At 34.2% G+C, this 72,089-nt stretch overlaps 2 protein-coding genes across 2 annotated transcripts; both read right to left on the reverse strand.

The window, feature by feature from the left end:
• Positions 1-13,756: 13,756 nt before the first annotated feature.
• LOC118029305 (esterase) lies at positions 13,757-16,652 on the reverse strand. Its single transcript, XM_035033165.2, has 5 exons — positions 16,376-16,652; positions 15,251-15,463; positions 14,967-15,136; positions 14,218-14,482; positions 13,757-14,138 (listed from the first exon to the last, which is right to left on the reverse strand). Exons 1-5 carry the CDS (start codon positions 16,608-16,610, stop codon positions 13,948-13,950), a joined length of 1,074 nt encoding a protein of 357 aa, XP_034889056.1. The 5' UTR covers positions 16,611-16,652; the 3' UTR covers positions 13,757-13,947.
• Positions 16,653-44,799: 28,147 nt separating this feature from the next.
• LOC118029306 (esterase) lies at positions 44,800-48,134 on the reverse strand. Its single transcript, XM_035033166.2, has 5 exons — positions 47,824-48,134; positions 46,749-46,961; positions 46,464-46,633; positions 45,349-45,613; positions 44,800-45,269 (listed from the first exon to the last, which is right to left on the reverse strand). The coding sequence occupies exons 1-5, from the start codon at positions 48,056-48,058 to the stop codon at positions 45,007-45,009; spliced, it is 1,146 nt and encodes a 381-aa protein (XP_034889057.1). The 5' UTR covers positions 48,059-48,134; the 3' UTR covers positions 44,800-45,006.
• Positions 48,135-72,089: the final 23,955 nt, after the last annotated feature.

Here is a 72,089-nt window from a genome sequence, read left to right on the forward strand (position 1 = left end):
CTCCCAATCAATATCGAGCTCCCAATCTAAGGAGTTCATGGCCTTGAAGCAAAGGTGCGATCACCTATCAGAGGTGTACACAAAACTCAACGAACAATACACAGCAGAATCTGCACAACAAAGAGCGGCCTATGAAGAGCTTCGTCAAATGGTCATAAACATGTCACAAGGTGGAACATGTGCACCCAATCCAAGTTGGCCGCATAATAGCCAGCCTCCTCCTCCTCCTGATCCTCCTCATCCTCCTTTATATTAATTTTTGATAAACATTATTTACATTTAAAATTTCATTTAATGTTTTTTTGAAACATTTCATTTTGTAATGAATATTATTTATCTTTCATTTTTTGTTTTTGATACTTAATATAAATTTTATCTGCATAATTGGTTTTTATTACCATTAATTTATATCATTTTATATTATGTACTTCTAAATAATTATATAAAAAAATAAAAAAAAATAAAATTAGAAAGGGATTTACTGACGGAATACATCCGTCGGCATTAGACAGTAGCCGCGACCATCACTGACAAATTTCCAGACGGATAAATTCGGTCGGTGTTTTCATGACTCACCAACAGATTTACCGACGGAATTAATCCGTCGGTAAGGTATAATACCGATGAATTTACAGACGGTATATTCTGTCGGTATTTCAACAATTCACCGACTAAGTTACCGACGGAAAGTAACTGTCGGTGAATTGTGATATCACCGACGGAATAACAATCCGTCGGTATTATTGAAGCGGGATTTTTTTTTTGGCGCGCAAATTCCGTCTATAAAGATAAAGTCTATTGGATAAAAATACTTTGCATATGAAATTATAAAGTTGTTATAATTATGAGATTTCTATTGTATAAAAGTATTTTTCCTAAATGTTTCTGGTCAATATTTGATTAGTACTTAAAAGTGCATGTTTATCAAGGTTTTATATCATCATTTTGCACTTGAAGTATCAATAACTCCTTAACTAAAGCATGTTTTATAATAACAAGTTTGATATTATAAGATACCTTAATTTATGGTAAATGCTCATTTTAAATGCAGGACTATCACATAAATAAAAGGATTGATTGATGAGTTTAAGCATTGAAAGTTAAAGGACAAAGAGATGGCCAAACTTAGAAAAGAGATGTCGGTGCAGTCCAAACCGGAACATTGCTCGGTAATTGGATCATATCTGGAGCTCTAGATCTCGGATTTAGGTCCATTTTATATGGAGGGAAAGGTAAAACATAGGCCTACAACTTTCATTTGGACACCAAGATCTAAGAAGGCTGTTTTCAAGTTCAAATTATAGGAACAACGAAGAAGTCCGAAGCTGTCCTGCAGCCTAGACACTATTTAGTGTTCAACCCATATCTTGAGTTCTAGAAGTCCAAATGACCTCATCTTTTTTTTATTGGAAAGCTGAGACAATTTCCTAGAACATTCCTAAGGATTCTGGGAAAATTATGATGTTAGCAATGACGTCTTGTTCAGACAAGAAGATAAGGATTGTCACCAAGTCAAGATGTGGCCACCCACTCATCAATTAGTCAACAAATCAATAGTTCCAAATTTTGGCCTATAAAAGGAGGCACTTACCATGTATTGAGGCATCTTGGTTTCCAGATCAAGATCATGCTCTTGCTTTCTCTCTTTGTATTGCTTATGTTTTGCTTTTATTAATATCAAGTTTATGCACTTCATTTCCTTTCCTTTACTTAGTTAACTTCTTTCTCATTTATGTTCTTATCTTGTTCATCTATGTTTCTTTCTTTCATTATGTTTAGCTAAGTTAATTATGTCAAGGTGAAAAGGGTACACTAATGGTGTAAGAATAAGTATAATATAAACTTAACATGGACCTTAACGTTGGATACTAACATGTTTTATATTTGTTATCTTGTTCACTTTTAATACTTTGCTTGTTAAATTGTTAATCTAGATTTATGTTGTATAACACTTGGTACAATAAATACTTGGTACTTTCATAGCCCATACTGTATGGTATAACCGACACCTAAGCTATGAAAGAAACTTGATTTGTTGTTAACATAAGTTATAATCATGAATGCCTGCCAACATTTACAAGTATTAGCTTTATTCGAATAAGATAACTAATGTAATCACGTTAACAATTTATAATCTGATTGGAACCTCCTTTATGTGTGGTTTTCCAATTGAGTAATAAGAGTTTATACTATACTTGTTTGAAGTACCATTAGTGGATCCTCTAACCTTGACATTTATTTTTATCGTTGTTTAATCCTTACATTAATCTTTCAAATCACAGTTCTCATTAATTTCTTCCTTCTCTTCTTTATTATTATTGTTGTTGTTATTATTATTATTATTATTATTATTATTATTATTATTTGTTCATAAACTCAGTATATAGGCTGGAAACCTGTGACCCGATCTTTTAGATCATTCTCAGGTATACCAACGCCACATACTGAGTATTATTATTATTATTACTATTACTAGTACTACTATTGTTATTATTATTGTTATTGTTGTGTTGTTATTTATAATTTATACAATTAACCTCTCTGTGGTTCGACCCCGGTCTTGCCGGGTTATTTATTACTTCGACACTCCTGCACTTGGAAAAAGACATCAAGCTTTTGGTCGTGTCAAGCTTTTGGCGCCGTTGCCGGGGAGGTAAGTTCTTGTATAAATTATAATATTTAATTTATTTTCTCTTTTCACTTTTCATTTTATCTAACTTTTGTTTCCTTTGTTTTGTTTTGTTTCTTTTTCTTCTATTTTCTTTTCTTGCTTTTATTCTCTTCTTACACGTGCATGAGAGTTTGGTCAGGTACATTAAGTGGTCGACTTTGTAGGGTATCCTCATCATTTTCAGAAAATATGGCCGAAGAAGATAATCAATCGCTTCATAATGAGAATAATGAGAATAACCGTATGAGAACACTTAGAGACCATATGAATCCCACAAGAACAAGTGCACCCTCATGCATAGTTTTCCCTCCTGATGCATCTCATTTTAATTTTAAGCCAGGCATTATTCAACTTCTACCTTCTTTTCATGGTTTAGACCTAGAAAATCCATACTTGCATTTAAAGGAATTTGAGGAGGTCTGTAATACGTATAATGACTCAAATTGTAGCATGAACACCATTTGATTAAAGCTTTTTCCTTTTTCATTAAAAGATAAAGCTAAATCATGGCTACAAAATTTGAGACCAGGATCCATTCGTGCTTGGGATGATATGCAACAACAATTTTTAAAGAAGTTTTTTCCATCTCACAGAACAAATTCTTTCAAAAGACAAATCATCACTTTCACTCAAAAACCAGGAGAAACATTTTACCAATGTTGGGATAGGTATCGAGATTTGCTTAATACTTGCCCACATCATGGTTTTGAAACATGGAGATTGGTTTCACATTTTTATGAAGGTTTAACACCTAGAGATAGGCAAATGGTTGAATTGATGTGCAATGGAACTTTCGAAGATAAAAACCCTAATGAAGCAATGGAGTACCTAGACTTGCTAGCCGAAAATGCTCAAAATTGGGACACCACAGGTACTTATGAGGCACCAAGTAAAACACAACCTCATACATCTAGTGGAGGTATGCACAACCTTAGGGAAGATCATGACCTCCAAGCCAAGTTTGCATCTTTAGCTAGAAAAGTCGAAGCACTTGAATTGAAAAAAAGTGGTCAATTAAAATCTGTTCAAGACATTGTGTGTCAAATCTGTGAAACCAATGAACATTCAACAAATGATTGTCCAAATTTGCCTTCTTTTAAGGAATGCCTCCATGAACAAGCCCATGCTTTAAACAGTTTCCAAAGACCCAACCATAACCCATACTCGCAAACATACAATCCTGGTTGGAGAAATCACCCAAATTTCAGTTGGAAGAGTGACAACAATAATACACAAACTTCACAGCCACCGTTTCAAGCACACCATAATTTCCAAAATTCTCATGGATATGCACCTCCTTATGCTCCACCTCCTAGAAGAAATTTTAAGGAAACATTGCATGCATTCATTGAAAAGCAGGAGACAATCAACACTCAACTTGCTCAAAGTATGACCGATTTTAAAGATGATCTTGGAAAATTAACATCTGCTCTCAGTTTCCAAGAGAAAGGTAAGTTTCCTTCTCAACCACAACAAAATCCAAAGGGGCAATACAATGCAAATGCAAGTGGTTCTGGAAGCCAACACATGGATCAAGTCAAATCAGTCATCACTCTTCGTAGTGGTAAGGTTATTGAAAAACCCATTCTTGAACCTTGTGAGAAAGATGATGAGTCTATCTCTGAGGGTAAGGAAGGGGTTGAACCTGAACATTGCAAAGAAAAAACTGATTCCCCGCCAGCACTTCCATTTCCTCATGCCATGACCAAACAAAGGAAAGTCAATCACAACTCTGAAATCTTTGAAATTTTCAAACAGGTAAGGATCAATATACCTTTGTTGGATGCTATTAAACAAGTTCCTTCCTATGCTAAATTTTTGAAAGATTTGTGCACTGTGAAGAGAAAATTGAATGTGAAAAAGAAAGCCTTTTTAGCCGAACAAGTAAGTGCCATTCTTCAGAACAATAATGCTTTGAAATATAAAGACCCTGGTTGTCCTACAATTTCTTGCTTTATTGGAGAACATAAAATTGAAAGAGCCTTACTTGATCTTGGAGCTAGTGTGAATTTACTTCCATATTCAGTCTTTCAAAGTCTCAATCTAGGTGAGTTAAAACCAACCTCTGTAACTCTTTTACTTGCTGATAGATCTGTAAAAGTGCCTAGAGGAATAGTTGAGGATGTGTTAGTACAAGTTGATAAATTCATTTACCCTGTAGATTTTGTTGTCTTTGATACACAACCTGTTGAAGCATGTAATTCAATTCCAGTCATTTTAGGACGTCCATTTCTTGCCACTTCTAATGCATTGATTAATTATAGGAATGGACTGATGAAGCTATCATTTGGAAACATGACATTGGAGATGAATATTTTCAACATTTACAAGCAACCTAGAGATGATAATGATTTACAGGAAGTGGACTTTATTGAAAATATAGTTCATGATCAATTTCAAACCACTTCCAGTGAAACTGAGATTGATGAATCTGATGATTTGCAAATGGTCTACTTTCAGGAATCAAAGACATGCAATTGCAGACCATAAATTGAAGAATTGCCACCACGATCAATTGAGCCCATACCTTCAAGTGTTCAACCACCAAAACCTGAATTGAAGCCGTTACCATATAATCTCAAATACTCATTTTTGGGAGAAAATGAAACTTTTCCGGTAATAATCTCTTCCAAACTTAATGCGCATCAAGAAGGTAAGTTATTATAGACTCTAAAAATGCACAAAAATGCATTAGGATGGACCATAGCTGACATAAAAGGAATTAGCCTTTTGATTTGCACACACAAGATTTATTTGGAGGAAAATGCTAAACCCTCTAGAGAAATGCAACGAAGGCTTAATCCTAATATGAAAGAAGTAGTGAAAAATGAAGTCATTAAGCTTCTAGATAATGGAATCATTTATCCTATTTCTGACAGCAAATGGGTAAGTCCTACCCAAGTTGTACCCAAAAAGTCTGGAGTCACTGTGATAACGAATGAGAAAAATGAGTTAATTCCAACTAGGACTGTTACTGGTTGGCGCATGTGCATTGACTATAGGAAACTTAATTCAATGACTAGAAAAGATCATTTCCCTTTACCTTTCATGGACCAAATCCTAGAAAGAGTTGCAGGTCATGAATTTTATTGTTTCCTAGATGGCTATTCAAGTTACAATCAAATTGAAATTGCATTGGAAGATCAAGAGAAGACTACTTTCACATGTCCATTTGGTACTTTTGCATATCGAAGGATGCCTTTTGGATTATGTAATGCACCAGCCACGTTTCAAAGATGCATGCTTAGCATATTCAGTGATATGGTTGAACATTTTCTTGAAATTTTTATGGATGATTTTTCTGTTTTTGGTGATTCATTTGATGATTGTTTGACTAACTTAGAAAAGGTTTTGAGCAGGTGTGAAGAGAAGAATCTTGTACTGAATTGAGAAAAATGTCACTTTATGGTAACAAACGGCATTGTACTTGGTCACATTGTTTCATCGAAAGGAATTGAGGTTGACAAATCTAAAATCAAGTTAATTGCCAACTTACCAACACCAAAATCTGTTAAAGATGTTAGATCATTCTTAGGACATGCTGGTTTTTACAGAAGGTTCATCAAAGATTTTAGTGTAATATCTAAGCCCTTGAGTAACCTTCTAACAAAGGATAATAATTTTGAATGGAATGAACATTGTGAAGAAGCCTTTGTTAAACTTAAAAACTTGCTTACTTCTGCTCCTGTCATTCAACCTCCTGATTGGTCATTACCTTTTGAAATAATGTGTGACGCTATTGATTATGCCGTGGGTGCTGTCTTGGGATAAAGAAAAGATAAGAAACCTTATGTGATTTACTATGCAAGTAAAACTTTAAATAGTGCTCAAATGAATTACACTACCACTAAAAAAGAATTACTTGCAGTAGTGTTTGCATGTGACAAGTTCAGATCTTATCTTGTTGGCTCACCTGTTGTTGTTTTTAGTGATCATGCAGCATTGAAATATCTTCTCTCTAAGAAAGATTCTAAGGCTAGATTGGTGTGGTGGATTTTGTTACTTCAAGAATTTGATATCACAATCAAAGACAAGAAAGGCACAAAAAATGTTATCGCGGATCATTTGTCAAGATTGACAACCGATTCAAGATCTGACATTACACCAATCGATGACTACTTTCCTGATGAATCTTTATTTTCTGTCTCTACGATGCCTTGGTTTGCTAATATTGTTAATTTTCTTGTTTCAGGACAATTGCCAGCTCATTGGAGTACCCAAGACAAAAGAAAGTTCTTGAACGAAGTGAAGAACTTTTATTGGGATGACCCTTATTTATTCAAATATTGTCCTGATCAAATATTTCGAAGATGCATTCCTGACAATAAGGTAAGTAGTGTCATTAAATTTTGTCATTCTGAGGCATGTGGGGGTCATTTCTCATCAAGAAAGACAACTGCAAAAATCTTACAAAGTGGATTTTATTGGCCCACCATGTTCAAAGACTCACATGCATTCTGCAAGACTTGTGAAAATTATCAAAAGTTGGGATCTATTTCAAAACGTCACATGATGCCTTTAAATCCTATTCTTGTCATTGAGATCTTTGACTGTTGGGGTATAGATTTCATGGGTCCATTTCCTCCATCATTTGGTTTCGTGTACATATTAGTCGCAGTAGATTATGTTTCAAAATGGATAGAGGCAATTCCAAGTCGAAACAATGATCACAAAACAGTGATAAAGTTTTTGAAAGACAATATTTTGAGTCGATTTGGAATTCCTCGAGCCATAATAAGTGATGGTGGAACACATTTCTGCAACAAACCATTTGCTTCTTTAACGAAGAAATATGGAATCACACACAAAGTTGCCACCCCTTATCACCCTCAGACAAGTGGACAAGTAGAGCTTGCTAATAGGGAGATCAAACAAATCTTGGAGAAAACGGTGAACCCTAATCGGAAAGACTGGTCTTTAAGACTTAATGATGCACTTTGGGCTTATCGAACTGCATATAAAACATCATTAGGTATGTCACCTTATAGACTAGTCTATGGAAAACCTTGTCACTTGCCTGTGGAAATTGAACATAAAGCTTATTGGGCTATTAAAGCTTTCAATTCAAACATTGATGATGCTAGTCAGCTGCGAAAATTGCAAATAAATGAGCTTGAGGAAATTAGAAATGATGCATATGACAATTCAAGAATTCATAAAGCAAGAATCAAAGAGTTTCATGACAAGAAAATACTGAGAAAAACATTCAATGTTGGTCAAAAAGTCTTGCTTTATAATTCTCGACTCCATTTATTTCCTGGAAAACTAAGATCAAGATGGAGCGGTCCTTTTATTGTGAAACATGTGTATCCATATGGGGCCTATGATATTGAGAATCCAAAGAATGGCAATGTTTTCAAGGTAAATGGGCATCGGTTGAAAGTTTATTTTGACAATTTTTCAGTTGAAAATGACTCTATTGAATTGAGTGATCCTGTATATAAAGATTGATTCTTTTTCTCACATTGTTTTGTGTTTGTTTTGGTGTATCTTTTGTTTTGCTAGTTTCTCTCACCCCGGTCAAATGGCGGATAACGGTACTCCGTGACTCTTAAGTCGGTTCTTTCAGTTTCCCATGATAACTGATATCTATGTATATAATTGTGCAACTCTCTACTCTTTCTTCTTTCTTTGAATCTCCCATCCAATTCTCATTTAAAAATGGACACCACTCTTGAATAATTGAAAAAGTATTTTCCCACTCTGCCTCAGAATGCGATTACAAAAATTTACCGTGCTAGGTGTGAAAGATTGAGGTTGTTAATGAACCATGGAATTCCTGAAGATATTTGTTGGCTGATTGAAGCAAAGGTCCGATTATCAGGTGAGTCCTCCAATTCTTTCATTTCACACATGCCTGGAACAGGTAAAAGCACTTTTGCAAAGAAACGTCGTGCAAAACGACTAAAAGTCTGTCACAGATGTGCCAGATGGACTTGTAATGTGACATGTCGTTCTTTAGGAATGGTATCTGTAAACCGTGAAGATAAAATACAATTCATTAAGGATGGCTTGAGTAAGGGGTCTTTAGATAATCTTTTATTGACCCTTGAGACGCATCCTAGTGGAGATGTGCATCATGTAATTCATGATTTATGGCCACAATTCCATAAAAAACATGATCGACTTAGTCTTGGGAATCTGACTAAAAAAGACCCTGTTTGCCAGTTTTTAAGAAAACTGGATGGGAAGCCTATCCCCGACCCATATAGGGCGTTTAAGCTGTTCTTGGACGTAAAACCAAGGGAAGATGTGAGCCACAATCACAACTACCTGTACATACATGCTTTGTTAAAATAAATAAATAAAGAGAGAGAGTGTTAGACTACAGCTGGCCTACATGTAGGTGGTATGATTGCATTTTCACTTTTTCATTTATAAATTCTTCTCTTCCTTACCTTCATTTCTACTCATCCCATACATTCATCAAATATAGAAGTGTGTAGAAATGGCAGGTTCCTCAAGTCATCACATAAGAAATATTTGTGTTTTCGGTGGATCCAGCCCTAGGAAAGAAAAAGAGTTTTTAGAATTAGCAAATCATCTTGGTCAAGTACTAGGTGAGAGAAAGATTCATTTAGTGTATGGGGGAGGTAGTTTTGGGTTAATGGGAGGTGTTTCAATGGTTGCATTTTTAGGAGGCAGTCAAGTTTTGGGGGTTGTCCCCAAAGCTTTAGCAAATGGGGACATCATTGGAAAAACAATTGGAGAGGAACTACAGGTCCCAACAATGTTTGACCGACTGAATACCATGTTTAACCATGCTGATGCCTTCATTGCCTTACCAGGTGGTCTGGGCACATTGGAAGAGATCTTTCATATTTCATCTTGGGCCCAACTGCACATTCACCATAAACCTATAGGTTTGTTAAATGTTAATGGTTTTTATGATAAGTTGCTATCTTTCCTTGATCAAGCTGTGGAACAGGAATTTCTAACATCTTCGGCATGACAAATCATAATCTCTGCTGCTACTGCTGAACAATTGATTGACCAACTACAATCTTTCATCCCTGTCATTGATCCTTGCATGAGTCGCCTAGATTGGTCAGCTAAGGAAAGCCGTAAAAAGCTTAGATTAGATTTGAGCCTTCATCTGTGAAACCTTGTGTCTTTTGTGTTATTAATAGCATATTATTTTATTTTGTTACTTCTTATATTTGTTTAAGTGTGTTTCAGGTTTGTCATTGTTCGCTGTTTCAGGTGATGTCTTCTATACTCTATCTTTCTACCTTAGGACATTGAGGACAATGTCTCGTTTTGGTTGGGGGGAGAGGGTAGTAGTTTTAAAAAAAAAAAAAAACTAACCAACTAACTGTTGTTGTTTTTAAAAAACCATTTGGCAAAACTGTTATTACTAGGATGACAGAGTAAAGAGGAATTATTCTTGAGACGCATCGTAGTAAATTTTTTCTAATATTTGCAATATTCATAACAAGGCCTATTAGAATACTTCTTGAAATATTCAGGTTTACAAACTCTCGCATTGTTATCACTTGATTCTGCTCATATACTCATTTAACAAGTATTATTAAACCTTCATTTTCACACACACACTTTAACATATGATTGTGGGTTGCACATTGGATTATTACATTATTTATGTTCTTTTGTTAAAGGTAACAACTAAGGGAAAGGGATAGTATATAATTTGCAAAAAAAAAAAAAAAATGATAATATTGATGATAATAAAAACGTAGATAAGTTTGGTTTCGTAGCCTCCTTAACCTAAGCAATTAAGCCCGAAGGGGTGTTTTAACACCTAATACCCTAAAGTCAACTAACTTGGGAGCTATTGGCCCAAAGCTTGTTACATGGGTTAAGGAGAAAAGCTTAAGGGAATCAAACATTGCACTATCTACGTATCAGTATCTACAACCCGAGTTGTTAAGCTCGTAGGGGTGTCTCAACACCTAATGCCCTAAGACCAACTGGTCTGGGAGTCATTAGCCTAAAACTCGTTACATGGGTTAAAGATACATTATGTTGTATGTGTATATAAATAAAAATAAAAATAAAAAAAAGAGAAGAAAAAAAAAGTAATAATAATAATAATCCCAACTCAAGGAAGTTCACCTTAAACATTTGAACATAATATTATTTTCTTCCAACAAAAGCCCCATCATCTATGTTTTCATATATTGAGCACATAAAAAGAAGGTTTATTAATATCTTGTTTAAGAAGTATGAAGCAGTAATATAAATTTAATGAGAGTTTGTTTATCTGGATAGATTAATGGAAGTTGAATGATGAATGCCTTGCTTTGTGAAACTTGCAAATTGTTTCTCTATTTTAACGCTTTAGATTAGTAGGGACTAGTAATAAGCTGGTTGGGGGGTGTGATTAGTACTTAAAAGTGCATGTTTATCAAGGTTTTATATCATCATTTTGCACTTGAAGTATCAATAACTCCTTAACTAAAACATGTTTTATAATAACAAGTTTGATATTATAAGATACCTTAATTTATGGTAAATTCTCATTTTAAATGCAGGACTATCACATAAATAAAAGGATTTATTGATGAGTTTAAGCATTGAAAGTTAAAGGACAAAGAGATGGCCAAACTTAGAAAAGAGATGTCGGTGCAGTCCAAACCGGAACATTGCTCGGTAATTGGATCATATGTGGAGCTCTAGATCTCGGATTTAGGTCTATTTTATATGGATGGAAAGGTAAAACATAGGCCTACAACTTTCATTTGGACACCAAGATCTAAGAAGGCCGTTTTCAAGTCCAAATTATAGGAACAACGAAGAAGTCCGAAGCTGTCCTGCAGCCTAGACACTATTTAGTGTTCAGCCCATATCTTGAGTTCTAGAAGTCCAAATGACCTCATCTTTTTTTTTTGTTGGAAAGCTGAGACAATTTCCTAGAACATTCCTAAGGATTCTGGGCAAATTATGATGTTAGCAATGACGTCTTGTTCAGACAAGAAGATAAGGATTGTCACCAAGTCAAGATGTGGCTACCCACTCATCAATTAGTCAACAAATCAATAGTTCCAAATTTTGGCCTATAAAAGGAGGCACTTACCATGTATTGAGGCATCTTGGTTTCCAGATCAAGATCATGCTCTTGCTTTCTCTCTTTGTATTGCTTATGTTTTGCTTTCATTAATATCAAGTTTATGCACTTCATTTCCTTTCCTTTACTTAGTTAACTTCTTTCTCATTTATGTTCTTATCTTGTTCATCTATGTTTCTTTCTTTCATTATGTTTAGCTAAGTTAATTATGTCAAAGTGAAAAGGATACACTAATGGTGTAAGAATAAGTATAATATAAACTTAACATGGACCTTAACGTTGGATACTAACATGTTTTATATTTGTTATCTTGTTCACTTTTAATACTTTGCTTGTTAAATGGTTAATCTAGATTTATATATGTTGTATAACACTTGGTACAATAAATACTTGGTACTTTGATAGCCTATACTGTATGGTATAACCGACACCTGAGCTATGAAAGGAACTTGATTTGTTGTTAACATAAGTTATAATCATGAATGCCTGCCAACATTTACAAGTATTAGCTTTATTCGAATAAGATAACTAATGTAATCATGTTAATAATTTATAATCTGATTGGAACCTCCTTTATGTGTGGTTTCCAATCGAGTAATAAGAGTTTATATTATACTTGTTTGAAATACCATTAGTGGATCCTCTAACCTTGACATTTATTTTTATCGTTGTTTAATCCTTACATTAATCTTTCAACTCAAAGTTCTCATTAATTTCTTCCTTCTCTTCTTTATTATTGTTGTTGTTGTTATTATTATTATTATTATTATTATTATTATCTGTTCATAAACTCAGTATATAGGCTGAAAACCTGTGACCCGATCTTTTAGATCATTCTCAGGTATAACAACGCCACGTACTGAGTATTATTATTATTATTATTATTATTACTATTACTAGTACTAATATTGTTATTATTATTGTTATTGTTGTTATTGTTGTGTTGTTATTTATAATTTATACAATTAACCTCTCTGTGGTTCGACCCCGGTCTTGCCGGGTTATTTATTACTTCGACACTCCTACATTTGGGAAAAGACATCAAGTTTTTGGTCGTGTCAATATTCTATGAAGACTGGAAATTAATTAGATTTATTGAAACCAATACATATCATGTTCTTTCCTTTATGAAACGAAGCAATTGCTCTCATAAGTTGAGGTATAAGAAACACCTAGAAGTAATAAGTAGGTGCTTATTAGATGACATACACACTAAACTAACTCGCACAAGAATTCCATATAGAAAGATTACTTATATTTATGTAAAGGCTTACATGACAGTTGTGTAAGTGATCATTAGACTTCAAATCACTAAGTTATCTTTTTATATAAAGAGTGTTATACTTTGATACTAACTACACATTGTCTTAATCAAGGGTAGCAAATGAGCAACTATTGAGTATAATATAAACTATATGAAGGTATTTTAGTAATTGAGAGAGGATTTATCACCCTAGGTAAATTATAAATTTTTTTTATTTGTTTTCAAATAGTATTGATTATGAAATCCTTAGCCAATGTGGAATGAGATTTAAAAAAAAAAGTTTAAAATCTTATTTAAAGAATTAGTAGTGTTAAAAACAAATATGATTTAACAAAGCAGATATACTTTATGCCATAATGTTTAAATCAGAACATTCATGAAGTTATAATAATTACAATGAGAAAATGATCACTAAAAGGTTAAGTTAAACCGCTTATAAATTTTCTAATATTTACGAGATCATGATATATTACTAGATATTTTACTTGATCTTCAAATATAAATTAATCAATTATTAAATTGATAATAAATTAATATATTTAATCTTGTTTTACTTAGGATTATGGTTACCATCTAAAGAGTGTAACTCAATTGGTCAGGTCCTAAATTTACTTTCTAGAAGTCACCAGTTCGAATCTCATAAACCTCAGGGCCACTAGAAACTTACATGATTGTTAATTTTAGAGCCCGTAGAATTAGTTGAGGTACACGCAAGCTGACCTGAAAACCAATATTAATAAAAAAAAAAAAAAAAGAAGGAAAGATTGGATGGCTGCTTGATGTAAACACTTAATGAAGAGAAATTATTAAATTTGTCAGGAGTTGTATTCCATCCTCTTCCAAGAACACAAATGTAGCATGAAAATAATTCGTAAATCTCGTATTTTTATGAGATAATAGTACAATTCATAGCATATTGAATAATTCATCCTTTATTGAGATTCTAGATTATATGAGAATGAACTATAGATTTATACCTATATATTAACCCACGGTCCTGTGACATGCCATTTTCAAAGGAATAGGGGGATCAGAAAAGGCTCCTGTAGATATTTGCTCAAAAATAAATTTGTTGGCGGCCTCGGTGTAATGAACTCCATCCCAAACGACTCGTACCGAGGGATCATCACATGAGCCTCCGGAGCCCAAACATGCTACAAGTGGAAGCTCAAATCCTACAATATGAAACGAAACCACATTAAATATGAACAATTTTTAAAAATAAATAAGAGTAAAATATAGGGTTTTACATACCATGTTTTTTGGGTTCGCTGAATAAAGAATACTTCACAGAATAGACATCTACGTATGTGAATGCTGCTGAAGGAAAAACCCTCCTGAGGTGAAGTACGGTCTCTTTCAACTCATAATTAAAGTATTGAGCTACTTCATTGTAAGACTTTGCGCAACCAACGCTGTCTTTTTCAGCAGAAGGAAAATTGGCTAAAATATAACCAAGACAACCAATCGGTCCTGTATTGTGAATCCAGAATGATCTTGCTCCCGAATTGTATATGCTCTGCATCAAAGTAACTCTGATGTTTTAGATGTATATAATATTTCTAAGCGATAAAATGATTGCAAAAGTAGAGTGATCTCAACATTGGGTTAAATTAACTCTGTATACTTATTGAGTTATATTTCTGATTACAAGTCTATTTATAAGTTTAAGTTCTTGACAAATAAAAAATTAAACTACTAAAAAAAATCATAATATAAATAGTAAATATATTTTGTTAACTTAATTAGTCGACCATTTCTGAAATAATCAACTGATTTATTTAATCTAATCGGTCGACTGGTACTCAACCGGTAAACTGGCTCATTGTTTTTAGAAAAATTTAAAATTTATTTTATTTCCAATACAAATATCTGAAAAAGGGGTATGCATCAGCATACACTCTGAATGACGATTAAGAAAAGTAAACTATGAAATTGAATTCTACGTACAAAAACTCAGAATAACAGATGTTGGGGAGGAGAAGGGAATAGAAACTTGTTACCTTAACATCTGTCAAGAATGTATTGACAATGTTAGGAACAGATGCATTCACTTCCTCAACAGACATATTTCCTAAAAATCCAGCTCCAAGATCATTTTGACCAATATCGAATGTGTACAGAGCTTTTTGAAAATATTCCTCCTTGGGCATCAATTGTGCAAATACTCCTCCTACGTACAAATAGATCATGGCTTAACGAGAAATTCAATTTATTGCCAATTATATCTTAATTCATGAACATCAAAATTCCAGATAAGAAGATTAATTATTTAATTAATGCTTACCTTGTTTCCTAAACAACTGTGATCTGGCCTTTAACTGCACGAATTGATTATATTGCACTAGAAAGAAGAATGGACTGAATCCATTATTGGCCGGTATAATCCTAGCTGGCAATCTAATGGTGGATGCTGCTGTGGCAAAATTTGCTCCGCCAGTGAAGTTGGTCCCCAGAGAGTCGAGGTAAGCACTAAGAAATGAGAGATTCAAACTCTTTGCTGATACATCACAATATATATAGTGGTGAGCTTCAACATATTTCATATCTTGAATAATCATCTAATAACTTAAAATTTTAAATTAAAATGATTTTTTTTATATTTTTATTAACAACTCCAGAAAAAAAGAAGAAGATGAAAAGAAATGAATATTACTCTCCAAGTCTCAAATTATAGTGTTTTGTAAATGGCAGTTGGGACTACCCACGAAAAATAAGTGTAAGTGATACAGTGAATTCTCATAAATTTTAAATAATTAAATTCTCAAAAAAATAATAATATTTACGAGTCAACTAAACTCCACCAAAGTCTTCAGCAATATGCTACGTGAGTACGACTTCCACGATCATTAATGAATATTGCTCTTCAAAGTCTCAAATTATAGTATTTGGTAAATGGCAGATGGGACTTCCCACGAAAAATAAGTGTTCAGGGATCCTTATGGCCCGACCATTAATTAGCACTATATCATAAAGCAAAATAATTTATAAGCAAATTTTTCGTATTAAACTCCATGTAAATTAATGTGAAACGTGTAAGTGGTAAAGTGATTCTTATAAATTTTAAATAATTAAATTCTCAAAATAATAATAATAATAATAATTACGAGTTAACTAAATTAACTCCATCGAAATCTTCAATTCATATCAACAAACAACACATGTTGTGACTGGTGTTGCTAAGTTGTCAACACCTCCTTGTCCTTTACAGAGGTAGGTTTCTTAGAAAAAAGCAAGGAATGAAGCATATGAGAGGCTGATCGCTAACCATGTCTTCTTCATAGACCTATCTATTTGTCAGAGTCGGTTCTATCACCCCACAATATTTGTCAATGTCTATTCATATGGCCGCTAATAATTTAGGCAATGATACTAATTTATTCTAAGCTGGAACTAAAGGTTCGAAACTTACCGACGAAATCTATAATCAGCCTTCCATCGGAGAACCTCCCCGCCGGCATTTGAAAGTAAGTTTCTCCATAGGGAGAATTAAGAGGAGGGAAGGAAGCAACGAGTCCTCCTGTATCCGAATTTGAGTCGCCAAAGTTAAAGATAGCTGGGAACTTACAACTCTTCAAAGCAGATATCGGGTTCAAGATGGTAAGTAAAGTGAAAAAAACAAGGCAAAAAGAAGAGATATTTGTCATGGATGAGAACTCCGCAAGCAATTTTGAGATGAGAGCTAGGAAGAGAGGGGAAGATTAATTTATGCAGCGATGTTATTTCTATGGTTTATTTATACCAACATTTCGCAGTCATGTAAGACCTTTCAAACCTAGGTTTATGGTCAATTTCTACATGAACGTATTTGTATCGGCAAGACATATTCAATGATGTGTGGAGAAAGAAGATTAATTCATGCACCGACATTCGTGTCTCGTCCTCTACACGGCTGACTAAGTGTTGACTAAGAGATTATTACATTTGAAATTAGTAAATTATATTATATAGGATGTTGTAAATGTGCGAGCAAGGTTAGAGGTGAAGGAATTGTTACCTAGGTATTTGATTCAAGGTTACTAAAATACTCAAGTGTATTGATTTTATAAAAAAATTATAAGGTTATATGTTTAAAGGTTTTAATGGATTTTTAATCGCTGGCCAGTTTATGGCTTGGGATAAATATTTACTCTTACAAATAAATTTGATGTTTTGAATTATTAATTATTAAATAATATTTATATAGTCTTTTTTATTAAGAGTAGAATGGTACTTTCAGTTTAATCTATATATATTTTATTTGTATTTAGGTTAAGACTATGCACTAATAATATATAAATTATTCAGAATTCTAGCCTTCTTTTTGTGTTTGATCTTAATTTACTTTAACATGGTATCAGAGCTGGTTTTATGGAACGAAGCTTAATCCCGAACATAATTTCACGGATCCAAATTTGCGATGAGTTTCTGCTTTTGTAATTTGGTATTCGCGTTCAATTTCTATAATTATTTTGGTATTTCATCAAGAAGATATTTGTTTAGTTTCTGCAATCTCTATTCAGTTTCTGCAAATTGGTATTTTGTTTTCCGCTGCTTTTGCATTCTGGTTCTCTATGACTGTTAAATATGGCTACTGAAAGAGATGATTCGCTTTAGTCTGTGAGTGTGAGGTTAGATGGGAAGAACTATTCATATTGGAGTTATGTAATGAGAAAGATTTCCTTAAGAGTAAGAAGATGTGAATGTATGTTAGTGGAACTTATATGATACCTAAGAATATTAAGGAGGGGGATGTTGTTTTGATAGATACATGGAAAGCAAATAATGCAAAGATCATCACTTCGATCAACAATTCCGTTGAGCATTCGATAAGTATGCAATTGGCGAAGTATGAGACAATAAAAGAGGTTTCAGATCATCTGCAAAGGTTATTCATATAATCAAATTTTGCAAAACAGTATCAATTAGAAAATGACATACGAGCTCTTTATCAGAAGAATATGAGTATTCAAGAGTTTTATTATGCTATGACAGATCTTTGGGATTAATTAGCTCTTATAGAATCCATAGAATTAAAGACATGTGGTGCCTATATTGAGCATAGAGAGCAGCAATGATTGATACAATTTTTAACAGCACTTCACAGTGATTTCAAAGGACTTAGAGGTTCAATTCTGCATTGTTCTTCACTGCCTTCTATTGACTCTGTTGTTAGTGAGTTATTAGCTGAAGAAATACGTCTTCAGTTTTATTTTGAAAAGGGAATTCTTTCTACTTAAAATCCTTCTGTACTAGCAGTACTTTTTAAGCCATTCTCTAATCATCAGAACAAGCCTTACACAAGGGTTGGCTTCGATGAGTGCAGATTCTATAAGTATAAAGGTCATTGGAAGGCTCAGTGTCCTAAGTTGAGATAACAAAATCAAGTTTGGAAGTCTGGCAATCAATCTAATGCTCATAGACCACCTCAGGGTTATAAACCACCATATCACAATACTGCATCAGTAGCTTCCCCAAGTTCTATTATTGATCCTAATACTTTGACTGAGCAATTTTAGAAGTTTCTCTCATTGCAACCACAAGCAATGTCCACTTCTTTTTCCATAGGTTAGTTGCCTCATAGTTCCCCAGGTATGTCACACTCTGAATGAGTTTTGGATTCTAGTGCTTCCCATCATATGTCTCCAGATTCCTCATCTTTTACCTCTGTGTCCCCTTTGTCCTCCATTCCTATTATGACTGTTGATGACACTTTTATGCCCTTAATAGGTGTTGGTTATGTTGTCACACCTCACTTGTCTTTCCCTAAAGTTTATCTTATTCCAAAACTCAAATTGAATCTTGCGTTTATTGGTCAAATATGTGATTCTAGTGATTATATTTAGTCATGTTTGATGGTTCGTTTTGTTGTATACAGGATTTGCAGTCTCAAAAGCTGATTGGGACAGGCCGTAGGGAGAATGGACCATATATTTTGGATGAGTTAAAAGTGCTAATTGTTGTTGCTATTGCTGCTACTACCGTTGATTTGTCTTCCTTTTGTTTGAGTTTTTCATCTTCTTGTTTTTATTTATGGCATTCCTGTTTAGGTCATGTTTCGTCTTCTCGTTTGAGATTTTTGGCATCCATAGGAGCTTTAGAAAATTTGAAAACTTGTGACATTTCTGATTGTAGTGGATGTAAATTGGCAAAATTTTCTGCGTTACCATTTTTTACTACCCAATTTTTTACCCATGTTTTGGTAAATTTTCAAAAACAATAAAATAAAGGTTCACGTGTGGCGATAACATAGAGTATCAGGGCTAATATTCATGAAGCAATATGTCAATGAGATAATTACTGCAATATAAAATACCATAGGTATATGATTTGATTCGCGCTAGTTGTGGAAGACAATCTATGCAATATAGAATACCATATATATAGGATTTGTTGGTGCTGGTTATAAAAGACAATCTCTACAATAATTATTGCAATATTTTCTTGAATAGCACATGTAAATATTTTCTATATAAGTGAACCTCTAGCCATAGTAAAAATAGAGGAGAAAATTTACATAAGATAATTTTTAAAGAGAGAAATTAAAGGCAACCACAAAGAAACCTAAACCTAATATTTTCTCTAGGCCAAAACCAAGTCGCACCCCCACCCTTGGCCTTTGATTTTTTTTTTTCACACCAACCGCCCCATTCCTTTATAAAAAATAGAGACCTCTGTCCTACCCATTTTACACAGACCATCCCCAACCTCTGCTCCCTTTTGCCTTTCCCTCTCCAAGCCACAACAACCATATCTTGCTCTCCCTCACGAGATCTCCCCTCCCTTTCACCATAAACAAACCAGAGCCCTTCAATCTGCTCCCAACTAACATGTCCTCCCTTTCTCTTTCCCTTTTTTCCATGTCGGCATCACCCACAAACCCGTCGACCACGAGCCACGTCCCTTTGCCTCTGTAATCCAGCCAGATTTTCCTCTTCTTACCCATAGCCCGCCATCACTAGACCTTTCCTCTTTGTGGCTCAGCCGTCCCCAACTCTTCCCCACACACACCATGAACACCAACATCTAATGTTCCTTCTCTCCAGATCGCGTCAACCATAGCAGCTACAACGGCCACAAGCCCACGGTCTTCATCGTCAGCCACATCAACACCTTCTTCATTCAGCACCAGCTAGACACGATAGAAGCCTAGTCATCGACGACCCCTTGGTCTTGCCGCCACCTGAAATAGAGATGAAAGGGAAAGAAAAAGAAAATAACATATATGTAGAGAGGAAAGCTGATCTAAAATGGTGAAGAAGAGAAAGAAAAAAATAGATCGAAAAAAAAGAAACAAAAACTTAAAATCAACTGCTATTTGTGTATTTTACTCTTGTTGCAAGTGACAGTGATCTTCACCGCCGGCGAGGATAGTGAAGAGGGAAGGAAGCCATTGCAGATCTCCCTTATCGTAGCCCATACATTCCCAGAAGTGTTCCTCTGCAATTCCAAAATATTTGGGGGCCTATTTTACAATTTCTGAATTGTATATTATGTGTTTAGATTTGTTTTGAATTTTTGTTATCTGTAATTACACATAGGTGTATGAGAAAAACATAATAAAAAGGGATGTGTGTGTGTTTGTAATTTTTTTTTGTGTATGTTGTTAAATTATAAAATCAAAAAGATTAAAAAAATTGAATGTTTTAATTTGCATATGATCAAGTATTTTAGGGACAAATAAAATTATGTTGTATTTCCCGTGAAAATGTAAGAACATGTGTCTACATATTTTTTGAAATTTAATAACTGATTTATTAAAGCCTTAAGAATTTGATTAATATGTGGTTTTTTAACTTTAATTGTGATTAAATGTAATGTTTGTGTTTTTTAAAGAATAAAATATAAAAAATATTTTTTTTGTGTGTTCCATATGACCAATATTTTAACATGTTTTGAATGTTCTTTTTGTATAAAAAAATATTGGAAGTTTTGAAAATGTGTTTTCATATGGATTTCTTAAACACAAAAATTATTTTCTTGCATTTCTGGATTTTATAACATGTTTGTAAGGCTTCAAATGGTGTTGACCAATATTCCAAAAAATATAAAAATCTTATTTTGGGGAGAAATCATCTAGTATTCACCATTAATGTTTGGATAAAGAAATCCTAGATGGATGAATATCCAAAATATTATTGGAAATAACTTATTATTCACTGTTAATATTTGGATAAAGAAGCCCTCAATGGTAAATATCAAAAATAATTTTCTAGGAATTATAAGTCACCACACATCCTTGAAAGAAGCCTTGATTATAATCGAGGACATTTTAATTTTTAACTCCACGGTTTACGAGCCGTGAGAGTATGAAAAATTAAGGTAAAAATAAACTTTTAAAGCGCCTTGAATTTCCTTAGATTTCTAAATTTTTATCCCTCTTCCTTGCGATTTTACGAGTCACAAACTCTTGAAATACTAAGGAAAAAATGAGCTTTTAAAGCACATGGAATCTCCTTAGATTTCTATCTTAATAAATTTAGTTTGAATCAAACCTGGAAAAAACTAGTGGGATTACAAAACACCAACATCATAGCAATTATAAAGCAAACCAAACACCGAGCAGCTTACCTTAGGTAGGGCGTACTAGGGGTGCTAATACCTTTCCTTTACGCAACTAGTCCCTTGCCTTAGAATCTCTGAAAGAGCAATTAGGGTTCCTAGTGACCAAAATACTAGGTGGTGACTCCAAAGAACCAATCAAGCAAAACAAATAAAAAATCACCATCAGACGCCGCGCGAGGGACGTGTGATAGAATGACGACTCCACTAGGGACCCTTGGACTAAGCTTGGTAATTGTTTTTTTTTTATTATGCTATGTGGTTTTTTTTTTTTTACAATGAATGATACTTTGTTTAAAAGCTTTAGCATGCATCTTTACATTCTGTCATACATAGTGTAGTCATTCATCACTTTATTATTATTTTCTTTTTTGAGAGCACACATTAAATTTTAAGTTAAGTAGGGGACTAGCTGCTTGCCTTATGGCTTGAGTCAAGGTTTAAGTTTGTGTAAACCCTAACTCTTTGCTAAGTGTTTAGACTAATAGTGATTGGTACACGTGCCATCCCACTATCTGCTGAACCCCTATATTGCCTTTATGAGGGTGATCACTAGGATAGCTAGAGACTCTTTTTAGAGACCCTTTTTAGAGACCAAGTAGTAGACTTACCCTATGTCTCACATCAAGGAACTAGAACCTATCCTTAGGATGTATGCTCCATAATATCGTTTTTCATCCAAACAAGCCTAATCTCAAAGCATCTTGAATCTCAAGACCTTCATTCAAAAGCTAACCAAGGGAGAGATGTTCTAGAATTGGGAGAGTCATGAAGCTTCATCAATGTTCAAAATTTAATCAACGATGCTTGTTTGATCATGATATTTTGTTGTTTGCCTTTTCATTTTTTTTTTACAATCGAGGTTCCAAATGTCAGTTGGATTTTATCCATGTTTTTTAGCCAAACTTTTGCTTTTAATGAGATCATGTATTTTCAAAAGTTCATCTTCATGTTTTTACTATGCATTTACACATCACTTTCCACTTTCAGAAACCTTGAAAGCAGATCTTCCATAACAAACACCTGCACTTTACACTGAGAACGAATGACCAAACTTTAAAGAATACATAGTAGCTGTATAAGAGGAAGAATGAGATGAAAATAACATTAGGGAATTCACCAAATTTATAGGACAATATGAACAAGCTTGGAAACCCGCTAGAAAGAAACTTGAAATCATAGATGTGGGCAATGAAGAATCAAGAGAAAAAACTAAGGATATCAATTGTGATCACTCCTAAAGTAAGAGAAGATTTAATTGCATTACTCCGAGATTATATAGATATGCCTGGTGGATAGGGTACCACTAGTAGAAGGATGCAAACCAGTTAAGCAAAAGTTGAGAAGAATCCATCCGGATGTCTTAATAAAAGTAAAAGCAGAAATTGAAAAACAGTGGAACGATGATTTTCTAGAAGTAGTCAAGTATCTACGATGTGTGTCCAATATAGTGGTAACACCTAAAAAAGAAGATAAAATTAGAGTTTATGTGGACTTTAGGGACTTAAACTGGACTAGCCCTAAAAACAATTTTTCCGTACCACACCTAGATATGTTGTTTGACAATGCATCATATAGCTCCACATATTCCTTTATGGATGGATTTTTGGGCTACAATCATATAAAAATAACAAGAGGGTAAGGAGAAGAAACCTTTGTAACACCATGAGGAACCTATTGTTACAAAGTCATGTCATTTGGGTTAAAGAATGTTGGGGCCACCTACCCAAGGGCTATGATGACCTTGTTTCATGACATCATGCACAACGAGATTAAAGTATATGTGGATGACGTGATTGCTAAATCTAGAGAGGGAGAGAATCATGTCCAAATATTGAAGGAATTATTTGAAAGACTAAGGAAGTACAAGTTGAGGCTTAATCATACAAGGTGTTCATTTAGGGTGAAATCTAGAAAGTTATTGGGATTTATGATAAGTGATAAAGGGATAGAAGTGGATCCCGAAAAACTAAATGATATTCAATCTATGCCAACTCCCAAGACTGAGAAGGATGTAAGAGGGTTCTTAGGGAGATTGAATTACATTACTCCGATTCATATCCCAATTAACCGCGCATTGTGACCCAATCTTCGATTGTTAAGGAAGAAGAATCTTGGAATTTGGAATAAGAGTGTGAAGAAGCTTTCAAGAAAATCAAGCAGTACCTACTGAATCCACCCTTATCTATCAAGCCGAATTAAAAAATGGCAAGTTCTACTGGCTGAGTACGAAATAATATATATGACAAGGAAAACCATGAAAGGGAATGTAATCGCCGATCACCTAGTTGACCATGCTATGGAAGATTATGAGCTGTTAAACTTTGATTTTCCTAGTGGAAATGTGCTTGCAGTTGAGGATGAGAAATCATATTGGTGGATTATGTACTTTGATGGTGCTGTTGGAAATGGAGTGGGGGCAGTGCTAATCTCTCCTGATAAGAAACATTATCCGGTTTCATTTAAGTCGTAGTTTGGATGCACTAACAAACACAGCTGAGTATTAAAGCTTGTATTCTTGGTTTTAGAGGTTGCATTGGAGTTGAATATTAGAAAGATAGATATGTATGTAGACTTGATTTTGATTATTTGCCAAGTGAAAGGAAAATAGAAAACCAAGGACGAGAAGTTGAGACCTTACCAGGAATATTTGACTAAATTAGCCAGAGAATTTGAGGAAATAAAATCACCCATCTAGGAAGGGAAGGAAGCCAGTTCGTTGACATTTTGTCCACATTAACTTTTATGGTTAGAATAGATTTTTGACACAAGGTATAACCGGTACACATGTATATCAGAAAGAACCTAGCTCATTTATTGCTCAGTCAAAATCGATGAAAACCCTTGGTACTATAATATCAAGAACTTTTTGGAAAATAGGCATATCCCATAAAGGCATCTAAAATAGATAAGAAGACCTTGAGATGGATGGCAATGGATTTTTATCTTGATCATCCAGTAGGACTTTGTTGAGATGTTTGGATGAAGTTGAGGCCATAGACACATTATGGGAAGTCTATAAAGGAATTTGCTTAACCTATGCTAGTGGACATATAATGGCTAGTTGAATTTGATTAGTGAAAAGAGGATAGCTGCAATCTATCATCATCGAGGATGGTCAAATCATATGATAAGAAGGTTCTACCTCGAGGATTCCATGAAGGAGATCTTATACTAAAGAAAATATAGCCTTTACCAGAAGAAGATCAAAGTAAATGAGTGCCAAACAATGAGGGCCCTTATGTGGTAAAGAAAGAGTTCTCGAGAGGAGCTTTATTGTTATCTAGAATGGATGGAGAAGATCTAGTTAGACCTGTGAATGTTGACTCTAGAAAAAAATACCATGCTTCCCGATCAATAAAATAAAGTTCGGCCATGAATTCTCTCTGTAAAGAACCTTTTCTTCACAAAGCATATGATCTCATAGCATTCAAAATCTTTTACTTCAATTAACTCTTTTACGCATGACTAAGGAATCATAATATGCTCAAGATGGCTTCATCAATTCCTAAATTGGAGAGAACCAAACCAAATCTAAACTTGACATGTTTTTGCATACCACACTGGGGGCAAGAAGCGCACGAAGCGCACATAGGGGTACATAGTGAACCAAAGACCAACATTAAGAGGTATCATCATGAAAACCTTTGAAACACCTTGATGGGAATTGTTTAAAACAAAATAAGTGATTGCATTAAAAGTTTCAGTTTGCATGAACAAAACCAGATTTTTTGAGTTTTCCTCTTAAAAATAATTTCTCAAAAATGGAAAAGGAAATTAAAACATCGGCAAACGTATAATACAAAGCAACATTCAATGGAGCAAGGAAGGGCCCCATAAGGAACTAGCGATCTCTTCACCAATCATAAGAAGGATAGGAAATATATAGCGTGGAGCATATTCCAGTCCAAGAGGATAGGTCGGGCAAACAAATGGAAACAGGAGCTCGAAGAAGGCTATAAGAAAAAGGGGAACCTATGTTTCCAAAAATAGGTAAAGAAAAACATGCATGCTATATTATCATAACACTAACCTAGCAAGAAAGGTGTGACGAAAGCCAAATAATTCAAAGTTTTTGGGAATCGTTGAGATACAGAATCTCATGTCAACAAAACTATAGAAAAGAATATGAATTGTGAACCAGCATTGCTTCTTTTCTTGAGGTAAGATAATTTCTTTTGAAATTTAAAATGGGTAGGTTACCTAATATTGAGACCATAAAAAAAAAGAAAAAAAAAGTGTGGAGTTTTTCTATAATAATAATAATAAATGGATTTTTTCTTAAAAATTTAAGATGGTCTGGTCACTCAATATTGAAACCATTTTTTAGAAAAAACATGGAGTATTTCTAAAAATCTTAAGATGGGCAAGTCACCCGATATTGATGCCATTGTTTAGAAAAAGCGTGGATTTTTTCTAATTTTTTTTAAAATAGAAAGGTCATCCGATAGTGAGATCATTTCCTAGAAAAGCGTGGAGTTTTTCTAAAAAATATATAAATTAAAACGGGTAGGTCTTCAGACATTGAGACCCCTTTCTAAAATCCTTTTCACTTACTTTTAGGTAGATCACCCATCATAATGAGACCTTTATCTTCCATTTGGATAGGTCACCCATCATAATGAGACCATAATTTTTTCTAGGTAGGTCACCCATTAGAAGGAGACCATTCTTTATTTTTTTACTTGGGTAGGTCACCCATTATAATGAGGCCATTCTTCCTCCTAGGTAGGTCACCCATAAGAATGAGATCACTCTTTCCTTTTTCTATTTGGGTAGGTCACCCATTAGAATGAGACCATTCTCTATCTTTTTTTTTTTTTTTTTACTTGGGTAGGTCATCCATTATAATGAGGCCATTCTTCCCCTAGGTAGGTCACCCATAAAAATGAGACCACTCTTCCCTTTTTTCCCACTAGGGTAGGTCACCCATAACAATGAGACATCTTGCATTTGGGTAGGTCCCTTGTCATAATGAGACCACACACATATTTTTGTATTGGCTGGTTAAAGGAGATCGCCAGATGGGATCTCAGGTTAACCCAACCACATAGAGTTTAGCTTTGGTTAAAGGGAATTGTCAGATGGGATTCCAGGTTAACCGAGCTACACACCAACTTTGCTTAAGATTAAAGGAGATAGCCAGATGGGATCTTAGGTTAACCCAACCACACATAGTTTAGCTTTGGTTAAAGGAAATTGCCAGATGGGATTTCAGGTTAACTAAGCTACACACCAACTTTGCTTAGGATTAAAGGAGATTGCCAGATGGGATCTCAGGTTAACCCAACCACATAGAGTTTTGCTTTGGTTAAAGGGAATTGCTAGATGGGATTTCAGATTAACCGAGCTACATACCGACTTTGCCTAGGATCAAAGGAGATCACCACATGGGATCTTAGGCTAACCCAACTACACATAGATTTTAGCCTTGGTTAAAGGGAATCGTCAAATGGGATTTCAGGTTAACCAAACTATACACCGACTTTATTTAGGATTAAAGAAGATCGCCAGATGAGATCTTAGGTTAACCTAACCACACAGAGTTTAGCTTTGGTTAATGGAAATTGCCAGATGAAATTTTAGATTAACCGAGCTACACACCGACTTTGCCTAGGATCAAAGGAGATCGTCACATGGGATCTCAGGCTAACCCAACCACACATAGAGTTTAGCTTTGGTTAAATGAAATCGTCTGATGGAATTTCAGGTTAACCGAGCTACACATCGACTTTGCTTAAGATTAAAGGAGATCGCCAGATGAGATCTCAGGTTAACCCAATCACACAGAGTTTAGCTTTGGTTAAAGGGAATTGCCAGATGAGATTTCAGGTTAACCGAGTTACACACTGACTTTGCTTAGGATTAAAGGAGATCTCTATATGGGATCTCAGGCTAACCCAACTACATAGAGTTTAGCTTTGGTTAAAGGGAATCGCCAAATGGGATTTCAGGTTGACCGAGTTACACACCGACTTTGCTTTGGGTTAAAAAAGATCGCCAGATGGGATTTTAGGTTAACCCAATCAAAAGGGTAGGTCGCCCATGAAAATAGACCAGTGTGAGTATGTGGGTAGATTGCTCTTGAAAATAGACCAGGTTTAAGTGTGTGTAGGTAGGTCGCTCATGAGAATAGACAAATTTATTTCTTTTTTAAAAAAAAAAGGGGTAGGTCACCTATGATAACAAGACCATTTTATTTAAAAAAGTGAAGTCCTTGGATGAGTGATCACTCAGCAAGAAATGAAAACTTTTTTTTTTCTTTGCAAGCTTACTATGCAAAATATTGAGAAGTTTTGCTTCGTAAACATTGTAAAGAGGGGGCATCTGTTGTTACCCAATTTTTTACCCATGTTTTGATAAATTTTCAAAAAAAATAAAAATAAAGGTTTACAAGTGGCGATAACATAGATCATCAGGGCTAATATTAATGAAGCAATATGTCAAGAAGATAATTACTGAATCATATATAATTACTGCAATATAAAATACCATAGATATATGATTTGATTTGCGCTGGTTATGGAAGACAATCTCTACAATATAGAATACCATGTATATAGGATTTGTTGGTGCTAATTATATAAGACAATCTCTGCAATAATTATTGCAATATTTTCTTGAATAGCACGTGTAGAGATTTTCTATATAAGTGAACCTGCAACCATAATAAAAAGAGAGGAGAAAATTTACATAAGACTATTTTTAAAGAGAGAAATTAAGGGCAACTACAAAAAAACCTAAACCTAATATTTTCTCCAAGTCGAAACCAAGTTGCAGCCCCACCCTTAGCCTTTGATTTTTTTTTTTTCACACCGGTTGCCCCTTTCCTTTACAAAAAAATAGAGACCACCGTCCCACCCATTTTACACAGACCTTTCCTAACCTCTACTCCCTTATGCATTTCCCTCTCCAAGCCACAGTAGCACATCTTGCTCTCCCTCACGAGATCTCCCATCCCTTTCACCATAAACAAACCAGAGCTCCTCAATCTACTCCCAACCAACAGGTCCTCCCTTTCTCTTTCCCCTTTTTCCATGTTAGCATCACCCACAAACTCGCCGACCATGAGCCACGTCCCTCTGCCTTTGTAATCAGACCAGATTTTCCTCCTTTTACCCATAGCCCACCATCACCAAGCCTTCCCTCTCTGTGGCTCAGCCGTCCCCAGCTCTTCTCCATACACACTATGAACACCAACCTCTAGTGTTCCTTCTCTCCAGATCGCTCCGACCATAGCAGCTTCAGCGGCCACAGGCCCACGGTCTTCATCGTCAGCCACATTAATGCCTTTTTCATTTAGCACTCGCCAGACCTAATAGAAGCTTAGTCACCGGCGACCCCTTAGTCTTGCTGCCATTTGAAATAAAGATGAATGTGAAAGAAAAAGAAAAGAACAAATCTGTAGAGAGGAAAGCTGATCTAAAACGGTGAAGAAGAGAAAGAAAAAAACAAAGAAAAAAAACTTCAAATCAACTGCTATTTGTGCGTGACACAACCAAAAGCTTGATGTCTTCTCCCAAGTGCAGGAGTGTCGAAGTAATAAATAACCCGGCAAGACCGGGGTCGAACCACAGAGAGGTTAATTGTATAAATTATAAATAACAACACAACAATAACAATAATAACGATAATAATAACAATAGTAGTACTAGTAATAGTAATAATAATAATAATACTCAGTATGTGGTGTTGTTATACTTGAGAATGATCTAAAAGATCGGGTCACAGGTTTCCAGCCTATATACTGAGTTTATGAATAGATAATAATAATAATAATAACAACAACAACAACAATAATAATAATAATAAAGAAGAGAATGAAGAAATTAATAAGAACTTTGAGTTGAAAGATTAATGTAAGGATTAAACAACGATAAAAATAAATGTCAAGGTTAGAGGATCCACTAATGGTACTTCAAACAAGTATAGTATAAACTCTTATTACTCAATTGGAAACCACACATAAAGGAGGTTCCAATCAGATTATAAATTGTTAACATGATTACATTAGTTATCTTATTCGAATAAAGCTAATACTTGTAAATGTTGGGAGGCATTCATGATTATAACTTATGTTAACAACAAATCAAGTTCCTTTCATAGCTCAGGTGTCGGTTATACCATACAGTATGGGCTATGGAAGTACCAAGTATTTGTTGTACCAAGTGTTATACAACATAAATCTAGATTAACCATTTAACAAGCAAAGTATTAAAAGTGAACAAGATAACAAATATAATACATGTTAGTATCCAACGTTAAGGTCCATGTTAAGTTTATATTATACTTATTCTTACACCATTAGTGTACCCTTTTCACCTTGACATAATTAACTTAGCTAAACATAATGAAAGAAAGAAACATAGATGAACAAGATAAGAACATAAATGAGAAAGAAGTTAACTAAGTAAAGGAAAGGAAATTAAGTGCATAAACTTGATATTAATGAAAGCAAAACATAAGCAATACAAAGAGAGAAAGCAAGAGCATGATCTTGATCTGGAAACCAAGATGCCTCAATACATGGTAAGTGCCTCCTTTTATAGGCCAAAATTTGAAACTATTGATTTGTTAATTAATTGATGAGTGGGTGGCCACATCTTGACTTGGTGACAATCTTTATCTTCTTGTCTGAACAAGATGTCATTGCTAACATCATAATTTGCCCAGAATCCTTAGGAATGTTCTAGGAAATTGTCTCAGGTTTCCAACAAAAAATAGATGAGGTCATTTGGACTTCTAGAACTCAAGATATGGGCTGAACACTAAATAGTGTCTGGGCTGCAGGACAGCTTCGGACTTCTTCGTTGTTCCTTCAGTTTGGACTTCAAAACGGCCTTTTTAAATCTTGGGCTCTGCATGAAAGTTGTAGGCCTTTGTCTTACCTTTCCATCCATATAAAATGAACCTAAATCCGAGATCTAGAGCTCCAGATATGATCCAATTACCGAGCAATGTTCCGGTTTGGACTGCACCGGCATCTCTTTTCTAAGTTTGGCCATCTCTTTGTCCTTTCACTTTCAATACTTAAACTCATCAATCAATCCTTTTATTTATGTGATAGGCCTGCATTTAAGATAAGCATTTACCATAAATTAAGGTATCTTATAGTATCAAACTTGTTATATAAAACATGCTTTAGTTAAGAAGTTATTGATACTTCAAGTGCAAAATGATGATATAAAACCTTGATAAACATGCACTTTTAAGTACTAATCACATCCCCCAACCAGCTTATTACTAGTCCCTAGTAATCTAAAGTGTTAAAATAGAGAAACAATTTGCAAGTATCACAAAGCAAGGCATTCATCATTCAACTTCTATTAATCTATCCAAATAAACAAACTCTCATTAAATTTATATTACTGCTTCATACTTCTTAAACAAGATATTAATAAACCTTCTTTTTATGTGCTCAATATATGAAAACATAGATGATGGGGCTTTTGTTGGAAGAAAACAATATTATGTTCAAATGTTTAAGGTGAACTTCCTTGGGTTGGGATTATTATTATTATTACTTTTTTTTTATTCTCTTTTATTTATTTATTTATTTATATACACATACAACTTAAAACACAATGTATCTTTAACCCATGTAACGAGTTTTAGGCTAATGACTCCCAAACCAGTTGGTCTTAGGGCATTAGGTGTTGAGACACCCCTACGAGCTTAACAACTCGGGTTGCAGATACTGATACATAGATAGTGCAATGTTTGATTCCCTTAAGCTTTTCTCCTTAACCCATGTAACAAGCTTTAGGCCAATAGCTCCCAAGTCAGTTGACTTTAGGGTATTAGGTGTTAAAACACCCCTTCGGGCTTAATTGCTTAGGTTAGGGAGGCTACAAAACCAAACTTATCTATGTTTTTATTATCATCATTTTTTTTAATTTTTTTTTTTGCAAATTATATACTATCCCTTACCCTTAGTTGTTACCTTCAACAAAAGAACATAAATAATGTAATAATCCAATGTGCAACCCAAAATCATATGTTAAAGTGTGTGTGAAAATGTAGGTTTAATAATACTTGTTAAATGAGTATAGGAGCAGAATGAAGTGATAACAATGCGAGAGTTTGTAAACCTAAATATTTCAAGAAGTATTCTAATAGGCCTTGTTATGAATAGTGCGTCTCAAGAATAATTCCTCTTTACTCTGCCATCCTAGTAATAACAGTTTTGCCAAATGATTTTTAAAAAACAAAAACAGTTAGTTGGTTAGTTTTTTTTTTTTAAAAAAAAACTACTACCCTGTCCCCCCAACCAAAATGAGACATTGTCCTCAATGTCCTAAGGTAGAAAGATAGAGTATAGAAGACATCACCTGAAACAGCGAACAATGACAAACCTGAAACACACTTAAACAAATATAAGAAGTAACAAAACAAAATAATATGCTATTAATAAAACCAAAAGACACAAGGTTTCACAGATGAAGGCTCAAATCTAATCTAAGCTTTTTACGGCTTTCCTTAGCTGACCAATCTAGGCGACTCATGCAAGGATCAATGACAGGGATGAAAGATTGTAGTTGGTCAATCAATTGTTCAGCAGTAGCAGCAGAGATTATGATTTGTCGTGCTGAAGATGTTAGAAATTCCTGTTCCACAGCTTGATCAAGGAAAGACAACAACTTATCATAAAAACCATTAACATTTAACAAACCTATAGGTTTATGGTGAATGTGCAGTTGGGCCCAAGATGAAATATGAAAGATCTCTTCCAATGTGCCTAGACCACCTGGTAAGGCAATGAAGGCATCAACATGGCTAAACATGGAATTCAGTCGATCAGACATTGTTAGGACCTGTAATTCATCTCCAATTGTTTTTCCAATGATGTCTCCATTTGCTAAAGCTTTGGGGACAACCCCCAAAACTTGACTGCCTCCTAAAAATGCAGCCATTGACACACCTCCCATTAACCCAAGGCTGCCTCCCCCATACACTAAATGAATATTTCTCTCAGCTAGTACCCGACCAAGATGATTTGCTGATTCTAAAACTCTTTTTCTTTCCCAGGGCTGGATCCACCAAAAACACAAATATTTCTTATGTGATGACTTGAGGAACCTGCCATTTCTACACACTTCTATATTTGATGAATGTATGGGATGAGTAGAAATGAAGGGAAGGAAGAGAAGAATTTATAGATGAAAAAGTGAAAATGCAATCATACCACCTATATGTAGGCCAGCTGTAGTCTCACATTCTCTTTATTTATTTATTTATTTTGACAAAGCATGTATGTACAGGTAGTTGTGATTGTGGCTCACATCTTCCCTTGGTTTTACGTCCAAGAACGGCTTAAACGCCCTCTATGGGTCGGGGATAGGCTTCCCATCCAGTTTTCTTAAAAACTGGCAAGCATGGTCTTTTTTAGTCAGATTCCCAAGACTAAGTTGATCATGTTCTTTATGGAATTGTGGCCATAAATCATGAATTACACGATGCACATCTCCACTAGGATGCGTCTCAAGGGTCAACAAAAGATTATCTAAAGACCCCTTACTCAGGCCATCCTTAATGAATTGTATTTTATCTTCACGGTTTACAGATACCATTCCTAAAGAACGACATGTCGCATTACAAGTCCATCTGGCACATCTGTGACAGACTTTCAGTCGTTTTGCACGACGTTTCTTTGCAAAAGTGCTTTTACCTGTTCCAGGCATGTGTGAAATGAAAGAATTGGAGGACTCACCTGATAATCGGACCTTTGCTTCAATCAGCCAACAAATATCTTCAGGAATTCCATGGTTCATTAACAACCTCAATCTTTCACACCTCATTGTCAGGAATGCATCTTTGAAATATTTGATCAGGACAATATTTGAATAAATAAGGGTCATCCCAATAAAAGTTCTTCACTTCATTCAAGAACTTTCTTTTGTCTTAGGTACTCCAATGAGCTGGCAATTGTCCTGAAACAAGAAAATTAACAATATTAGCAAACCAAGGCATCATAGAAACGGAAAATAAAGATTCATCGGGAAAGTAGTCATCAATTGGTTTGATGTCAGATTTCAAATTTGTTGTCAATCTTGACAAATGATCTGCAACAACATTTTCGGTGCCTTTCTTGTCTTTGATTGTGATATCAAATTCTTGAAGTAACAAAATCCATCGCACCAATCTAGCCTTATAATCTTTCTTAGAAAGAAGATATTTCAATGTTGCATGATCACTAAAAACAACAACAGGTGAGCCAACAAGATAAGATCTGAATTTATCACAAGCAAATACTACTGCAAGTAATTCTTTTTCAGTGGTGGTGTAATTCATTTGAGCACTCTTTAAAGTTTTACTTGCATAGTAAATCACATAAGGTTTCTTATCTTTTCTTTGTCCCAAGACAGCACCCACGACATAATCACTAGCGTCACATATTATTTCAAAAGGTAATGACCAATCAAGAGGTTCAATGATAGGAGCAGAAGTAAGCAAGTTTTTAAGTTTAACAAAGGCTTCTTCACAATGTTCAGTCCATTCAAAAATATTATCCTTTGTTAGAAGGTTACTCAAGGGCTTAGATATTACACTAAAATATTTGATGAACCTTCTGTAAAAACCAGCATGTCCTAAGAATGATCTAACATCTTTAACAGATTTTGGTGTTGGTAAGTTGGTAATTAACTCGATTTTAGATTTGTCAACCTCAATTCCTTTCGATGAAACAATGTGACCAAGTACAATGTCGTTTGTTACCATAAAGTGATATTTTTCCCAATTCAGTACAAGATTCTTTTCTTCACACCTGCTCAAAACCTTTTCTAAGTTAGTCAAACAATCATCAAATGAATCACCAAAAACAGAAAAATCATCCATAAAAATTTCAAGAAAACGTTCAACCATATCACTGAATATGCTAAGCATGCATCTTTGAAACGTGGCTGGTGCATTACATAATCCAAAAGGCATCCTTCGATATGCAAAAGTACCAAATGGACATGTGAAAGAAGTCTTCTCTTGATCTTCCAATGTAATTTCAATTTGATTGTAACCTGAATAACCATCTAGGAAACAGTAAAATTCATGACCTGCAACTCTTTCTAGGATTTGGTCCATGAAAGGTAAAGGGAAATGATCTTTTCTAGTCATTGAATTAAGTTTCCTATAGTCAATGCACATGCGCCAACCAGTAATAATCCTAGTTGGAATTAACTCATTTTTCTCATTTGTTATCACAGTGACTCCAGACTTTTTGGGTACAACTTGTGTAGAACTTACCCATTTGCTGTCAGAAATAGGATAAATGATTCCATTATCTAGAAACTTAATGACTTCATTTTTCACTACTCTTTCATATTAGGATTAAGCCTTCGTTGCATTTCTCTAGAGGGTTTAGCATTTTCCTCCAAATAAATCCTGTGTGTGCAAATCAAAGGGCTAATTCCTTTTATGTCAGTTATGGTCCATCCTAATGCATTTTTATGCATTTTCAGAGTCTGTAATAACTTACCTTCTTGATGTGCATTAAGTTTGGAAGACATTATTACCGGAAAAGTTTCATTTTCTCCTAAATATGAGTATTTGAGATTAAATGGTAACGGCTTCAATTCAGGTTTTGGTGGTTGAACACTTGAAGGTATGGGCTCAATTGATCGTGGTGGCAATTCTTTAATTTGTGGTCTCCAATTGCATGCCTTTGATTCCTGAAAGTAGACCATTTGCAAATCATCAGATTCATCAATCTCAGTTGCACTAGAAGTGGTTTGAAATTGATCATGAACTAATTTTTCAATAAATTCCACTTTCTGTAAATCATTATCATCTCCAGGTTGCTTGTAAATGTTGAAAATATTCATCTCCAATGTCATGTTTCCAAATGATAGCTTCATCAGTCCATTCCTACAATTAATCAATGCATTAGAAGTGGCAAGAAATGGACGTCCTAAAATGACAGGAATTGAATTACATGCTTCAACAAGTTGTGTATCCAAGACAACAAAATCTATTCCTCAACTATTCCTCTAGGCACTTTTACAGATCTATCGGCAAGTAAAAGGGTAAATGAATTTATCAACTTGTACTAACACATCCTCAACTATTCCTCTAGGCACTTTTACAGATCTATCGGCAAGTAAAAGAGTTACAGAGGTTGGTTTTAACTCACCTAGATTGAGACTTTGAAAGACTGAATATGGAAGTAAATTCACATTAGCTCCAAGATCAAGTAAGGCTTTTTCAATTTTATGTTCTCCAATAAAGCAAGAAATTGTAGGACAACCAGGGTCTTTATATTTCAAAGCATTATTGTTTTGAAGAATAACACTTACTTGTTCGGCTAAAAAGGCTTTCTTTTTCACATTCAGTTTTCTCTTCACAGTGCATATATCTTTCAAAAATTTAGCATAGGAAGGAACTTGTTAATAGCATCCAACAAAGGTATATTGATCCTTACCTGTTTGAAAGTTTCAAAGATTTCAGAGTTGTGATTGACTTTCCTTTGTTTGGTCATGGCATGAGGAAATGGAAGTGCTGGCGGGGAATCAACCTTCTCTTTGCAATGTTCAGGTTCAACCCATTCCTTACCCTCAGAGATAGACTTATCATCTTTCTCACAAGGTTCAAGAATGGGTTTTTCAATAACCTTACCACTACGAAGAGTGATGATTGATTTGACTTGATCCATGTGTTGGCTTCCAGAACTACTCGCATTTGCATTGTATTGCCCTTTTGGATTTTGCTGTGGTTGAGATGGAAACTTACCTTTCTCTTGGAAACTGAGAGCAGATGTTAATTTTGCAAGAGCATCTTTAAAATCTGTCATGCTTTGAGCAAGTTGAGTGTTGATTGTCTCCTGCTTTTCAATGAATGCATGCAATGTTTCCTTAAAATTTCTTCTAGGAGGTGGAGCATAAGGAGGTGCATATCCATGAGAATTTTGAAAATTATGGTGTGTTTGAAACGGTGGTTGTGAAGTTTGTGCATTGTTGCTATCACTCTTCCAACTGAAATTTGGGTGATTTCTCCAACCAGGGTTATACGTTTGGGAGTATGGGTTATGGTTGGGTCTTTGGAAACTGTTTAAAGCATGGGCTTGTTCATGGAGGCATTCCTTAAAAGAAGGCAAAGTTGGACAATCATTTGTTGAATGTTCATTGGTTTCACAGATTTGACACACAATGTTTTGAATAGATTTGAATTGGCCACTTTTTTTCAATTCAAGTGCTTCGACTTTTCTAGCTAAAGATGCAAACTTGGCTTGGAGGTCATGATCTTCCCTAAGGTTGTGCATACCTCCACTAGATGTATGAGGTTGAGTTTTACTTGGTGCCTCATAAGTACCTGTGGTGTCCCAATTTTGAGCATTTTCGGCTAGCAAGTCTAGGTACTCCATTGCTTCATTAGGGTCTTTATCTTCGAAGGTTCCATTGCACATCAATTCAATCATTTGCCTATCTCTAGGTGTTAAACCTTCATAAAAATGTGAAACCAATCTCCATGTTTCAAAACCATGATGAGGGCAAGTATTAAGCAAATCTCGATACTTATCCCAACATTGGTAAAATGTTTCTCCTGGTTTTTGAGTGAAAGTGATAATTTGTTTTTTGAAAGAGTTTGTTCTGTGAGATGGAAAAAACTTCTTTAAAAATTATTGTTGCATTTCATCCCAAGCACGAATGGATCCTGGTCTCAAATTTTATAGCCATGTTTTAGCTTTATCTTTTAATGAAAAAGAAAAAAGCTTTAATCGAATGGTGTTCATGCTACAATTTGAGTCATTATAGGTATTACAGACCTCCTCAAGTTCCCTTAAATGCAAGTATGGATTTTCTAGGTCTAAACCGTGAAAAGAAGGTAAAAGTTGAATATTGCCTGGCTTAAAATTAAAATGAGATGCATCAGGAGGGAAAACTATGCATGAGGGTGCACTTGTTCTTGTGGGATTCATGTGGTCTCTAAGTGTTCTCATACGGTTATTCTCATTATGAAGCGATTGATTATCTTCTTCGGCCATATTTTCTGAAAATGATGAGGATACCCTACAAAGTCCACCACTTAATGTACGTGACCAAACTCTCATGCACGTGAAAGAAGAGAATAAAAGGAAGAAAAGAAAAGAAAAGAAAAAGAAACAAAATAAAACAAAGAAAACAAAAGTTAGATAGAATGAAAAGTGAAAAGAGAAAATAAATTAAAAATTATAATTTATACAAGAATTTACCTCCCCGGCAACGGCGCCAAAAACTTGACACGACCAAAAGCTTGATGTCTTCTCCCAAGTGCAGGAGTGTCGAAGTAATAAATAACCCGGCAAGACCGGGATCGAACCACAGAGAGGTTAATTGTATAAATTATTAATAACAACACAACAATAACAATAATAACGATAATAATAACAATAGTAGTACTAGTAATAGTAATAATAATAATAATACTCAGTACGTGGTGTTGTTATACCTGAGAATGATCTAAAAGATCAGGTCACAGGTTTCCAGCCTATATACTGTGTTTATGAACATATAATAACAACAACAACAACAACAACAACAACAACAACAACAATAATAAAGAAGAGAAGGAAGAAATTAATAAGAACTTTGAGTTGAAAGATTAATGTAAGGATTAAACAACGATAAAAATAAATGTCAAGGTTAGAGGATCCACTAATGGTACTTCAAACAAGTATAGTATAAACTCTTATTACTCAATTGGAAACCACACATAAAGGAGGTTCCAATCAGATTATAAATTGTTAACATGATTACATTAGTTATCTTATTCGAATAAAGCTAATACTTGTAAATGTTGGGAGGCATTCATGATTATAACTTATGTTAACAACAAATCAAGTTCCTTTCATAGCTCAGGTGTCGGTTATACCATACAGTATGGGCTATGGAAGTACCAAGTATTTGTTGTACCAAGTGTTATACAACATAAATCTAGATTAACCATTTAACAAGCAAAGTATTAAAAGTGAACAAGATAACAAATATAATACATGTTAGTATCCAACGTTAAGGTCCATGTTAAGTTTATATTATACTTATTCTTACACCATTAGTGTACCCTTTTCACCTTGACATAATTAACTTAGCTAAACATAATGAAAGAAAGAAACATAGATGAACAAGATAAGAACATAAATGAGAAAGAAGTTAACTAAGTAAAGGAAAGGAAATTAAGTGCATAAACTTGATATTAATGAAAGCAAAACATAAGCAATACAAAGAGAGAAAGCAAGAGCATGATCTTGATCTGGAAACCAAGATGCCTCAATACATGGTAAGTGCCTCCTTTTATAGGCCAAAATTTGGAACTATTGATTTGTTAATTAATTGATGAGTGGGTGGCCACATCTTGACTTGGTGACAATCTTTATCTTCTTGTCTGAACAAGACGTCATTGCTAACATCATAATTTGCCCAGAATCCTCAGGAATGTTCTAGGAAATTGTCTCAGGTTTCCAACAAAAAAAAAATGAGGTCATTTGGACTTCTAGAACTCAAGATATGGGTTGAACACTAAATAGTGTCTGGGCTGCAGGACAGCTTCGGACTTCTTCGTTGTTCCTTCAGTTTGGACTTCAAAACGGCCTTTTTAAATCTTGGGCTCCCATGAAAGTTGTAGGCCTTTGTCTTACCTTTCCATCCATATAAAATGGACCTAAATCCGAGATCTAGAGCTCCAGATATGATCCAATTACCGAGCAATGTTCCGGTTTGGACTGCACCGGCATCTCTTTTCTAAGTTTGGCCATCTCTTTGTCCTTTCACTTTCATTACTTAAACTCATCAATCAATCCTTTTATTTATGTGATATGCCTGCATTTAAGATGAGCATTTACCATAAATTAAGGTATCTTATAGTATCAAACTTGTTATATAAAACATGCTTTAATTAAGAAGTTATTGATACTTCAAGTGCAAAATGATGATATAAAACCTTGATAAACATGCACTTTTAAGTACTAATCAGTGCGTTTTACTTTGTTACAGGTGACAGTGATCTTCACCATCGGCGAGGGAAATGAAGAGAAAAGGAAGCCATTACAGATCTCCTTTGTAGTTTTTTTTCTAGTGGCGCATGGAGTAGACGCGCCGCCACTGTTTCTGCATTCCCAAAAGTGTTCCTCTGCAATTCCAGAATATTTAGGGGTCTATTTTGTAATTTATGAATGGTATATTATGTGTTTAGATTTGTTTTGAATTGAGCAACTTACCTTAGGTAGGGCGTACTAGGGATGCTAATACCTTCCCTTTATGCAACCAGTCCCTTGCCTTAGAATCTTTGAAACACTAGTTAAGGTTCTTAGTGAAAAAAATACTAGGTGGCGACTCCAAAGAACCAATCAAGCAAAATAGATGAAAAATCATCATCGGATGCCGCGCGGGGGACGTGCAACACCTTTTAATTGAAGTATTTCTATTTCTTCTTCACCATTTGATTTGATTCATTCTGATGTATGGGGACTTTCTCCTGTTGCCATAAAAGGATGGTCTTGATATTATATCTCTTTTATTGATGATCATACTCATTGTTGGGTTTATTTAATGAAACATCATTTTGAATTCTTTGATATATATGCAACTTTTTGAGCTCTTATCAAAACTCAACATTTTGCTGTGATCAAATGCTTTAGGTGTGATTTGGATGGGGAATACACCTCTAATAAATTATGCCAATTGCTTGTTTTAGATGGAACCATCCACCAAACTTCATGTACAGATACTCTTGAGCAAAATGGTGTTGCTGAAAGAAAACATAAACATATTGTCGAAACTGCTCGTTCTCTCTTGTTGTCTGCTTTTGTTCCTAGTGAGTTTGGGGAGAAGTTATTCTTACTGCTATAAGTTTGATTAATACAATTCCATCTTCTCATAGTTCGATTCTTTCTCCTTTTAAAAACTTAAATGGGTATGTCACTAATTATTCCTCATTTAGAGTCTTTGGTTGTACTTGTTCGTTCTTCATCCTCATGTAGAGCAAAGTAAGCTATCCTTTTGATCTGCTATTTGTGTCTTTTTGGGTTATGGTGAAGGTAAAAAAGGTTATCGTTGTTTTGATCCAATAACACATAAACTTTATATGTCTCGTCATATTGTCTTCCTTGAGCATATACCTTTCTTTTCTATTCCATCCAATACTCATAGCCTAACTAAATCTGATCTTATTCGTATACATTCCTTTTCTGAGGATTCTGGTAATGATACATCTCCCCATGTTTGATCAATTTGTACTCATAACTCTGTAGGTACTGGTACTTTACTCTCTTGCACACCTGAAGCTCCATTCTCATCTACAACCCCTCAAGCTTCATCTGAGATTGTGGATCTACCTCCACGCCATTCCATTTGTATTCGTAAGTCCATAAAACTACTAGATTTTGCTTATGCTTGTTATTCTTCATCATTTACTTCATTTTTAGCTTCTATTCATTGTCTCTTTGAGCCCTCTTCTTATAAAAAGGCAATTCTTAATTCACTTTGGCAGCAAACTATGAATGATGAACTTTCTGCTTTGCATAAGACAAATACTTGGGATCTGGTTCCTCTACCTCCTGGTAAGAGTGTTGTTGGTTGTCGTTGGGTGCATAAGATCAAGACTAATTCTGATGGGTCTATTGAGCGATACAAAGCTGGGCTGGTTGCAAAAGGATACTCTCAATAGTATGGTATGGACTATGAGAAGACATTTGCCCTGGTTGAAAAAATGACTACTATTTGTACTCTTATTATCGTAGCTTCGATTCATTAATGGCATATTTCTTAGCTTGATGTTAAAAATGCCTTCTTGAATGGAGATATTCAAGAAGAAGTTTATATGGCACCCCCTCCTGGTATTTCACATGACTCTGGATATGTTTGTAAGTTTAAGAAAGCATTATATTGTCTCAAACAAGCACCTCGTGCTTGGTTTAATAAATTCTCTATTGTGATCTTGTCTCTTGGCTTTATTTCTAGCAATTATGATTCTGCTCTTTTTATTAAGTGCACTGATGCAGGTTGTATCATTTTGTCTTTATATGTTGATGACATGATTATTACTAGTGATGACATTGATGATATTTCAGTTTTGAGGAAAGAGTTGGCTAGACGATTTGGAATGAAGGATTTGGGTTATCTTCAATATTTTCTGGGTATTGAGGTAGCATACTCATCTAGAGGTTACCTTTTTTCTCAGTCAAAATATGTTGCAGATATTCTTGAGCGGGCTAGACTTACTGATAATAAGACTGTAGATACTCTTATTGAGGTTAATGTAAGGTACTCTTCTTCTGATGGGTTACCTTAGATAGATCCTACTTTATACCGCACTATTGTTGAGAGTTTGGTATAACTCACCATTACTCATCTAGATATTGCATATGATGTTCATGCTGTTAGTTAATTTGTTACTTCTCCTACTACTGTTCACTAGGCAGTTGTTCTTCGTATTTTGCGATATCTTCAGGGTATAGTTTTTTAGAGTCTTTTACTTTCACCCACCTCTTCCTTGAAGTTGCGTGCATACTCTGATGTTGATCATGGTAGTGATCACACAGATCGCAAGTTTGTTATCGGGTTCTGTAACTTTTTAGGTGATTCTCTTATTTCTTGAAAGAGCAAGAAACAATCTATTGTTTCTCAATCATCCACCGAAGCATAATATCATGCCATGGCATCTACTACCAAAGAGATTGTTTGATTACGTTGGTTACTTACTGATATGGGAGTTTCCTTTTCTCATCCTACTCCTATGTATTGTGACAACCAGAGTTCTATTCAGATTGCTCACAGCTTGGTTTTTCATGAGCGAACTAAGCACATTAAGATTGATTGTCATCTTACTCGTCATCATCTCAAGCATGGAACCATTACTTTGCCTTTTGTTCCTTCTTCCTTGCAGATTGTAGATTTCTTTACTAAGGCGCATTCCATCTCTCATTTTCATTTTCTGGTTGGCAAACTCTCGATGCTTATAGCTGTCGCATCATGAGTTTGAGGGGAGATGTTAAATAATATTTATGTAGTCTTATTTATCAAGGGTATAATAGTACTTTTATTTTAACCTATCTATACTTTATTTGTATTTAAGTTAAGACTATGCACTCATAATATACAGATTATTCAAAATTCTAGCCTTCTTTTTGTGTTTGATCTTAATTTACTTTAACACTAATGAGCTCATATGACCAGATAAATTCTTATATAAAGGGTCCATATAGGTGCCCTAGTAGGGTTCATCTATCCTGGAAGGCGAAAGAGTTTTCCACAATTTATATATTGTGGTGAAAAATACTTACAATTAAAATTAATGAATATCTAAAAATAATTCTGAAATTTTTCTAGTCAACTCCTAGTATTTAAATATCAGTCTACCTATAAGTCCAACATTTATACTAGGGTGTTGACCAATAATTTTCATGAATTAAAATTTCTAGGGTTATTGATATACTGGTCAAGTTCTCATGGATTTAATAAACTAATTATTAAATCCAAAAATGCATGCAAAGATATTTTTGTACATATAAAAAAAAATGCTAAAACTCATCATATATTTCAAATTTTAATATTTTTTTAAGAGACTTGGCCGCATGTACACCAAATAAAACACATTTTTATATTATTTTTGAATAATGTCATACAATTGTGAAAATGCAAAGAAATGAAATAAAACAGGTCAAAAACTCGTAGGTAAAGTAATGTTCTTAGGAAGAACATGAAGAGCACTAACCTAGATTTTGCTTAGAAATTGATAAGCCTACTACTAAACCTTGAAATACATACCAAGCCTCGAAATCAAATATTTTCTATTCACACAAACCACATTGTCATATTCATATATATTTGAATCAAAACAAAAAACAACAAATCATGGATAACATTCATGAAATCCCATTACTAGCAAATAAAAATAGCAACCTTATCCATGCAATTTGAATTCAAAAATTATTTTCAAAACATATTTTGGTTATGACCAAAACCTTGTAAACCTAGGATTAATAACTTGGCTTATAAATGGATTAACAAAACTAAGACAACAAAAAAATTATTGCATCAAAAACTAACTTAACTACAACATCAAATCATAGAATAAAAAACTATAACAAAAAAAAAAAGAACAAGCATCCGTCTACTTTTCATACAGTTCAAACATATGTTCATACTTGTAAACATAAACACAAATAAAATGACAATTAAAATCAAATCAAATAGGCTTATATGGACTCTACTTTTAGGTTAAAAAAATATACCTTCAAACTCTTAGAACTACCACAGCCTTTCTTTGTAAAGTTTTGTTTTCACAAACTTGCAGTCCTTTTTAAAATAAAAATAAAAACCTTTATGCTAAGCTCATAAACATGTGATTACTAATTAAAAGTGTGCTAAGATTGTCATCCCTAAAAAATATAAAGAAGAAAGGTTAATTTAGCCACTCCTCAAGATTTAAGGGACCATGCTAAGAATACAATCCTCTTAAATTAAAATGACTAACTTCACATAAATAATCACAACAACATATACCACTGGATATTGTTTGTGAAGTAATTGTTTATTTTTGTGTTTAAAAGTATTTTTGAATTTTTTTTATATTTTTTTTTACTTCAAATTATTATTTTTTTTTAATGTTTTTAAATTGTTTTGATGTGCTGATATTAAAAATAATTTTAAAAAATAAAAAATATATTATTTTGATATATTTTTAAACGAAAAACACTTTGAAAAGTAATCTCTACTACACTTCTAAACACCGAAAAACCAAATGAGAAATCAATGCATGGACAATCATAGTATTGCTGATAAACTAGATATCGTACTAATTCAATTTGCTTATAATACATATACGTGTCACATATTCTTGTAATCAATTGTTGATAAGTACTATGATAGTGTCCCTTAATACACCATCAGGCCAATCAAGAAAGCCTGGTGGTTGAAGGGACTTGTTCCCTTCCTCCACACCAGGGTTCAAGCCCCACTTGTGTATGCCTGTCACTCCCGCGGTGCCTTACATGCTCACTGGGCTTACAGGATGTTCAGTGAGCCCGGGGATTAGTTGTGGTGCACGCAAGCTGGCCCGGACACCCCGGGTTACCAAAAAAAAAAGAAAGAAAGCCTGGATGCCAACCATTTAGGTGGTGGTCCAGTGGTAAAAGCTTGGGACCAAGAGGTTTGCTTCCTTTGTGGTCTCAGGTTCAAGCCCTAGGTTGCTCATATGATGGTCACTGGAAGCTTATATGGTCGTTAACTTCAGGGCCCGTGGGATTAGTCGAGGTGTGCGTAAGCTGGTCCAGACACTCACGTTAAACTAAAAAAAAAAAAAAAGCCTGGATGCCTACCTGATGTAAACACTTAATGAAGAGAAATTATTAAATTTGTCAGGAGTTGTATTCCATCCTCTTCCAAGAACACAAATGTACCAAGAAAATAATTCATAAATCTCTTATTTTTATGAGAGAGAATAGTACAATTCATAGCATATTGTATAATTCCTCCCTTATTGAGATTTATCACCTAGATTATATGATAATGAACTATAGATTTATACCTATATATTAACGGATTAACCCACAGTCCTGTGACATGCCATCTTCAAAGGAATAGGAGGATCAGAAAAGGCTCCAGTAGATATTTGCTCGAAAACAAATTTGTTGGCGGCATCGGTGTAATGAATTCCATCCCAAACGACTCGCACCGAGGGATCATCACATGAGCCCACGGTTATCTGGGTGCCATTTACAGTAATTGTTGCTCCACATCCAGCACTGCTATTGTAGTTATACATGCCTCCAGAGCCACAACATGCTACAAGTGGAAGCTCAAATCCTACAATATGAAACGAAACCACATTAAATATGAACAATTTTTAAAAATAAATAAGAGTAAAATATAGGGTTTTACATACCATGTTTTTTGGGTTCGCTGAATAAAGAATACTTCACAGAATAGACATCTACGTATGTGAATGCTGCTGAAGGAAAAACCCTCCTGAGGTGAAGTACGGTCTCTTTCAACTCATAATTAAAGTATTGAGCTACTTCATTGTAAGACTTTGCGCAACCAACGCTGTCTTTTTCAGCAGAAGGAAAATTGGCTAAAATATAACCAAGACAACCAATCGGTCCTGTATTGTGAATCCAGAATGATCTTGCTCCCGAATTGTATATGCTCTGCATCAAAGTAACTCTGATGTTTTAGATATATATAATATTTCTAAGCGATAAAATGATTGCAAAAGTAGAGTGATCTCAACATTGGTGGATGATTATGAATGCATGTTGATAATTTTTTCACACTTTTTACAGTCATTTTTTAGGCCGAGGTTCACATTGCCCTTTCTTTAGGCTTCTCAAATACCTTTTCAACTGTTTCCCACACTTCTTAGGAATATAGTCAAGCTTTCACATGAATACATCGAATTTCATATATAATTGTATTTTATTGAACGATAACATTGAAATGGAAAGTTTATATTGACCATGTTAAACAATAAAAAAAAACTCTAATACCACTTGTTGAAAAAAAAAAATAGATGTGGTAGGTTTTTATGAACAACAAAACAATAAGCAAAACTTAAGAATAAGAAGAATATATGAGAGAAAAGACAATCTTATTAAGCATTTTCTCTTGTGTATTTCTCTTTATATTTATTGAATTATGAGTCTGATTACAAGTCTATTTATAGACTTCAAGTTCTAGACAAATAAGAAATTAAAATATTAAAAAATCTTAATCTAAACAATAAATATATTCTACCGGCTTAATCAGATGACTCTTTTTAAACCAATTTACCAATTTATTTAATCCATCCGGTCGATTGGTATTTAACAAGTAGACTGATTCCTTTATTTGTTAGAAAATCAAAACCAAGTTTATTTTTAATAAAAATACCTGGAAAAGGGGTATATATCAGCATACACTAAATTACTACTAAGAAAAGTAAACTTTGAAAGTGAATTCTACGTACAAAAATTCAGAATAACAGATGTTGGGGAGGAAAAGGTAATAGAAACTTGTTACCTTAACATCTGTCAAGAATGTGTTGACAATGTTAGGAACAGATGCATTCACTTCCTCAACAGACTTATTTCCGAAAAATCCAGCTCCAAGATCATTTTGACCAATATCGAATGTGTATAAAGCTTTTTGAAAATATTCCTTCTTGGGCATCAATCGTGCAAATACTCCTCCTACGTACAAATAGATCATGGCTTAACGAGAAATTCAATTTATTGCCAATTATATCTTAATTAGTTGAAGATCAAAATTCCAGATAAGAAGATTAATTAATTAATTAATGCTTACCTTGTTTCCTAATCAATTGTGATCTGGCCTTCAACTGCTCGAATTGATTATATTGCACTAGAAAGTAGAATGGACTGAATCCATTATTGGCCGGTATAATCCTAGCTGGCAATGTAATGGTGGATGATGCTGTGGCAAAATTTGCTCCGACAGTGAAGTTGGTCCCCAGAGAGTCGAGGTAAGCACTAAGAAATGAGAGATTCAAACTCTTTGCTGATACATCACAATATATATAGATTCAATTGTCAGTAAAACATTATTTTTCTAAATTAAATTTTGGACACTTTTAGATTAAAATAATTCTTTAATATAATATCAAAATATTATTTAGCAAATAATTACAAGTTAAAATCTCATTATTTTTTATTTATTTAATAAAATTAAATACAAGATAGTGGTGAGTTTCAACATATTTATATCTTGAATAATCATCTAATAACTTAAAATTTTAAATTAAAATGATTTTTTTACATTTTTGTTAACAACTCCAGAAAAAAAAGAAGAAGATGAAAATAAATGAATATTACTCTTGCAAGTCTCAAATTATAGTCTTTTGTAAATGGCAGTTGGGACTACCCACGAAAAATAAGTGTAAGTGATACAGTGAATTCTCATAAATTTTTAATAATTAAACTCTCAAAGAAATAATAATAATTACGAGTCAACTAAACTCCACCAAAGTCTTCAATACATATCAACAAACAACACATGTTATACCGGGGTTGCAAAGTTATCAGATTATTTGGAATTGTGATACTAATTCTGATATAAAATATTTTTTTATTTAAAAATATATTAATATCATAATATATAAAAAATAATTTTTAATAATAATAAAAAAATCAAAATTTAAAAGAAAAGAAAAAAGCTCGTCCCACCTCCTTGTCCCTTACAGACGTAAAAGGTTTCTTAGAAGAGAGGCTGATCGCTTGCTATGTCTTATTCAGAGACCTATCTATTTGTCAGAGTCGGTTCTATCATCTCACAAGATTTGTCAGAGTCGGTTCATAGCCACTAATAAATTAGGCAATGATACTAATTTATTCCAAGCTGGAACTAAAGGTTCGAAACTTACCGACGAAATCTATAATCAGCCTTCCATCGGAGAACCTCCCCGCCGGCATTCGAAAGTAAGTTTCTCCATAGGGAGAATTAAGAGGAGGGAAGGAAGCAACGAATCCTCCTGTATCCGAATTTGAGTCACCAAAGTTAAAGATAGCTGGGAACTCACAACTCTTCAAAGCAGATATCGGGTTAAAGATGGTAAGCAAAGTGGAAAAAACAAGGCAAAAAGAAGAGATATTTGTCATGGATAAGCTACTCGTAGAGAACTCCGCAAGCAATTTTGAGATGAGAGCAGGTAGAGAGGGGAAGATTAATTTATGCAGCAATGTTATATCTATGGTTTATTTATACCAACATTTCGCAGTCATGTAAGACCTTTCAAACCTAGATTTATGGTCATTTTCTACACGAGCGTCATTGTTTCGGCATGTGCAGTAGGAAGATTAATTCATGCACCGACGTTCGTGTCTCTCACTCAACACGGTTGACTATGAGATTATTAAATTTAAAATTAATAAATTATCTTATATAGAAGGTTGCATATGAGCGAGCAGCATCAAGAATTGCTATCTAATTATTTGGTTCAGGGTTAGTAGAAGATTCAGATATATTGATTTTATAAAAAATTATAGAGTAAATGACTAGTTGTGACTATAAAATATATTAGCATCCTAGCATACCTAACATGAGGTAGGTTGCATTGTATGGTTTTTATATATTTAAAGGTTTTAATGGGTTTTTAATCAATGGTCAATCTATGGATCGAGATAATTATGAATAAATCTGATGTTTTGAATTAATATTGAGTTCATTTAACCAAATAAATTCATATATAAAGGGTCCATATAGATGTCATAATAGGGTTCATTTATCCTAGAAGGCGAAAGAGTTTTCCACAATTCATATATTGTAGTGAAAAATACTTTTAATTAAAATTAGTGAATATCTAAAAATAATTCTGAAATTTTTCTAGTCAACTCCTAGTATTTATATTAGTCTACCTATAAGTCCAACATTTATACCTGGGTGTTGACCAATAATTTTCATGAATTAAAATTTTTAAGGTTACTGAATATTATATAATAGGAAATTAATATAGGATGTTGTAATCATTACAGTTACTCATGTATCTATCAGAATAGGAAAGTAATATAAGATGTTGTAATCATTACAGTTACTGCAGTGTTCTCTTGCCTCTATATAAATAGGAAGGTTGGCTAAGGCACAACCTAACACATTTCATTATTCTCAACTTGATATCAGAGCCACAAAACCCTAAAATAAATTAAACCTACTTTTCTCCCAGCCTCCCTTCTTCAATGGAACAACCGCCACATACATCTTCAAATTCTACAGCACTAGCAATCCAGCTTTCTTCTTCTCTGCAGTGCAACCCTCTTTTCTTGCAGCGCCTCCTCTGCTTTTCTTTGTTGCGTCACCACCTGGATTCCCCTCTGCCATGGCTGGTGAACGCCTCCTCTTACAGCCCACGTCTGCTGCCTCTACTGCCACAAGCATATCTCCCTTTCTCACACTCATCAAGTCATCTCCCTTAAATTAACAAACACCATTTATTTATATTGGTGCATGCAGATGCTGCCTTATCTCCTAGGCCAATGAGTTTTTGGTTTTGTTGATGGCTCCAATACATGTCCATCAACACATGTTCTTGACCATGATGGTATCTCTCTTCAGGTAAATCCACTTTTTCAAACATGGAAACAACAAGACCAACTCATTCTAAGTGCTCTTCTTTCCTCCCTATCTATGGAAGTTTTGCATCTCGTTGTCGGCTGTCAAAGTTCTTGTTCAGCTTGGGGCACTCTTAAACGAGCTCTCGCTTCCACCTCCAACTCTCGTATTATGCAACTTCACGGCTCTCTTCAAGATCTTCAACAAGGTGATGAATTAGTAACTCAATTTATGCAAAAAGCAAAGGCCTCATTTGATGAATTGGCCGCTGTTGGTCGGCCAATTTCGCTTGAAGATTTTAATGTATATGTGTTTCGTGGTCTTCGGGGAGAGTTTAAAAACCTGATTAATGGAGCTAAGCTCTGATACCAAATCTTCTGCCATCTCATCACACATGAATTTCTTCACAAATCTTCTGCTGCCATACATGCTCCTCTGCTACCCATACCTAGCATTCCATCTTCTGCTCTTGTTGTGCAGTGCCAGACTTTTGGCAATTATGGCCACAGCAGGGGCCGCTTCAACGGTGGCTGGAGTCCCAACCAGTCCAACAGCAGAGGCAACCGATTTGCTAGCTCTAGACCTGATCACCGCAGCTTCCAAAACTCCTCCTTTGGTGAAATAGGCAAGGCTCTTGGCAACGCAATAGGGGGCAGAATCCACGCTGCCAACTGTGTTAGAATTTTGGCCATACAGCTCCTCATGGCCCTCAATTCCAGAAGCGAGGTTATGGCCAACAACCTACTGCCAACCTGGTGTAGCGCAATCTCTCCTCAACTGGTTCTATTGATTGGTTTCCGAGTACCGATGCTAATCAACATGTCACACCTGATCTTGCCACCTTGACCACTTCAGAACCGTATCTTGGTAATGATAATTTGCATGTTGGTAATGGTAAGGGCCTTCCTATATCTCATCTTGGTCATACAAAAATATATACACCACATCATTCTTTCACCTTATCTAATGTTCTTCATGTTCATGTAATAACGAAACCTCTGCTCTCTGTTCAGAAAGTTTATCTTGATAATAATGTTTATTTTGAATTTCACCCTCGTGTGTTTTATGTCAAGGATTTCAACACTCATGAAGTCCTTCTCTCAAGTTAGAGTAAAGATGGTCTCTATGCCCTGACAAAGTCTTCCGTCATATCAGTTCCTCAAGCCTATTGGTCTCCCTGCACTTCTGCCTCTGCCGATTTATGGCATCGTCGACTAGGTCATCCTACTTCACGTATTTTTCAAATGTTAATCTCGAAAAATAAGATCATTTGTAACAACAAACATCTTAATTTTCAATGTCAAAGTTGTCCTTTAGGAAAATCATCGCGTTTGTCCTTAGGACCTACGAGTCACAAAACTTTCGCTCCACTTGAATTAATTTTTAGTGATGTGTGGGGCCCTGCTCCTTTTTCTTCTTCAGATGGCTATTGTTATTTTGTTATCTTTGTTGATTCTTATACTAAATATGTATGGTATTATCCTCTCGTTGCCAAGTCTGATGTTTACTCTGTTTTTCATCAATTTCAGACTCTTGTCGAACATCAATTTTCATTAAAAATAAAATTTGTTCAAACTGATTGGGGCAGTGAATATCGAAAACTATCCATATTTTTTCTAACCATTGGTATTCATCATCGTCTGATTTGTCCCCACACTCATGAACAAAATGGAAAAGTAGAGCATCGTCATAGGCATGTTGTGGAAACAGGTCTTACTCTTTTAGAGCAATGTAAAGCACCTTTTCGATTATGGAATTATGCTTTTGAAACCTTTGTTTATCTTATAAATCGCATGTCTACTCCTGTTCTTTCCCATCGATCTTTGTTTGATTGTTTATTTCAACGGTCTCCTGATTATCATTTTTTGCGTACCTTTGGGTGTCTCTGTTTTCCTTTTCTACGTCCATATAATAATCATAAATTGGATTTTCGTTCCTCTCCATATTTGATTTTTGGATATAGTTCCTCACATCTTGGTTATCGATGTCTTGACATTGCATCTCACCGTATTTATATTTCCCGTCATGTTCGCTTCCATGAACATGTGTTTCCATTTAATAATTCTGAACAGATTGCAAAGGTCTCCACCATAACCCCCACCCCACCCGCTACTGTCACCCTCCCAAATTTGTTAAACCACCCACCGCCACCCACTTTCACCGGCCACCCAAACAGCCCACAACACTCCGCTCTACCACTCCAAACAGCCACCCGACCACAGCCTCCACCCATCCCTTGGCCATCATCCCATGCTTGTTTATCTAACCTTATGATGCAGGTTCAGATTGTCAATTGGTCTCCTTTCCTCATGGTCTGGGGCACTTTTTAGTCCCTCCTCTGCTTTGCCCTCCCTGGCCAGCACTCCTACAACTTCAATCTCTACTTCTAGCCCCTCCTCTGTTGACAGTCCTGTGCTTGAGGCTACTTCTTTATCATCCTCTCTTGTTGGTCTGCAAATTATGGTTGATTTGTCTTCTTATCAGCTGCCAAAGGTCTCCTCGCTACAACCGTCTTCCCCTGCATCTCCACCAGCACACAGCAGACATCCTATGACTCTTAGACCGCGGCAGTCGAACACAGCTAATCTAGTTACTTTCGCTACCACTACTTCTACCTCCATACGGGTACTGTATTCTCCCTCTTCTAAGCCTTTTTCATTCTCTGATGCTGACCGGTATGCAATTTGGCATAATGTTATGTGTGATGAGATCGCCGCTTTATGTGAAAATCGCACTTGGTCTTTGGTTCCATTTTATCTTTCGATGAATGTTGTTGGCAGTAGATGGGTATATTGGATCAAACGTCGTGTTGATGGTAGTATTGAGCGCTATAAAGCGTGCCTTGTTGCTAGAGGTTTTACCCAGCAGGAAGGTATTGATTATTCTGAAACCTTCAATCCAGTTATTAAGCAAGCCACTGTCCGATTGGTTTTCTCTATCACGGTTTCGTGAAATTGGAAGATTCATCAGCTTGATATTCATAATGCCTTCCTCAATGGTGTTCTTACTGAAGAGGTCTACATGAAACAGCCTCTAGGTTTCGTTGACTCTTCTCTTCCATCTCATGTGTGCAAATTGCACAAATCATTGTATGATTTGAAATAGGCACTAAGAGCATGGTACACTCGTCTAAGTGATTTTTTGCTCTCCTTCGGTTTCTAAGCTTCCAAGGTTGACACCTCCCTGTTTATCTTATCTAATGGTACTAATATCTTTTATCTCCTGGTGTATGTTGATGATATTCTGCTCACGGGTAGCAACTCTGCTATGCTCCATCACCTTATACAGTTACTCAGCTCTGAGTTCAAGCTTTGTGACTTAGGTGATGTTCACTACTTTCTAGGTATTGAAGTTAGTCTACCGGTATGGGTTTAATGCTACGTCAACATAAATATATTCTTGACATCCTCACCCAAGCTGGTATGACTTCCAGTAAACCAGTTGATACTCCAGTCTCCCTTTCGAAAGTCATTTTATTATCGGATCATTCATTCTCTGATCCTACACGATTTTGTCAAATCATGGGTGCTCTTCAATATCTTACCTTCACCCGTCCAGATATATGCTTTGCTGTTAATAGAGTCTATTAGTTTATGCATGCTCCTCCTACAGATTCTCATTGGGCCGTTGTCAAATGTATTTTATGTTATCTTAAAGGTACTGCATCTTATGGTTTCCATATCACTCGAGGCTCCTCTTTTGCTCTACATGGCTTTACAAATGCAGATTGGGCTAGTAGTATTGATGATCACAAGTCTACGAGCGACTATCTAGTCTTTTTTGGTCAGACGCCGATTTCTTGGAAATTCAGCAAGCAACGCACTATTGCTCGCTCCTTTACTGAGGTTGAGTATAAAGCCCTTGCTGATGGTACCGCTGAAGTCATTTGGCTTCAATACTTGTTAATAGATTTGCAGGTTCCCTCAGTCTCTGCTCCTACCATTTGGTGTGATAATCTTGGTGCTACTTATCTCTTAGCAAATCCTATCTTCCATGCTCTTACTAAGCATGTTGAAGTGGATTATCACTTTGTTCGTGATCGTGTTGCCAAGAAAGAAATTCAGATTCATTTTGTTCCTTCTCGGGATCAACTTGCCAATATCTTCACTAAACCGCTTCCTGTTGCATCCTTTAATGCTTTTCGATTTAAGCTTCGAGTTGATCCCCCACCCTTAGCTTGAGGGGGCATATTATAGAATAGAAAATTAATATAGGATGTTGTAATCATTACAGTTACTCATGTATCTATCAGAATAGGAAAGTAATATAGGATGTTGTAATCATTACAGTTACTGCAGTGTTCTGCAGTAACTGCAGAAAGGTTGGCTAAGGCACAACCTAACACATTCCATTATTCTCAACTTTGAAATACTAGTTAAGTTTTCATAGATTTAATAAACTAATTATTAAATTAAAAAATACACGCAAAGATATTTTTGTACATATAAAAAAATGCTAAAACTCACCATATATTTTGATTTTTAATATTTTTTTAGAGACTTGGTTGATGCATACCAAATAAAACACATTTTTATATTATTTTTGAATGATGTCATGTAATTGTGAAGAGGCAAAGAAATAAAATAAAACAGATCAAAAACTCATAGGTAAAGTAATGTTCTTATGAATAACATGAAGAACACTAACCTGGATTTTGCCTAGAAATTGATAAGCTCACTACCAAACCAAGAAATGCATGCCAAGCCTCGAAATCAAATATTTTCTATTCACACAAACCACATTGTCATATTCATATACATTTGAATCAAAACAAAATACAACAAATAATTGATAACATTCATGGCAAATAAAAATAGCAACCTTATCCATACAATTTGAATTCAAAAATTATTTTCAAAACATATTTTGGTCATGATCAAAACCTTATAAACCTAGGTTAATAACTTGGCTTATCAATGTATTAACAAAACTAAGACAACAAAAACATTATTGTATCAAAAATCCCTCTACTTTTCAAACAATTCAAACATATGTTCATACTTATAAATATAAACACAAATAAAATGACAATTAAAATCAAATCAAGTAGGCCATATGAACTCCACTTTTTCATTAAAAAATGTACCTTCAAACTCCTAGAACTATCTGTAGACACAATTTTGTGCACCTGAAATTAAACAAGCACACGTGTACAAATATATGATTTTATTAAATATATGAATGGGTACAATCTCTATGTAATGTATTCTTTCAAAAGAATATGGCAATCCTTTGATTCTTTCCTTGGATTTGATGTATGATGACTTGATTTATTTGAGTAATCAAGCCAAGATTTGTTCTTTGCAAGAACACGTATTTGAGCGTGTATTGTGAAGCGAGATGTTGTGATTTGATGCTTTGAAGAGTACCTTGATTTGTCTTTAAAGTGTTGTTGTAGAACTTTTATGGGGCGTTTTGGCTTAATCCAACAGAGCTTTGTTCTTTGTAGACTTCGAGCGTAGATGAAGGAGGCTTGAGAACTCTTTGAGAGAGACTTCCTTGCTTGAAGAGAGAGAGAGAGAGAGAGAGAGCTTTCTTGCTTGAAGAGCTTGTCTTGAAGAAAATTTGTATCTCCAGAAATCCCCTTCCTTTAGGTTGAGACCCTCTATTTATAGAGATCTGTAGGGGCTCTCAGGTCCTTTTTCAATGCCACATGGCATAATTTTATTGGTTGATAATTATTGACGGGATCTTGTATTTATGAAGAGATATCTGATGGGATCTTGTATTTATGAGAAGATATCTTGAATATCTCATCCCAAGTGTTAACTTTTTATTGGCCAAGAAATATATGAAGGCTCATTTATTTTCCGTGTTATTTATTTCAATTTTATTTTATCCCTTCTTTTAAAGAATAAAATGACACATGACGAAATTTGATTGGTAGAAAATTTGTGTTTCTACATTATCATCGCCTTTCTTTGCTTTCCTTTGTAAAGTTTATTTTTATATTTTAAAAGCTTTTTTGAAAAAAAAATAAATTTTTTATTTTTTTAATTTTTAGTGTTTTTAGATTGTTTTGATGTGTTGATATTAAAAATAATTTTAAAAAATAAAAAATATATTATTTTGATGTATTTTTAAATTAAAAAACACTTTAATAATCCCTACTAGACTTGTAGACACCCAAAAACCAAATGAGAAATCACATGGACAATCATAGTATTGCTGATAAACTAGATATCGAACTAATTCAATTTGCTTATAATACATATACGTGCCACGTATTCTTGCAATCAATTGTTGATAAGTATTTGTCGTAGTGTCCCTTGATACACCATCAGGCCAATAAAGAAAGACTGGATGCCACCAACAGGGGCGTGGCTCAGCGGTGGGAAGGAGTAGCTTTCCTTCCTTCGAACCTAGGTTCGAGTCCCAGTGGTAGTGGGGCTGAAAAGTTTGCTCCTTTCCTATTTCTACTGAGTCCTCTCTATGTGGTATCCCTGTCACCCTCGCGGTGTCTTACCTGCTCACTAGGGCTTGCAGGATGTTCAGTGGGCCGTGAGATTAGTCGTGGTGCGCGTAAGCTAGCCCGGACACCCACGTTATCAAAAAAAAAAAGACTGGATGCCTACCTGATGTAAACAAATACTGGTTTAAAATCTACATTAATAATATATATATATATATATATATATATATATATATATATATATATATATAAAAGACCAGCTGGCTGCTTGATATAAACACTTAATTTTAGAGAAATTATTAAATTTGTCAGGAGTTATATTCCATCCTCTTCCAATAACACAAATGTGCCATGCAAATAATTCATAAATCTCTTATTTTTATGAGAGAGAATAGTACAATTCATAGCATATTGAATAATTCATCCTTAAATGAGATTTATCACCCAGATTATATGATAATGAACTATAGATTTATACCTATATATTAACCCCCAGTCCAGGGACATGCCATCTTCAAAGGAATAGGAGGATCAGAAAAGGCTCCTGTAGATATTTGCTCAAAAATAAATTTGTTGGCGGCATCGGTGTAATGAATTCCATCCCAAACGACTCGCACCGAGGGATCATCACATGAGCCCACGGTTATCTGGGTGCCATTTACTGTAATCGTTGCTCCACATCCAGCACTGCTATTTTAGTTATACAGGCCTCCATAGCCAATTAATTACTGTATAAGCTGAATAATTAATTACTGTAATTATTGCTCCACATTTCTTTAGGCTTCTCAAAGACCTTTTTGACCGTTTCCGATACTTTTTGGAAACATATAGTCAAGCTTTCACATGATTATATCAAATTTCAAATATAATTGTTTTTTATTGATTGATGACATTGAAGTGAAAGTTTATATTGACCATGTTAAACAATAAAAAAACAAGTTCTAATACCACTTCTTGAAATAAAAATAGTTGTGGTAGGTTTTTATGAACAACAAAGCAATAAATAAAACTTAAAAACAAGAAGAAAATTTAAGAGTAAAGACAATCTTATTATATATTTTCTCTTGTGTATTCCTCTTTACACTTACTAAGTTATATTTCTGATTACGAGTATATTTATAAACTACTAAAAAACATCATAATATAAATAGTAAAAGTATTTTGTTGACTTAACCAGTTAATTGTTTCTAAACCAGTGACCAACTCATTTTATTCAATTGGTCGGCTGGTACTCATCCAGTAAACTAGCTCATTTTAAAAAAAAAATGAAAATCTAGTTTATTTTCTATAAAAATATATGGAAAAGAGGTACACATTAGCATGCAATATAAATTACAATTAAGAAAAGAAAACTTTGAACACATAGGGTTGTGACCTAGTGGTTGAAGGGACTTGTTCCCTTCCTCCATACCAGGGTTCAAGCCCCACTTATGTACGCATGTCACCTCCGCGGTGCCTTATATGCTTACTGGGCTTGCAGGATGTTCAGTGAGCCCAGGAATTAGTTGTGGTGCGCGCAAGCTGGCCCGGACACCCCGGGTTATCAAAAAAAAAAAAAAAAGTAAACTTTAAATTGAATTCTACGTACAAATGTTGGGGAGGAAAAGGGAATAGAAACTTGTTACCTTAACATCTGTCAAGAATGTATTGACAATGTTAGGAACAGATGAATTCACTTCCGCAACAGAATACATGTCTTCTTCAGAGACCTATCTATTTGTCAGAACCGGTTCTATCATCTCACAATATTTGTCAATTTCTATTCATATGGCCGCTAATAAATTAGGCAATGATACTAATTTATTCTAAGCTGGAGCTAAAGGTTCGAAACTTACCGACGAAATCTATAAGCAGCATTCCATCGGAGAACCTCCCCGCCGGCATTTGAAAGTAAGTTTCTCCATGGGGAGAATTAAGAGGAGGGAAGGAAGCAACGAATCCTCCTGTATCCGAATTTGAGTCGCCAAAGTTAAAGATAGCTGGGAACTCACAATTACTTTTCGAAGCACATATCGGGTTCAAGATTTATTCACAAATTAAATTAAAAATATATTGTTTTAAAGTGTTTTTTAATTTAAAAATATATTAAAATAATATATTTTTTATTTTTTAAAATTATTTTTAATATAGCACATCAAAACAATCTAAAAACACTAAAAAATTAAAAATTAAAAAAATAATTTTTTTTTTTCAAAAACACTTTTAAAATATAAAAATAAACAATTACTTGACAAACAATATCCGGTTTTACATGTTGTTGTTATTACTGTGAAGTTATTCTAATTGTATTCATAGCATGGTCCCTCGAATCTTGAAGTATGGCTAAATTAACCTTTCTTCTTGATATTTTAGAGATGACAATCTTAGCACACTTTTAATTAGTAATCACATGTTTATGAGCCTAGCATAAAGGTTTCTTTGTTTTTAAAAGGACCGCAAGTTGGTGAAAACAAAACTTTACAAAGAAAAGCAAAGAAAGGCGATGATAGTTCTAGGGGTTTGAAGGTACATTTTTTAACCTAAAAGTGGAGTTTATATGGCCTACTTGATTTGATTTTAATTGTCATTTAATTTGTGTTTATGGTTACAAGTATGAACATATGTTTGAACTGTTTGAAAAGTAGAGGGATGCCTGTTCTTTGTTTTTGTTATAGTTTGTTATTCTATGATTTGATGTTGTTTTTTGAAACATTTTAGAATGTTTTTGACTTTTTTGATATAGTAAAAAGCCTTCCAGCTAAGTTAGTTTTTGATACAATAATGTTTTTGTTGTCTTAGTTTTGTTAATGCATTGATAAGCCAAGTCATTAATCCTAGGTTTATAAGGTTTTGGTCATGACCAAAATATGTTTTGAAAATAATTTTTGAATTCAAATTGTATGGATAAGGTTGCTATTTTTATTTGCAAGTAATGAGATTTCATGAATGTTATCAATTATTTGTTGTATTTTTTTTTATTCAAATGTATATGAATATGACAATGTAGTTTGTGTGAATAGAAAATATTTGATTTCGAGGCTTGGTATGCATTTCTGGGTTTGGTAGTAAGCTTATCAATTTCTAGGCAAAATCCAGGTTAGTGTTTAAGAAGGTAAGTTACTATAGACTCTGAAAATGCACAAAAATGCATTAGGAGGGACCATAGCTGACATAAAAGGAATTAGCTCCTTGATTTGTACACAAAGGATTTATTTGGAGGAAAATGCTAGACCCTCTAAAGAAATGCAACAAAGGCTTAGTCCTAATATGAAAGAAGTAGTGTAAAATAAAGTCATTAAGCTTCTAGATAATGGAATCATTTATCCAATTTTTTACAGCAAATGGGTAGGCCCTACCCAAGTTGTACCTAAAAAGTCTGGAGTCACTATGATAACAAATGAGAAAAATGAGTTAATTCCAACGAGGACTGTTACTAGTTGGCGCATGTGCATTGACTATAGGAAACTTAATTCAATGACTAGAAAAGATCATTTCCCTTTATCTTTTATGGATCAAATCCTAAAAAGAGTTGCAGGTCATGAATTTTATTGTTTCCTAGATGACTATTCATGTTACAATCAAATTGAAATTGCATTGGAAGATCAAGAGAAGACTACTTTCACATGTCCATTTGGTATTTTTGCATATCGAAGGATGCCTTTTGGATTATATAATGCACCAGCCACGTTTCAAAGATGTATGCTTAGCATATTCAGTGATATGGTTGAACGTTTTCTTAAGATTTTTATGGATGATTTTTCTATTTTTGGTGATTCATTTGATGATTGTTTCACTAACTTAGAAAAGGTTTTGAGCTGGTATGAAGAGAAGAATCTTGTACTGAATTGGAAAAAATGTCACTTTATAGTAACAAACGGGATTGTACTTGGTCACATTGTTTCATCGAAAGGAATTGAGGTTGACAAATCTAAAATCGAGTTAATTACCAACTTACCAACACCAAAATCTGTTAAAGATGTTAGATCATTCTTAGAACATATTGGTTTTTACATAAGGTTCATCAAAGATTTTAGTGTAATATATAAGCCCTTAAGTAACCTTCTAACAAAGGATAATATTTTTGAATGGACTGAAAATTGTGAATAAGCCTTTGTTAAACTTAAAAACATGCTTACTTCTGCTACTGTCATTCAACCTCCTAATTGGTCATTACCTTTTGAAATAATGTGTGACACTAGTGATTATGCCATGGGTGTTATCATTATGGTTGGGGGGTGTGATTAGTACTTAAAAGTGCATGTTTATCAAGGTTTTATATCATCATTTTGCACTTGAAGTATTGATAACTCCTTAACTAAAGCATGATTTATAATAACAAGTCTGATACTATAAGATACCTTAAAATATGGTAAATATTCATCTTAAATGCAGGCCTATCACATAAATCAACTACTGAAATTGTGAAGATAAAGAGTGGGTGAAACTTAGAAAAAAGATGTTGGTGCAGTTCAAACTGGAACACTGTTCGATAATTGGGTCATATATCGAGTTCTAAATGTCCAAATGATCTCAAAATTTTACACAGATTTGGTAAGACATAGGCCTAAAATTTTCATGTGGAGGCCAGGATTTAACAAGGCCGTTTTCAAGTCCAAATTATAGCAACAACGGAGAAGTCCGAATCTGTCCTGCAGCCTGGACACTGTTCAGTTTTCAGCCCATATCTTGAGTTCTAGAAGTACAAATGACCTCAATTGTTTTTTCCTAGAAAGCTAAGAGAATTTTCTAGAACTTTCATATGTACAAGTGGTTCCAATTCTGATGTTAGCAATGACATTTTATTCAGACAAGAAGATAAGGATTTTCACCAAGTCAAGATGTGGCCACCAATTATTCATCAAATCAATAGTTTTGAATTTTGGCCTATAAAAGAAGGCATTTGCCATGCATTTAGGCATCTTAGCGTTCAGATCAAGATCATGCTCTTGCTCTCTTTCTTTGTATTTTATAATGTTTAAGTTTTATTTGATGTTATATTAATCTTTTATTTATGCTCTTCATTTCCTTTCCTTTAATTGTATAATTATATTCTTATCTTGTTTATTTATGTTTCTTTCTTTCATTATGTTTAGCTAAATCTATTATGTCAAGGTGAAAAGGCTACACTAATGGTGTAAGAATAAGTAAAATATAAACTTAACATGGACCTTAATGTTGGATACTAACATGTTTTATATTTGTTATCTTGTTCACTTTTAATGCTTTGCTTGTTAAATGGTTAATCTAGATTTATGTTGTATAACACTTGGTACAACAAATACTTGGCACTTTCATAGCCCATACTGTATGGTATAACAAAAACCTGAGCTATAAAAGGAACTTGATTTATTGTTAATTTAAGTTATAATCATGAATGCCTGACAACATTTACAAGTATTAGCATTATTCGAATAAGATAACTAATGTAATCATGTTAACAATTTGTAATCTGATTGGAACCTCCTTTATATGTGGTTTCCAATTGAATAATAAGACTTTATACTATACTTATTTGAAGTACCATTAGTGGATCGTCTAACCTTGACATTTGTTTTTATTATTGTTTAATCCTTACATCAATCTTACATCTCAAAGTTCTCCTTATTATTACTATTACTATTACTATTATTAATATCATTACTACTACTACTATTACTATTATTGTTATTATTAGTATTAGTATTAGTATTAGTATTACTACTAATTATTGTTATTGTTGTTGTTGTTGTTGTTGTTTATAATTTATATAGTTAACCTCCTTGTGGTTCGACCCCGGTCTTGCCGGGTTATTTATTACTTCAACACTCCTGCACTTGGAAGAAGACATCAAGTTTTTGGTCATGTCACTATACATTCTATAATATGCCCCTTCAAGCTGAGGGTGGAAGATTGACCCGAAGCTTGTAACGAAAAGCAGTAAAGGATGTTGCAAAAAATGGGTTGGTGAAGACATATGCAAGTTGATCTTGAGAGGGGATAAAATGAATCTGAATCTCTTTCTTTGCAACCCAGTCACAAACAAAGTGATAATCTACCTCAACATGCTTAGTACAAGCATGGAAAATAGGATTTGCTAAGAGATAGGTGGCGTCAATGTTATCACATCAAATGGTATGAGTATAGACGGAGGGAACCTGCAGATCTATTAACAAATATTAAAGTTAGATGACCTCAGAAGTATCATCTGCTAAGGCTTTATACTTAGCCTCAATAGAGGAGCAAGCAATTGTACGTTACTTTGCTGAATTTCCATGAAATCAGCATCTAACCAAAGAAGACAAGGTAGCCACTTATAGACTTGTGATCATCAATACTATCAGCCCAATCTGCATCTGTAAAACCATGTAGAGCAAAAGAGGAACCTCTAGTGATATGGAAACCATAAGATGTCGTACCTTTAAGGTAGCATAGAATACGTTTAACGGCAACCCAATGAAAATCTGTAGAAGCATGCATAAATTGACAAACTCTATTAACAACAAAACATATATCTAGGCGGGTAAAGGTAAGATACTGGAGAGCACCCATATTTGACGAAATCATGTAGGATCAAATAATGAATTATGTGGCAATACACTAACTTTTGAAAGAGAGACTGAAGTATCAACGTGTTTGCAGGAAGTCATACCAACCTAAATGAGGATGTCAAGGATATATTTGTGCTGAAACAGCATCAAACCCATACCTATAGACTGAACTTCAATACCCAGAAAGTAGTGAACTGCACCTAAGTCATAAAGCTTGAATTCAGTTTTTAGTAACTGGATTAGGCGATGGAGCATAGCAGAGTTGCTACCCGTAAGCAGGATATCATCAATATACACCAAAAGATAAAATATATTAGTTCCATCGGACAAAATAAATAGAGAGCTGTCAACCTTAAAGGTAAGAAAACCAATGGAGAGCAAAAAATCACTCAGACGAGTGTACCATGCCCTGGTGCTTGTTTTAAACCATACAACGACTTGTGCAATTTGCACACATGAGATAGAAGAGTAGAGTCGAAAAAAGCTGAAGGTTGTTTCATGTAGACCTTTTCAGTAAGAACTCCATTAAGAAAGGCATTATGAATATCAAGTTGATGAATCTTCCAATTACGCGCAACCATAATGGAGAAGACTAATTGGACGGTGGCCTGCTTAATAACTAGATTGAAGGTTTCAAAATAATCAATGCCTTCATGTTGGGTAAAGCATCTAGCAATGAGACATGCTTTATAATGTTAATGATGCCATCAACACGATGTTTGATATGGTACATGCATCTATAACCAACAATGTTCATCGAATAATGAAAGGGAACTAAAGACCAAGTGTGATTAAAGCGCAAAGCCTTGATCTCATCACACATAGCATCATTCCAAACAGCATACCTGTCAGCATCAGAGAATGAAAGGGGTTCAGAAGAGGGAGAGTGCATTACCTTGGGGGAGGCAGTAACAGTGACAACAGAATCAACCAGATTTGTTGTCTTCGACTGCCACGGACGAAGGACTATAGGATGTCTGCTAATCAAGGGTAGTGACGTAGGAGAAGGTGGTGGCAATAAGGTGTCCTGCTGTAGCGAATAAAAGGAAAAATCAACCATAAGATTCAGGCCAGCCAAAGAGGCTGAGAGAGAATTTACCACAAGTAGAGGGTTGTCAGCAAAAATGAGACTGATAGCAGAGGCAGAATCTACAGTAGTGTTGTCATTGGCCAAATAAGGAGAAGCAAAAGAGGAATTAGAGATTGTCGTAACACCAGTAGAGGTGACGTGCTGGAAGCTAGGTGAGACCGAGTTGCAAGCTGAACCTGCAGCCGAATGGTTAGATAAACATGCATATGATGATAAGAAACAAAAGGGTGGAGGTTGTGGCAGGTGGGCTAATTGGGGTGGCAAAGCTATATAGGTAGGGAACAACTAGGAATGAAGCAGATTTGGGGGGAGAGAAGTGGCAAGTTAGGTGGGGGGAGGAGTTGAAACCTTTGCAATCTGTTCAGAATTATCAAATGGAAACAAATGTTCATAAAAGCGGCATGACGAGAGATATAAATGTGTTGAGATGCAATGTCTAAACATCGATCACCAAGGTGCAAGGAGCTATAACCAAAAAACACACATAGAGAGGAATGAAAGTCCAATTTATGATTGTTATAGGGACATAAGAAAAGAAAGTAAAGACAACCAAAAGTATGCAAAAAATGATAATTAAGAGACCGTTGAAACAAACAATCAAACAGAGATCTATTTGCAAGAACATGAATAGGCATGTGATTTATAAGATAAATCGAGGTTTTAAAAGCATAATTCAAAAACCGGAATGGTGTTTTACATTGCCCTGGAAAAGTAAGTCATGTTTCCACAATATGCATATGACCACATACTACTATGCCATTTTGTTCATGAGTGTGAGGACAAATCAGATTATGATAAATACTAATGGTCTAAAAGAAAGTGGATAGTTTGTGGTATTTACTGCCCCAATCAGTTTGAATAGATTAAATTTTTAATGAGAATTGACATTCAACAAGAGTCAGAAATTGGTGAAAATAAAATAAGCATTAGACTTGGCAACAAAAGGATAAAACCATATATATTTTATGTATGCATCAACAAAGATAACAAAATAATGATAGCCATCCGAAGAAAAAAGGGGAGCAGGACCCCATACATCACTAAAAATTATTTCAAGTGGAGCAGAAGTTTTGTGACTCATAGGTCCTAAAGATAAACGCGATGATTTTTCTAATGGACAACTTTAACATTGAAAATTAAGACATTTGTTGTTACAAATAATCTTATTTTTCAAGACTAACAATTGAAAAATATGAGAGGTAGGATGACCTAGTTGATGATGCCATAAATCAATAAAAGCAGAAATACAGGGGAGACCAATAGATTTGAGGAACTAGCGTGACGGAAGACCTGGACAAAGCATAGAGACAATCTTTACTCTAACCTTAGAGAAGGACTTCATTGGTGTTGAGACCCTTGACATAAAACACATAAAGTTGAAATTCAAAATAGACATTGTTATCAAGATAAAATTTATAAACAAAAAGCAAACATTTTGTGATTATAGGAACATGAAAAACATTAGACAAAGTGAAAGAACGATGAGGTGTATATATTTTTGTATGACTGATATGATATATGGGAAGTCCCTTACCATCACCAACATGCAAATTATCATGACCGAGATATGGTTCTGAAGCAGCCAAGGTTGGAAGGTTGGGTGTAACATGTTGATTTGTACTAGTGTCTGTAAACCAATCGGCAGTACCTATTGAGGAGATATTACGCAATGCCAGATTTGTACTAGGTTGTTGTCCATTGCCCCAGTGCTGGAGTTGAGGGTAGTGAGGAGCTGTATGGGCGAATGTTTGGCACAATTGGCTGCGTGGATTATGCCCCCTGCTACGCTGCCAATTACCTTGTTTGCTGTCACTGGTAGAGGAGTTGTGGAGGCTGCGAAAATCTAGTCTAGACATTGCAGATCGGTTACCTTTGCTACTAAATTGGTTAGGACACCAACCTTCATGAAAATGGCCTCTATTGCAACCAAAGTTTCCAAAAGACTGACATTGAGAGATAAAGGCAAAAGGAGGTGTGTTGGTTGTGGGCAGTAAATGAGCATTGATGGAAGCAGACCCCATGAATGGATAGGATGATTTGTGAATAAATTCATACGTGAGAAGATGACTATGAATATCTGCATACAGGAGAGGTTTGGCCTTGGTCACAAGGCTTGTTACTAAATCCTTAAACTATCCTTGAAGGCCACAAAACACATATAAGTTGAAATCCTCTAGCGAAATAGGCTGGCTAGCAGCAACTAACTCATCAAACAAGGCTTTAGCTTTTTGCATAAATTGAGTTACCGGTTCATCATTTTGTCGAAGATCTTGAAGGGAGCCATAAAGTTGCATAATGTGAAAGTTTGACATGTAAGCTAAAGCTTGCTCAAGTGTGTGCTAGAAAAAACATGAAGTTTGGCAGTCAACAACAAGATATATATCTTCCATGGATAGTGAAGAAAGCAGAGCACTCAAAATGAGTTGGTCATGTTGTTTCCAATGAAGTAAGAACTAATTTACTTGAAGAGAGGTACCACCAGCAGCCAGAACATGTGGAGAGGGGCAGAAGTTCAAGACACCAACAAAGCAAAAAACTCCTTAGCCTAGGAGATATGACTTCATCTACGTTCGTCAATAGAGATAATTGGTATTTGTTAACTTGAGAGAGATGACTTGGTGAGTGTGAGAGAGGGAGACAATAGCAACAATAGAGACGGCGGAAATTACATCAAAAGAGGGCTGCAATAAGGGAGTATTGTTGGGGTTGAAGAGAGCATGACCACCAGTTGTGGGCCATGGCCACGGTAGAACAGATAGGCAGAGGAAGACAGTAATGTTACGGTAGGGGAAAGAGCCGGCATTGCTGGTGCTGTAGAAGGCTAAAGAGTCCATTATAGAGGAGAGAGGAAGTGTTTTAATTTATTAGGCATCTGATACTAAGTTGAGAATAATAAAATGGTTTAGGTTATGCCTTAACCAACATTTCCTAATTATATATGTGTGTAGGGGGGCAGAACATACCAGCAGCTATAAAGATCACAACATTTGAATAATCTATATATATATATATATATATATATATATATATATATATATATGCTATACATTTTATAATAGTTTATTTGTTACGTTCACTTCCCTCTTGTCCTATGTTGTGGTTGCTGGCTTGATGTAATGGATGTTGGGAAATAGCGTCTACTAATTCAAAAACATTGTGTTGCACAAGCCATGGAATTTCATAGTAATCCATAGCTAGCAAGCTAGGCCATCTTTCTTGCTCTTGAAAATAGTGTTTCTGAAATGGACAGCACACAGCATATGCACCAAAACAATCATTAAGACAAAAATGTTAGATATTGTCTCAATGAATATGCATCTAGAAAACATGGACGCCGGGAACTTTTACAAGGAATGATCTTATATAAATATATATAACCATAGTTATAACGTAAACTTGTATTTCAATTAGCAAGTAAAGAAAACAAGAGTGGCCATGATTTGCAATCAAGCAAATAATATGTGGAAGGCAACCGTCGATCCAGTAATGTGGACCTAAAATGATCTTAACTTTTATATATCTTCTAGTTGGATTTTGTATACAACAACAACTTGTATTGTGACTTCTTTTTTTTAAGCAAAGACATTGAATTGAAATTTTAAATTCCTCATTGACAAGCACAAAAGCCCATGAATGCAAAGGTATTTTTAATGTATACCTATACATATTTTACTATTTCATATCTAGGGTTTTTTGTCATTTTATTTTTTAAGGATAGTAAAATGACTCAATTATCTCTTAAAAAAATCAGCTTACATTCATAGATTTTTTTGTCTTTTCATTACAATTTTTTTTTGTTATTATTAAGTTGAATGAGGGCTAGTCATTTAATAAATAAAAAATATTATTTAAATGAAAAGGTGGTTATCGCGTGCAACGCACGAGCTAAAGTACACGAGATGCCTTTGGTCTTTTATCTTCATATTGATCATTTCTTCATTAAGCCTTTGAAGATATTTTTTAGTGCTCTCATCTTCTTATTGTGTGATGAAGAAGAGCTTAATTATGTTTTTTTTAAGCTGGTATACTTGTGATGAAGCGAGATATGAGTTTGGTACTGAGATCTTGAAAGTTAATGATGGAGTCAAGCTTCAGGCTATGGTATCATGCTCTAGTAAATCTATAAAATATTGTTAAAAGGACTTTACATATAGTATTGTTGTTTTGTGTTACAAATCCCAAGTTATTTTGTACATTTTATATCTGTTCTTTTAGGTCTAAAAATTCATTATAGTTGTTTATGTTTTCTTTCACAAACATGTAATCTTTGGAGAGATTATTGTGCTACTCCTGATAGAAAAATAAAGAAACTCCTACTTGAAAGAGGTGATATTCTTTCTTAGAACCTTTTTTTGTTATTAACATCATCTTAGATAGCCACTTATATGGATAAGACTTGTTGAGGCTCTAGTTTTTTACGATTAGAGTTCATGTATGGTGAGTATAGCTTAGGAAAGATCTTCTTGGTAAGAGCAGTTCCTTTAGAGGGTTAGAGTATGAGTATTCTCATGCCTATTTTCTTTTATGTCGTTATGTCATATTTTATCAAGGAATTGAAGTTGTCTATATGTTCTTAGTGGTCCATATAACAAAGTTCAATGTTTTGTCACCAATTAAAGGAGTGGAAGAGTGCAAAGCTATTTTTATGTAGCTAAATAACTTTAGTAAGAATTTTTATTTGAAGGGTGAGTTATTGAAGACTTGGAGGAACTAATGTACCTATAGTGGGGAGACTAGTTCCCCTTCCATGTCTTGTGTTTCTAAGTTGTTAGACATGGAAAAAACTTTGGGGCGAGGTGTGAAATAAGAATGAACTAACTTTTGTCTAGGTCTTATAAACAACACCACTAATGAAGTCATAAGAACTTTAGATTAAATTTAAGCTTTCCACAATTGATTCTAAGATAAAGTGTCTAGGCTTTCTATGGTTGCTTCTAAGTTAAGGTATCTAGACTTAGTGGATTCATGCTCTCTTACTAAAACATGTCTCCTATTAGAATACGGAACCTTGTGATGCTTCAATTAATAATATGTAGCAGGCAAAGGATGTTTAACAATGAATATAAGAAAGTGTATATTATAATGATCATGTGTTGTGTTGTGTTGTTTTATGATCTTTTCTTGGCCTTGTGTGTTATTACCTAGTGACCCAAGATATATATATATATATATATATGGAGAATAATTATCTATACTATATAGTTAAAGTCATGTTGGTGATGTATTTGAAGGTTAGGCTCCATAATCATTGGTGGGAAAGGTTGGCATCCATAGATGAATGGAAAGAAAGGTTATCATAATATTGAAAAGTTGCGAGTTGTATTTTCATTGGTGGTAGTTATTGTAAATAAAACCAGGCACCACACTAACCTCTTGGAGGTCATAACACTACATTGTTAAATGTGCCAATGCTAGGCTTCTTGGAAATTTAGTGGGATTGGATCGAGGCCCATATATGATTTGTTATTGAAGGCCTAAAACTAGTAAACAACCAAGTTGTTCGTTAAGCTATTAATGAATATAATCTATAACCAATCAGTTAGTTACACATAACACTGATTTTATTCCTGTAAAATATATTTATTATTAATAAAGGTTTTCTTTATTTTTAATATTTATTTATATTTTATTAATAAATTTAATGTTTGATTAATAAATCTAGAGTAAAGATAAAGTCTATCGGATAAAAATGCTTTGTAGGGGAAATTATAAAGTTATAAATATGAGATTTCTATTGTATAAAAGTATTTTTCCTAAATTGTTTTAGTCAATATTATATTAAGACTTGAAATTAATTAAAGTTGTTGAGACCAATACATATCGTGTTCTTTCCTTATGATTTAAAGGGTACCTAAAACTAATAAGTAAGTGTTTATCAATGACATGTATACAAAACTAACCCGTTTAAGAATTCTGAATGGAAAGATCACCTATGTCTATGTAAAGACTTACATAACAATTATGTAAGTGATCATTAGGCTTTAGATCACTAAGATATCTTATATAAGGAGTTTTATGTTTTGATACTAAATACACGTTGTCTTAATCAATGATAACAAATGAGCAACTATTGAGTATAACATAAACTATATGAAGGTATTTAAGTAATTAAGAGAGGATTTATCACCCTATGTGAATCAGGGAAAATATTTTATTTGTTCTCAAATAGTATTGATTATGAAATCCTTAGCCAATGTGGAATGAGATTTGAAAAGAGTTTCAAATCTTATTTAAAAAATTAATAGAGTTACAAACATATATGATTTAACAAAGTAAATATATTTCATGCTATAATGTCGAGATCAAAACATTCTTGATGAAGTGATATTAATTACACTGAGAAAATGGTCACTAAAAGGTTAAGTCAAACCGCTTATAACTTTTCTAATATTTAGAGAATCATGGCATGTTGCTAGATATTGTATTTGATCTTTAAATCTAAATTAATCAAGTATTGAATTGATAATAAATTAATTTATTTGATCCTATTTTACTTAGGATTATAATTTATATTTAGACCAATTTATTAGAAAACCTAATGGGTCACATACATCAAAAAAAAAATTGTTAAGAAACTAAAATGTAATGATTAATCAAGTGTGACTTGATTGTAAATAAGTTACAGAAATTGAGAACTAGAATGTAATTAATACAATAAGTTATAATTCTAGACCAAGAAAAAATCAAGTAGGAACTTGATTGAATAAATTTTTAAAATTATCCTAAAATAATATATGTGATATTATTTAAGGAGCAAATTTATATTTTATCATTTATAGGGTTTTTAGGTTTTCTTATAAATAGAATGGTACGCCTTTTATTTTTATTATAGCACGAAAACACTTAAACACAAAAGAAAATAGCTAGTACTTAAATATATAACAATCTCTCTCTCCCTAAAAGGGTTTAGAAAAAAAATTTCATTGGTGGTTCTTGTGGATTACTGTTAAAAGCTGGATACTTTGGATGCCTTGTGATTTTTAACAACTTAACTTTGAAGTAATTATTCAAAGCTAAAAAAAACATATGATCTTCATGTAATTTTCATTTAAACCCTAAACAACTATAAATAGATTTGTCTAACAAGATTCTTGGAACCCTTGAAAAATTTTAAATTTTCATTTTATGTTATATATATGTATCTTCCAAGAGACCTATCAGGAGCTTGGCTCATTAGGAAGAAGATTTTAAAGTACTTATTCATATTGTTTTGTTTTGTTTTTTGTTTTTTTGAGTATTTTAAATGATAAATTGCACCCTATTGGATATGGTGTAGTCTATTATAAGCTAAATAAATCTTTCACCTTTCTTATAGGGCTATGCTTTATAAACTACTACTTACTTTTTAAAAATGATTTCATCAAAATTTATTGATAAGACTTCATATGAGTTATGGAATGGTAGAAGACTGATCTTATCGCATATAAAGATTTGAGATGTGATGTTTATATGAAGTATATTGTATAAGAAAGGTTGGGAGCTAAGTTAGATAAGTATAAGTTTATGGGATATCCAAAAGAAAGTATTATATATTATTTATATCATCCCATTAAACAGAAAAAATTATCTTAACATATGCTACCTTTCTAAATAAATAATTTGTTTTTGAAATGAACGGTGAGATAAAAATAAAACTTAAAAAATTTCAAGAACCACAAACTGATATCTAAATAGAACTTGGGCCTGGGGCTATAGCATTTGATGTTCAACTTAAAGCTTAAGAAATATAAGTACATTGTAGATCTGATAGGACACATCATGCACCAATAAAATATAGACTTATCATAGAAGTTGAAAACGATGAGTAGCTTATACTTAATGAGCCTATTAATTACATAGAACCAATATATGATATTGTTTCTAAGAAATGGCTTAAGACTATAAAATCTAAAATAAATTTCATGTACACCAACTAGGTATAGACCTTAGTTGATCCACTTGAGGGGATAAAACCTATTAGATGTTAGTGGATCTATAAGATAAAAACTGATATGGATGGCAATGTACAAACTTACAAAGCTAAACTAGTTGTCAAAGGTTACAAATTAAGACAAATACATTAACTTTGATGAAACTTTCTAGTTGCTAACTATGTTAAAGTCTATAAATATTTTTTTTGCTATAGTTGCATACCATGGTTATAATATTTGACAAATGGATGTCAAAACTATATTTTTGAATAGAAATCTTTAAAAAAAAAAATGTTTGACACAACTTGAAAGTTTTGAATCTAAGAAATTTTCCAATAAAGTATGCAAGCTATAAAAATTCATTTATAAGACTTGTGTTTATAAAAAGGTTAGTGGAGTATAGTTGTTTTTCTAAAATTATATGTAAACAACATATTATTAATACGAAATGACAACCTATATACTAGGAATAAAGATCTATAAAGATAGATATAAAATGTTGCTTGGATTGTCACAATCCATTTACATAGATAAGATGTTAAAATGATTTAGCATGAAATAATCCAAAAAATAATATTTATATATTTCACATATGATACTCTCTCAAAGGATATATGTTCTAAAACACAAATTGAGAGAGATAGAATGAAAATAATTTCATATATT

Source organism: Populus alba, chromosome 5 (genome assembly GCF_005239225.2).
Source record: "Populus alba chromosome 5, ASM523922v2, whole genome shotgun sequence".
Classification (NCBI taxonomy): domain Eukaryota; kingdom Viridiplantae; phylum Streptophyta; class Magnoliopsida; order Malpighiales; family Salicaceae; genus Populus; species Populus alba.

Coding starts and splice junctions, on each gene's coding strand:
- LOC118029305 (XM_035033165.2), bottom strand. CDS start 16,610: ATGACAAATATCTCTTCTTTTTGCCTTGTTTTTTTCACTTTACTTACC. Junction 15,137..15,250: donor ACAGTTGTTTAGGAAACAAG/GTAAGCATTAAT, acceptor ATTTGTACGTAG/GAGGAGTATTTGCACAATTG. Junction 14,139..14,217: donor CAGCGAACCCAAAAAACATG/GTATGTAAAACC, acceptor TTCATATTGTAG/GATTTGAGCTTCCACTTGTA.
- LOC118029306 (XM_035033166.2), bottom strand. CDS start 48,058: ATGACAAATATCTCTTCTTTTTGCCTTGTTTTTTCCACTTTGCTTACC. Junction 46,634..46,748: donor ACAATTGATTAGGAAACAAG/GTAAGCATTAAT, acceptor ATTTGTACGTAG/GAGGAGTATTTGCACGATTG. Junction 45,270..45,348: donor CAGCGAACCCAAAAAACATG/GTATGTAAAACC, acceptor TTCATATTGTAG/GATTTGAGCTTCCACTTGTA.